This window comes from Helianthus annuus, chromosome 5 (assembly GCF_002127325.2).
Source record: "Helianthus annuus cultivar XRQ/B chromosome 5, HanXRQr2.0-SUNRISE, whole genome shotgun sequence".
Lineage (NCBI taxonomy): Eukaryota > Viridiplantae > Streptophyta > Magnoliopsida > Asterales > Asteraceae > Helianthus > Helianthus annuus.
The window spans coordinates 140,229,991-140,302,079 of NC_035437.2; the positions used below are offsets into that span (position 1 = coordinate 140,229,991).

The window sequence follows — 72,089 nt, forward strand, 5'->3', positions numbered from 1 at the left end:
ATCCATGGCAATGCTCTCCCACTTCCAAACGGGAATTATTGGTTGTTCGAGCAAGCCAGAGGGACGTTGATGTTCGGCTTTTACTTTGGAACACGTAAGACATTTAGAAACGAAGGTGGCTATATCCTTCTTCATTCCAGGCCACCAATAGGAAGTACGCATATCATGGTACATCTTATCGGCACCAGGGTGAATAGAATATTTCGTGTTATGGGCCTCCTTCATCAGGAAATTGCGAAGATCGTCACGATTGGGAATCCAGATGCGATTGAGATAGTATAGAATACCATCGGGTTTGGACACAAGACTATTCTCAGCACCACATTGCATTTCGTTGTAGAGGTTACCCTCATTAACGGATGTATACTGGGCGTTACGTATGCGATTTTGAAGATCGTGGACGAGTTGGAAACAACGGATACTTTGGACGTGAGTTTTACGACTCAGGGCGTCGGCTACTACATTCGCCTTACCCGGGTGGTATTTGATTTCGCAGTCATAGTCGTTTAACAATTCCACCCAACGACGTTGACGCATGTTTAGTTCTTTTTGATTGAAGATGTGTTGAAGGCTCTTATGGTCGGTGAAGACTACACATTTAGTACCATAAAGGTAGTGTCGCCAAATCTTCAATGCAAAAACGACCGCACCAAGTTCAAGGTCGTGAGTAGTATAGTTTTTCTCATGAATTTTGAGTTGCCTCGATGCGTAAGCGATAACTTTGTCACGTTGCATAAGGACACAACCAAGACCAAGGTTTGAAGCGTCGCAATACACGACAAAATCATCGTTACCATCAGGAAGCGTTAGGATAGGAGCATTGCAAAGCATGTCCTTGAGCGTTTGAAAAGACTCTTCTTGTTCGGGACCCCAAACAAAAGGTCTCTCTTTTTGAGTCAAGGAGGTCAAAGGAACAGCGATTTTCGAAAAGTTGGAGATAAAACGACGGTAGTAACCAGCAAGACCAAGAAACGAACGGATTTCGGACGGAGATTTAGGTGCGACCCAATTTTTCACAGCTTCGATTTTTGCGGGATCAACGTGAATACCAAGTTTGTTGACAGTGTGACCAAGGAATTGAACTTCTTGTAACCAAAATTCACACTTGGAGAATTTGGCATATAGGTGTTCAGTACGAAGGAGTTCAAGAATAAGGCGCAAGTGTTGCTCATGCTCTGCTTGCGTCTTGGAATAGATGAGGATATCGTCGATGAAGACGATCACAAAACGGTCCAAGTATGCTTTGCACACGCGGTTCATTAAGTCCATAAAGACAGCAGGTGCGTTGGTCAAACCAAAGGGCATGACCACGAACTCATAATGACCATAACGCGTACGAAAGGCGGTTTTAGGCACATCTTCTTCGAGTACTCGAAGTTGATGATACCCAGAACGAAGATCGATCTTTGAAAAGCAGGTTGCGCCTTGCAATTGATCGAAGAGGTCATCAATGCGAGGAAGAGGGTATCGATTCTTGATAGTAAGCTTGTTGAGCTCACGATAGTCAATACACATACGAAAGGACCCATCTTTCTTCTTGACGAATAAAACGGGAGCGCCCCAAGGAGAAGTACTAGGGCGTATGAAGCCTTTGTTAAGAAGCTCTTGAAGTTGACTCGAGAGCTCTTGCATCTCAGAGGGTGCTAAACGATAGGGGGACTTAGCGACAGGCGTAGCGCCAGGCACTAAATCGATGCGAAAATCGACAGAACGAGCAGGAGGAGGACCAGGAAGGTCTTCGGGAAATACATCCGGAAAGTCACGTACAACAGGAACGTCACTTATGCTTGGGCCTTTATCCTTCTTTTCCACGATGTGGGCGAGAAAGGCGAAGGTACCCTTGCGTAAGCACTTGTTTGCCTTGATGCATGACATAAGCTTAAGGCCTTGAGAAGGCTTTTCACCATAGACGTGTAAAGAATCACCATTTGGAAGAGGCAAGCGAATAAACTTCTCAGAACAGACAACTTCAGCACGAACTCGCCTAAGCCAGTCCATACCTACTATGACGTCGAAACTACCCATTTGCATAGGTATGAGATCGATTGAGAACGTATGATCGTTAAGGATTAGTGAACAATTGGAGAGAACAGAATTGACTTTGACGGTTTTACCATTAGCAACTTCGACAGCGAAAGATTTTGGCAACTTAGAGCGTTTACACTTGAGCAAAGACTCGAATTCTAACGACACAAAACTTTTATCGGCACCAGTATCAAATAGGCATGAAGCATAGACATGGTTAATGAGAAACGTACCAGTGATGACGTCGTTTGCATTTTGAGCCTGAGCTGTGGTGAGAAGGAAAGCTCGACCCCTAGCGGGTTCTTGAACCTGTTGTTGTTGTTGGGGTTGTGGCTGTGGTTGTTGCTGTCGAGGTTGTTGTGGTTGATATCGTTGAGGACACACATTGGCCATGTGGTTGGTATCACCACACAGCATGCTCGCACAGGGGCGACTTGATTTGGAGCCAAAAGAGCTTGGTTTTGGTAGGCCTGTGGGGGGATACGACAGTATGGCGAGAGATGCCCATACCGGCCACGTTTGTCACACTTTCGACAATGAGCGTTTGGGGGGTGATGATATCGGCATTTGTCGCACTTTGGGTGCGTTCCAGTATAAACCTTGCGTTCACCATCGAAAGCAGGCACAGTTTGAAGGGGTTGTGGGTTTGGCGGAGTGACGACCGCGCAGTTTTGGCTTGAAGCCTTCCGCTTCTTGCCTTGGTTTCTCTTAGATTGCTGGGAGGGTTTAGACTCATTAGGGGAGTCAATGGTGGCTTGGTGCGCATTCTTTGTTGAAACCTTGTCAAAGGTTCCATGAAGAACACAATTGTTGTTAAGTTCGGTAGCTATGCGGTACGCGTCTTCAATGGTTTGAGGGTTGGCAGATGCAAGATGGTTTGTTAAAGAAGGTGCAACACAACGAATGAATTTGGCCACGGTTTTGGGGGCGGTTTCTACTTGACCAGGGCATAGAACACTAAGCTGTTTGAAGCGTGTAATCAAACCATCCATGTCACTCCCTTTTTGCGTGAGGTTCCAGAATTCATTTTCCAACTTTTGGAGTTCGTGAGGGGGACAAAAGTGATCCTTCATAAGTTGTTTGAGATCGTCCCACGGCATAGCGTGTGCGACCTCGTTTCCTCTCTTGTTACGCTCAGTTGTCCACCACTCAAGTGCCTTTTCACGAAACACACCGGTTGCATTCAATGTTCTCAACTCGTCAGGGCAACCACTTTGTAAGAAGGTAAGCTCGATGGAGTCAAACCAATTCATCATGGCGGTAGCGCCATTCTTGCCGGTAAATTCTAAGGGTTTGCAAGCCATGAATTGCTTGAATTGGAAGGTGGCTTTGGGTTTGTCGGCCTTTGAGTCGACCGAACCATGTGGTGAATCGGTTTGGATCTTGCTAACAATGTCGGGTAGGACCTTTGCAAATTGTTTAGCCATAAACTTCATACAATCCTTTTGGGACATGGCGGAGGAGGTCGAACCCTTCTTTGACTTGAGTTTCTTGGATGAACTAGAAGACATCTAAAAGATTTGAAAGAGAAGGGAAAGGATGAGACTTTGATCATTAATTGAAAACAAGGTTTGTGTATGCAAAGCAAGTAGATGTTCAAGTACCAAGTAAAGTTCACATAAAGCATAAGTTTCCAACACACATTCAACATGTATAGCACATAAGTTGCGAATAGGAAAATATAAATTTAGTTGGTTCATGAGAATTATTATTGTTTGTGATTGCGATAATGTGCGACATGATTAAAACGACATTTCGAAATGAATGAACGTTCAAGTATAAAATCACATATAAATTGAGATACATAAAAGAGAGGCTCAATAAAACATAGGAATGTTTCGGGTAGAGAAACGTCGACAATTCCAAAGTGGGTCGAAAGTCCTTTCGATTTAGAGATATTGTGCTTTGGCCTATAAGTAAGATACTCTCGTCGAGAAGCGATTAACGGTATCTTACCCTTCCGGTTACTACACATCTCTAAATGATTGGAACATTCGGGACTTTGGCGAGAATAAAAAAAAATCAAGGAATGGGACTTAATCGACAAGATGCGGGTTTCACCCCTAACTTGACGATTTCGTACCCTAAATGTGGTTGGTACTTGTCGGCCAAAATAAAATTTTGACACTTTGACAAGGGTCCACTAGAGTTGAAATGGAAATTACCATTAAGTTGTGGATGTCACTCCTAGCTTAATGGTGAAATTTCGTGCAAAAATAGATTAAAGGTAGAGTGAGAGTCGTTTACCAAATTGTGGGTTTCACGCCTATTTTGGTAAAGTTGTCTCGTTGATGTTACAAGAGTATAAAATAGCAAAAGTGTATTCGTGTTAGCCTTAGGAAAGGCACATAAATTTATTAACAAGAAGTGTAGCTAGGAAGCATGTAAGATAGAGCACAAATGTTTTAAACAACAAATAAGAGACAAAGTTCCTAAAACTATAGACTAGGGCAAAAGTTTCCTAATTCCCTATAGTTATGGCTCTGATACCAATCTGTCACACCCCAACCAATGGCGGAAACATCGGGATGAGACGAAGTGTGAAGATTGCTCGAGACATCATAACACTATTTGTGACAATAATTTAATAATCCAAGTTTCATTTCATAACTACAACTAGTCAACATTACAAGAAATTCCAAATACAACAAGTTTAACCAATACAACATGATAACATAACAAAATTTGATACAACATATTCAACCCTAACGTCTACATGTGTATCTAGGCATCAACGCTACTTCTTTTATAGCATCATCATCAACCTGTAACATGTTTAAAATACAATTCAATGCAAAAGCAAAGGCGAGTATACAAGTTTGGTACGTACATAGCATAAGATAAAAAGTGTGAACAATTCCTCATGGCAAGCATATGATTCAAGATAAACATTAAATATGGCATGTGTCTAACATATCAAACCAAGAAAACGCAATATGCTCAAGACATAACCTCAAGTTTACGGGCGGGTCGTTAATCCTATAGCGCTACATATGTCAAGGTTTGGCTCGTACGAAGTTAATGATAAGTTCAACACATAAGAATAACCCAAGTTTAAAGTATCAAGTCATCACGTATACAAGCATGTTATAGGAACGTTCATGTGTTTAACAAAGTGTTCATGTGTAAGTTTTTCAATAGTAAACATGTTACACCCCAAAAGTGGTAAAAGTAAAAAAAAAGGGGGAAGTACGAGTATACTCACGGTTTACAAGTGGTGACTTGAAGTTCCGAGAGCAAGTTTGTGGATGAATTAGTTCGGAGCACCTTGTCCTTCTACACAAGGAAACGTAGGTGTGTGAGTTTGGCGTATAACGGAAGATTATAGATTCGGGGTTTTTAAAATATAGAAAGTAACATAGGTGAAAATAATCATCTTGTACACATAACTCTTGTTCTTGACACTATTGAAACTCAAAAGAGTTGGTATGATTTCATGGATTCTAAGATCCATTAGAGTCGTAACAAGGGCATGGTCATAGATGATGTAACGTCCACTTAACAAATAACTATTAAGTCATCATCAAGTCTTAGTTACTTAGATGTATACATATAGAATAACTTAGATATTATATAGTTTACAAGTCTTAAGATTCAAGCATGAGGTAGGAGATTAATGTCTCCATTTAGGTACCTCTTTGTGTCATAGAATACATACATGAGGTAGGAAGAACAAGCTTCCATTTAGGCACCTCTATTGTTCACCACTACACTTGTTGTTATAAACAACAAGGAGGGTCATGAACATACAAGTATCAAGGTATTAACAACAACTAATCTATAGCAAAACATCAAGTAATGAGTGGATTCTTATGAAGGATAGCCCAAGCTAATCCAACCATCACACATTCAACAAGTTTCACACTTGAACATTACTTGTGGGTAAAACCCTAATTAAAAACAGAAAGTTTATGAGGTTTTAACCTCTGATTTAGATGTCTCAACCATGTTTTTAAGCTTAACCAACCATAAGAGGGGTTGTAAGCATTAGGACATTGGTTTGAGATGTGTTTCACACAAGTTAGATGAAGTTTGCATAAGTTTGAAACAAAACAGAAAGTTTTTGGTCAATTTCGGAGCAATTCCAGGTCTGATTTCTCCAAGGAGAAGTCTAGGAATCGAACCCCATGATTATACAAGCAAGTAGGAAAAAGAATCGAGTGAATCGGATAAGAATTGAGTGAGTTATGCTCATTTTCGTGAAGGGGTGTCAATCTACTCGAACCTTTGCTTTCAGCTACGGTTTGGAGGATGTTTTGAGAGTTTTTAGTGTTGCAAAAGTGGTAGGGAGGCTGGTTATAAGTGGTATTTATAGGGGGAAGGATTAGGGTTTCAATGGGTTGGGCTTTGGAAGTGTTTAGAAGGGGTTACACCTTGAAACTAGCCCACAAAACCCAACTATATGGGGCTGAATTTTGCTGAATTTGGGCTGCCATGTTTCTTTATTTTTTTATTTTTTTAAAACATTATAATGAGTAATTTTGTTAGTTAAGTTGTGTAATAATATGCAACAATGTTTCCCCTAACTTGTAATAAGGTGAAATATGAAATAAAACATGATTTAACTAGGCAAAAAGTGTAATGTACAAGTATGTAACATGTTTGTAAGTAACAAGTATATGTCACATATTTACAAGTTCAACATATGTTTGTAAGTATCACAAAGAAGTATCAAATGATCTCATGATTAATCGTATTATGGTGTATGTATAGTATGTAACAAGGAAATGCAAGTTTTCATTCATGATCAAAATCTCGAGTTTACAACGAGTACTAGAAGGAACGAGTACAATGATACAAAGCTTCCAAAATTAGCAACACGAGTAAGACAAGCTATAAATAGAAAGTACAAAACACAGGGCGTTACACCGACGTCCTGGGGTTGGTAGACGCCTTACAGGGTTGTCTACGCCCCATTCGACGTCGGCATTCCCCGTTTCTACGTTTTCTTTGATCCAAGACCCCGTAGACCCATTCCCAATACCTATTAAACTTCCATAATGTATCCAAACCTTACCAAATTGTTGTGTGAGGTATGGGTGAGTATGGGACTCGTTTTTAAGCTCCCGAAATGTATCCCAAACTTACCAAAGAGTGTTTATGAGGTGCGGGTGAGAGTGGAACATGTATGCACGTATGTGTGGGAATGAAATAAGTATGTTTGCATGTATGTATGGATTTACTTGTATGTTAGTAGATGGAACGCTTAGGTAAACATGAATAGTAATGAGCATGTACATAGGCTTGTATGTACGGATTTTGTATGAATGAATGTTTGTGGCTAGGATTTCTATCTATGAATATGTAGAATGAAGATGTATGTAAGAGTTAGGATATAATGATATGTATGCACGTATTGGAAACTATATATACACGAATGAATGGGACTTGTATGCATTTATACGTGGTTTTTAATACATACGAGTATTAACGATAGATGTTGACCGGGTTGTTTTTGAGAATAGAATGAAGTTTAGGTACATTATTGTTGGCCCTTTGAAGATTAGACACTAGGATGCAATGATTGAATTCTGAAAGATAGCCGAATGGATTGTATAAGTAGATAGAACGCGACGTGGTCGTTTAATTATGTATATTTAATTTATGATGTCACTAAATACTAATGACATTGATGTGTATGGTGATTGCAGTACACGGGTCATCCTCATGGAATGCCAACTGGTGAAGATCGAGTCAGAACATGGATTGTACGGGGGGCGAAGTCTTGTAGATTTGTAAAAGTGGGTTATATTTTATCTATTAAATGAGAATGAAGGATGTAGTCCTTTCTAAAGAATCATTATAAATGTTTTCTAAGTATGCTAGAACGATTATAAAGAAAGAAATTTTATGGTTCACATTTTCCGTTGCGTGTCTTCACTTCAAATAATTTAGGGTCTTACAATTGTTGTATTTAAATTGTTAGGGGGGTAGAGGTGGTCATCACTTGTACAAATTCCATCACTTACAACATCCAATCAAGTTCCGCCATTTCATCAACCATTATTCCATCACTCACAACTTTTTTTAGTGGAAATGGTCATTACTTGATGGAATTCCATCACTCACAATTTTTTTTTTATTTTTTTTAAATTAAATTAACAATAAAACACTAAAATTATAAATTATAAAATTCATTTAAATAAAACCTAAATTACATACTAAAATTACAAAAAAATACTAATAAACATCGGTGGGATTGGGGTTGAAATCGTCATCAAGACTTTGTTGTGTTTCGCGGTACGCACGTGCAAAACGATGGATGAGCGTGTCATCTTCTAGCGGGTCGACTTGGTGGGATTGGGGTTGAAATTGTGGACCGGTTGGGAATGAAATTGTTGAGGTTGAAATGGTGGAACGAACGGTGGGTTTTGATACGGTTGTGATTGAAAGTGTGGAAATTGTTGGGTTTGAAAGGTCGAAAATTGTTGGGTTTGAAAATGTGGGTTTGGTCGGGTTATTCTTGCAACCTAAAGCGCGTCGGCTCGCCAAGATTCGCTCGAACCTTGGGTCGTATGAGATTTTTCTTCGAACCTAAACCTCTTTTGCTAGAACCTGAACCTCTCTTGCTTGAACCATCCATCTTTGTTTGAAAATTTTTTGGATTGAGTTGGAGAATTTTTTGATTTTTTGGATTGAGTTGGAATAATATTTTGTGGATTTATATAAAAACCTTTCAAATATTCAACCCCCAACCGTCATAAACGGTAACTTTTGGGTTTTTTCAAAGCGTCATAAACTCAACGCGTTACAAACACTACAAGAAAAGACCACTATTAGCGACGACACCATTTGCGGCGACAGGCCAGCTGTCGCCGCTATTGGTCGATCCGCGTCAAACCCAAACCCCAGCCGTTGATCATTATTCTGATCTAACGGTTGGGGATTAAAAAGGCAATACCAGTGACAGTATAGGATCAATAGCAGCGACATTCTTTCTCCGCTAAAGGTAGGTGTCCCACTTTAATCCCCAGCCACACATATCTTATCCTGGTTAACCCTGGTTAACCTAATAGCGGCGACAATCGATCAGTAGCGGCGACAGCCCATCGCCGGTAAAACTCTTTCCGTAAAAAGCCTATACAGCGTGATTTCTTCCCTCCTCCTTCACTTTTCCCCCCAAATCTCTTCATCTTATCGCCGGAGAACCGCATTTTTCACCAAATCGGTTAGTTTAACTTATTTTTTGTTAAATCTCTTCTCTATTTTGTTATTTACATGTTATAGACTTTAATTTTTGCTCGTTTTTGTGTATATTTATGTTTATGGAAGAAAATTCGGATCACCACCATCACCTCTCTGGTCACCACCATCACTTCTCCGGTCACCACCTCGTCTCCGCGGTCTACATCTACTTGAAAGCTTGAAATTACGGTTAGTTTTATATGAATTTTTTCAAAGTTTAGAAGTTGTATAATTTTTTGTTTAGTTATGTAAATGTATATGTAAGAATGTATGTTTGTATGTAAATGTTTGTGAAAATGTATAATGTAGGTGTTTTTGGTGAAAATGAGTATATGTAGGTGTATGTATTTGTGTATGTATTTGTGTATGTATGTGTATGTAGGTGTATGTAAGGATGTATATTTGTATGTAAATGTTTGTGAAAATGTATAATGTAGGTGTATTTGGTGAAAATGAGTATATGTAGGTGTATGTATTTGTGTATGTAGGTGTATGTATGTGTATGTAAGGATGTATATTTGTATGTAAATGTTTATGAAAATGTATAATGTAGGTGTAATTGGTGAAAATGAGTGTATGTAGGTGTAGGTGTATGTAGGTGTATGTAAGCATGTATGTGGGTATGTAAGTCTATGATTGAATGCATGTATGTAGGTGTATGTAAATGATGAATAATTGTGCATGTAATTGTTTGCAATTGGTGAAAAATGTGTATGTTAGTATGTATGTTTGTATAAAATATGCAAATGTGTATGTATAAATTTTGTGTTTTTGATCAAAATATGTGTTTGTAAGTATGTATGTGTATGTGTAAATATTGACATGTGTTTTTAAGTATGTATGTGTGTTAGTAGTATGTTAATATGTGTGTATAAAGTATGTAACTTTGTGTATGTAAGTATGTGTTAATGTGCATAAATTATGTTTAAGGGATTATGTTTTTGGTATTGCTTATATTCGCTTACCTGATGGCGGATGTGGCCCCATGGGGACATGGGGGTGACGGCGCTGGTGATCCACCGCCTCCTGGTGGATTTCGTGGCACGCACGAGACTGACGATATGTTTTTTTACTAAATTATTTTGTAGTCCTTATATTTTATATATTATAAATGTTGTTACTAATTATTTTTGTTTTAATTGCAGCGGTTCCCCCGAAGAGGGTTAGGGGGAAAGCCAAAAACGAGAAACTATGGCGTCTGGTAAAAGCGGGGGGGGGGGGGGGGCTGTATCGCTTACGTTTAACAGACAGGTCACGTATACCCCTGTTGGTAAATCAAGAGATCTGTTTTCAAGGGAGGCCGGCCTGTATTTGTGGCGGACCATCCCGTTCGATAAAATTGGAGGGGATAACGTTTCACAATCGCACAAGGATGCCCTCATGAACCACTTACGGGTAAATAAGTTATATGCATAAAATTTTATCAAATATTTAAGCACATGCAAATCTAATTTATATATGATATTTTAACTTTTTTATTAAATTTGTAGGAAAATTTCAATTTTGATGAAGTGGAACGTGATTTAGAGGCGAGAAACTTGACGGGTGGTATTAGGACTATGCTTATGAAGTGGCACTCTGACCGCAAGTACAAAGCTAAAAAATCATTTAAGAGCCAGGGAGGTTACAATGATATTGAGAGGGCAAGGACATACCATCCCGCGGATATGCCCTATGATAACTGGTTGAGAACCATCGAAGGTTTCTGATGCGTGTCAGTGTGTATATGTTTTAGGTATATATTTTAAGTCCTTTTTACACTTTTTAGCCAAGTTTTAAATTAATAAAACACGATATTTACTAACACTAAACACACATATGGGCAAGTGCACCCATCGTGGACGTAGTATAGTGTTGGTAAGATACCGAGGTCGTCCAAGGACACAAGAGCTTTTAGTACTGGTTTATCCTCAACGTCTAATCAATCACAATGTTAGAAAAAGGTTTTTAAACTAAGAAAATAAAACTAACTAAAATGCTGAAAAATAAAATAAAAATAAAAATAAAACAGATAGACAAGATGAATCACTTGGATCCGACTCGTGTATAGTGTAACATTTGATTATTTTTGCACTTTTGCACTTGTTTAAGAGATTATCTTAGTTATTGTAGTAGGCCTCTCTTTTGAAGGCGACGTTACCCTCAACCCAGTAGTTTGAGTCAGCAAGGATACAATCCTAAAGGGTCGGATTATTGAAAGATAATTAATTAAGTTATTAATGCATAATGTGGTAGGCCCCTCTTTTGAAGGCGACGTTACCCTCGGCTAAGTAGTCTGAGTCAGCAGGGATACAGTCCTAAGTAGCCGGGTTAAAGTTTTAATAGTAGTTTAACTTATGAGGGGATCAAAGAGTTTGGACCCCCGCCATCCAATACCTTTGGGTATTGAAGGAGGTCCTACTAAATTTGACCCAGGTCCTTTGCCGGATCTATACACTGAACAATGGCAAGACTCTTACCAAACCGTTCCCTTAACCCCCGACCAGGTAGCCAACATACCTCCATATAGACCGTGGAGATATTAATGGTGAAAATCTTTTATTTTATATAGACAGTAAAATAATGCCAAAACACCACGGACAAACGATAAGGAAGAATCACCTTCAAGATAAGAAACTAGTAATTAAAGTCATTAATACAAAACCAATTAAAAAGTGCAAAAAATTAAAAATAAAAAGTATTACACTAAACACTTGTATTCACCAAGTGATGTAAGAGACTTAGGCAAACATGGCCTTTGATTGTCAAGAACTCTTACGATCAATCTTGGATCCCGAGACGACTCACACACTCTATGATGGACAATGGATGATGGTGGTGGATGATGGTGTTGTGATGGTGGTGGGTGGTGGGTGGTGGGTGAAGTGTGAGAGAGGTGGTGTGCCAAGGGATGAGTTGCAAGAGCTCCAAACACTCCTATTTATAGGCTGAACAGAAGCTCGGGCACGGCCCCATGTCCGCTGGGCACGGCCCCGTGTCCATCCGCGTCTCTCTCTTCATTAATTGTAATTCGCAATTTCATTAAATGCGTCTGCAGGAAGTTGACCACGCCCCCGTGTCCGCTGGGCACGGCCTCGTGGTGGGCAACATAAGCTTCTATGACTTTGTCTTTTCTGCTGACACTTGGGCACGGCCCCGTGCTCACTGAGCACGGGGCGTGTTCAGTCTTCTGTCTTCTTTGTTTTGCTTGGGAAGATGCTGTCGGGAGGTCAGGCTTGCCACTTTTGTTCCGTTTCTTGTATTTATGTTAGATTTAGCTGTCTTTTTGCTTCTTTTGTTCATTTGAGCTCATTTAATCCTGAGAATACAAAAAGGAAGACAAAAGCACACTTTTTCCAACATTAGTACTAAAAAAGGGTTAGTTTTATGCCACAATTGATGTAATTTATATGTTGCATTTTACACACATCAGTTTCCGGGACGCAAAATATATTAAAAGAAGCAAGGCCAACACCCTAGTACGTGAGAAACAACAATTCCCATACCGTGAGGGGACATCGTCGTACGGTAGTACCGCCTATAAAAATGTAATGTTTTATGTATGTGTGCATGTGTGTAAGCTTTTGTTTATTTAATGTCTAATCTAAGTTTAATGTTAAACAGGATATGGATTGGGTACCTACGTATGCTAAAACCCACACGGACAATCAAGGGAATTTGGTTGATCCGGTTGTTGAACAAAATTACGTAAGTATTTCTTTTAAGTATTATTTTCTATTACAAATATATATATATATATATATACACACACACACATATATTTAATCATCTTTGTAAAATACAGCGGAACATACAACAGGCCACAAATGAATGGAGCGGTGATGGTCCTCCAATTGCCCCGTAACAGGAAGCGTTAGGAGAGCGGCGAGGATGGTACCGCGTGATGGGGCCTAAACCTTCTTCCAACACGTCCTCGAACATGTTGTCTTTGCAAGCTCGGACGCAAGAACCCTTTTTCGAGGTAAACTACGCAATTTATAAAATGACAAACGAACGCATGTTTTCTTGTTAAATATATGTTGGTAGCGTTAATTAATATGCTAATATACGTTTTGATATCTATTATTGTAGGATTTTGTTAACAGCTTGTTCCAAACCCCGTCCTTTTTTAACCAACTTAACAACTATCTTGCTTCACAAGGACAAGGAAAAGGAAAAGGAAAGTCAAACGACTACGATTCTGATGACTTATTCGATAATGATTCCGACAACGAGTGACTTGTTGTTTTTAATGTATGATTTAATCAGGGCCGTCCCCGAGAATGATAAAATACTTTTGGGCCCTGTGCGAAACAAAAAAAAATATTGGGCCCCTCCATATATTATAAACTCACCAATCATATATCAAAAAACCACAATACGACTATATTTGTTATAAAATAAACAAAACAAAAATAGCGTAGCAAAAAAAAGCTGAATATATCTAAACATACCCAAATTAGTTTGATAACACGAACCTTTTCATATAAAAAAATAGAACTAGATACTGAGTTCTTTTAAGTTTATATTGTCAATGGCTAAATGAGAAATAAAAAACGTACAAGAAAACATGTAAAGTTTGTTACGTAAATGATTCAGTGAGAAGAAAAAATGAATGAACTTGCAAATTTGTGGAGGCCTAAATTTAGATGTGAAAAATCAAAATTAAAACTAAAAAATAAACTTGGAAAGTTGCAATTGGTGTGAGCATATATCAAAATTAAAAACTAAAAAATAAACTTGCAAAGTTGCAATTGGTGTGAGCACATAGGATTTTTTCCCCTATTGATAAAACAAGCTAAATCAGCCCCTTGAGGCTCAAACAAAAACAAAATATCAATTAGAAATGAAAAATAAAAAAGGAAAAATAAATCATCAATTAAAACTGAGAAACAAAATATGAAAGAACCGACGGGGGGAATCGAACCTGGAACGTGCAACTTTAAAATTAATTGCTGCATCCATTGAGACAAAGGAGTAACATGTATAATTTTTCCTACAACAAATTTATATATAAAATATATATTAACTTTTAAAAGATTTTGGGCCCCTAAATGCTTTGGGCCCTGTGCGATGGCACCTCTTGCACAGGCCCAAAGCCATTTAATTAAACGTTGTAGGATTATAATGTACGACTTAAACGTAGTTTTTAATTATATTACCTTTAGTATATGTTCATGGCGTATGTTTGCGTTGTTTGAAATAGGCAGGTTCTGTTTTTTCGGCCGTAAAACTGGCTGGTTGCTGTATATACAGCTGCTGTATTAAAAAAAAAAGGCTTTTAGCGGCGACAGGTGTCGCCGCTATTGCCTTTAACCCTTTACCGACCATAACTAATACCGGCGACCATTTAGCGACGACACTTGTCGTCGCTACCTGTCGCCGCTGTTGGCTTTAACCCTTTACCGACCATAACTAATACCGGCGACCTTTTAGCGACGACACTTGTCGTCGCTAAAGGTCTGAGATCAATACCGGCGACGAAGACCTTTAGCGACGACAGCAGGCCAATAGCGGCCGATCAATACCGGCGACCTTTTATCGCCGCTAAAGGTCAATACCGGCGACATTTTCCATCAATACCGGCGACATTTTCCATCAATACCGGCGACAGCTGTCGCCGCTAAAGGTGGTCCATTTGTAGTGAAAGTTAACGCGTGAAAAACACGGGTGGCGGTGGTGTTTGATTATGTTCAACGCGTGGAAAATCCCCAGCACGCGTCCACCCCGGGTCCCCTTATGGTTACTTCTAGGGTTTTGAGTCTTGTACATTATAAATAGTGAGGAGTCTTCACGATGTAGTTTGTGTGAGTATGTTAGGTCTTCCATGGATTCTTGAGATGATGTAGTTCCCCCATGAATTGTTCATATCCATGGGCTGATCTGATTGTTTACATCCAAGATGTTGATGAAATATATGACATAAGATAATTTTCCCTTCTACATTTTTCGTTATTTCCTTTCTATATCATTGAATCTACGATTGTTCTAGCTTGTTGTTCATCATCATACACACCCATCTCCTACACTTTAATGTTCTTATCAAACTGATTTCACAAAATACGTTGATCATCTCAGATCCTACAAAATTATGTATATTATGCCCAAATGCGTGTAAAGAAAATGGTTGCCAAAAGTGACCCGTGTATCTGTGTTGTTGATGGATCTACAAAAGCAATTTGAAGTTACAAGTAAACATGACAAAATTATTATTATTATTACTATATATTACTATTAGAGCATTCACATCCAAGGAATTAAATTATGTGTGTGTTGTTTTTAGAATGTAAAAAATATAAAAAGTGGTTATGAGTGGAGGAGAAAGAAAATGTTACTGTTCATCTGTATATTTGGGGGGACACTGTTCACCCCCTATAATTTTTTAATATATTTTGAAAGTGGTTGTGAGTGGTACAGAGAGAAAAGGTAATGATAAAGGTATAAAAAAATATTATTTAATTGAAAATGAGAGAGAAAATGTAGTGTTTTTTAGTGTAATTTAGGGTGAAAATATAATGGATTGGATGTGAATGCTCTTACAAATGAAATAAACAGTAATTTTATTATTATTATTATTATTATTATTATTATTATTATTATTATTATTATTATTATTATTATTATTATTATTATCATCTTCTATACTTTCTCAGTTGGATAAGTTTGGTGTCAACCAATACTAGTATCAAAAATACAGGTACGGTCCGGTTCATTATCGGTGCATGAAGGTAAAAATCGGTACCAGCCTGATACAGAAAACGCCAAAAGTCGGTACCGTATTGAGTTTGAAAATCTTTTAGTTCGTGAATTTGGTACGCGCTATACGGTACCATTTCCTTATTCCTGATCACGGGTGCCGTATAAACAACAAAGGTATTGTACAACTTTTTCTTGTTGATTTTCTTCAACTTTTAGTGATTTCTTTTTTTAGTTTCAGGGGTAGGGATGAGCTCGGTGGCAACCGATACCGAAAATACCAGTTACGGTACCGGCATATGAAGATAAAAATCGGTAGCGAACCGGTACTAGGAACGCCAAAAGTCGGTACCGAATTGGTACTTAGGATCCTTCGGTTTGGGAAATTCGGTACCGGTACCCAGTATTATTTACTCATCTCTGACCACGGGTTTCATACGAACAACATCATTAACATACAACTTTTTTGGTTGATTTTCTTTCGATTATTTTTCACTGTTTTTTACATTTTCTTTTTATTCTTGTTAGTGGTTCCGCGTGCAATGCGCTCGTAGTGATTTCAAAACACATGTAAACACAGACTAAATAACAAAATAAGTTCGTCACAACGCGGCTAGGGTGATAAACCTAGCTAAAATCATCGTGAAAGTTATTAGCTCGGGTAAGAAGTGTTATCATAAGATATAAAACTTTGATTCATAAACTTCTTCTCAGTTTTTTATTTATAATATTTATTCATATGAGACGAGGCATGTTAGTTAGTAGCATGTCATCAGGTCCCAACACTACACAGAGAGAAGAAGCTCCATATACCATATGTAAACTAAAACCTTTTACCAAGCCAAACTAAGTTGTTGAATGTTAAGTTTACGTTTGAGAGCAAACTGAACAAGTTTGTACATCTCCCGCTCACTGATGTGCCCGTCTTCATCTTCATCTGCTTTCGCGAATGCACGAGATGTAGCCCACGTCACCCAAGTCACACCAAGCTCACTAAAAGCTCGTTTTAACTCATCCCATGAAAGCTTTCCGTTTTTATTGACTTCATGTTTCTTGAAGAAAGCTAAGATTTCTTGTTCGTTGAGCTTGATGTGAAGTTTCTCAACATTGCGTGTTTTTGTAACTGGTTTATGACAAAAGGACGTAATCCCGTCAAAAGTGGTTGGAGTGTTGCAACCCGGCCTTGGCCGCATGTTTATCTTATTGATTAACTCTTTGTTCTCTTTAGTGTAAAGCTTTTTGATAAATGATATACATATATGTGTTATGCATTATTCTTGTTTGTCTTGTTAAACAGGTATCTTATACTCGATCAGTATAATTAAAGAAAATAATAGGTTACGAATATGTGTAATTACCCCACTGGAATGTGTTGAGAAGGTCAACTACAATAATGACTTTTTTATCATCATATGTGTCGTTTTATTGTATATTAACGCTAAAGCATGATAAATGAGCAATACGAACCTTATTGTCTTTATTTTTTTGGTTGCACGATAACTAATTTACCTGTGTCAGCAATTAAAATGAGAGAAAAACATGAAAAAACTCATATATTATCACATGTTACCTGTATAGTAATAATAAAAACAAATTCTTAATTAGCTACGATCGATACACAACATAGTCATGTATTCGTGTATTAGATTTGTACACGAAGAACTGTCAAAGGATGAAGATGAAAGCACGAGTGCAGACGAAGATTTGTACGCGAAAAGTCACCAAAAGTTGAAGATGCAAACGAATGATTAGTCAAAAGTTCAAGATTTGAATTCATGCATCAGTATATGGAGACATCAAAACTTGCTTTTATTAAAATTATTAATTAATTCCATGTGATCAGGTCTTGTACGATTTAAAATCATTGTTTCACTAAAAAAAGTTATGAGTAAATTATAAAACTCGTCATTTATGTTGACATTGAATTGCCAAGTGTGTCCTTTCGTTCTCTAACTTTTACACTTTCGTTCTCACATAGTCCCCGATGTGGATTAGGGTTAGTTTTTAGTGTTAAATAGGTGTGAAATGACTAAAATACACTTGTTCATACAAAAATATTTATGATTTGAAAAATATCTAATTAAATCATGTTAGTGGGCCCACCATGATTTAATTAGATGTTTTTCAAATTATAAATATTTTTTATGAACAAGAGTATTTTAGTCATTTCACATCTACTTAACACTAAAAACTAACACTCGTCCACGTCAGGAATTATCCGAGAACGCAGTGTATCCGAGAACGAAGCAAACCACATTGATTATCTGGACACTTTTCTCTTCAATAAATCATGAGACTGGCGTTTGCAACATTTTCAACTTATCAAAAAATTAAAGGATAACAATTATTATACTATAGCTACAGTGTTCCTGACACAAAGGACAGAAAAACATAAGGGCGTAAGGAGTGGTTAAACACTTTGGAGTGGTAAACTAAAAAACCGATCAATCAGAGCGCGCCATGTCAATCAGGCAAAAGTGTTTAAACTTTGCTAAAAATTGTTGGCTATGATTTAAACACTTGGTGAAGTGGTAAACTATTTAAAAAAAAGGAAAAAGATGTGATTGGTTGAGATAGCAATGGACCCCACCCACAATACCCTCTCTCTCTCAATCATCTTCTTCCCCGAATCGGTATGCCATCCCCGCCCCTTTAACTTTGCCGATCGGTAAAGGGGTCGGCGGCGGTGTTCCCGCTCGGCAAATCGAGTTTGCCGCCCCCTTTACCGCCCACTCCGGATACCCTAAGTCCTCTTCAAGACCTATGCTTGTTGACAAAAAAGATGGATTTTCTTTCCCTTTGGTAATATAATCATATTTGTTAATGCACTTTTGGGTGATAAGTGCAAGGCTTCCAACATCTAGGGTCTTTATTGAACATTGTCCAAAGTCTAGAAAGAGTTTCTTCTAGAAGGAGTTTATGGAAAGAGTTTATTTGGAAAGAGTTTATTTGGAAAGAGTTTAATTTGGACAGAGTTTATTTTAGAAAGAGTTTGTATAGTCTAGTTTTGTCTGAGTTTTGTAGAAAAACTCTGTGCTTGCTTTGTGCTTTGTCCGAGCTTTCTATTTGGTGTGGAAAGTCCGGGGTTCACCTTGTATATATACTTTAATATGGAATAGACAAGGTAACGATTTCTGTGTGAATTTCTGTGCCCTAATCATTGTGCTTTTTGTCTGGCGGCGCTTTGTGTGAGTGACGTCATTCATCTTCATCAAGAATACTTAGTGTATTCTTGATTTCTCTCTCAAATCCTTGCATTCTTGTGTTCATCTACAGTGGTTGATCATCAGGTGGATTCCGCACACCTGTTGGTTGCTTTTGGTGAGTGAGATCTTGGATTAGGAGGCCTTACAAGTGGTATCAGAGCAGTGTGCTCATACTACTGTAGGTGTTTCTTAGTTTGAAGGTTTTGGTGAGATTAGTTCATACTTTGATTGGGTTTAGTGAGATATTAGTGTGTTTTTGTGTGTTATTCATGATTCTTCATTCATTTCTAGTGTGTGGATGATGGATTTTGAGTAGTTTAGTGAGTTTTTAGTGTTTTCTTCATCTGGGTTTTTACAGGGTTTTTGTTCTTGTTCATACAGAGCTTTGAAGGAGATAAAAATTCCTGAGTTTTGATCTTTGGAAGCTTGGTCTGAGTTTTACACTTTGTGTTTGTGTCTCCGAGGTATTGTTGAACCAGTGTGTAGTCACATTGGGGAGATACTCCGAAGATTGGTTTCTTTCTGAGTTTTGAAACTTGTCTGAGTTTCAAACCAGTCTGAGTTTTTTTCTCTAGTCTGAGTTTTCCATTTAGGGATAGTAGAGTCTGAGTTTGTGTTTTGGTTTGTCCAAATTTTTCTATTTTTAGGAAAATTGTGTCTGAGTTTTACTTTGTCTGAGTTTAATTTGTTTTTGAGTCCGAGTTTATTGTTTATTTAGTTAGTCCCTAGTTTGAAGTCCGAGTTTAATTAGATTCATAGTTAGTCCGAGTTTTTTTTTAAAACATTGTCTAGTCCGAATTTAAATACTAAAATTTAAACCGAGTTTATTATATATATAGTCCGAATTACTTGATATATATTTAGAGTCTGAGTTTATATGAATATTGTGGTCCGAGTTTAATAGATACAACATATAGGTCCGATTTTAATTGTTCCTCTTAGTCCGAATTTAATTTGTTTTATTAAGTGTCGAGTTTAAAGCTTTTTGAATCCGAGTTTTTTTTTTTTTACATGTCCTTGAGTCCGAGTTTATCAACACTCTTTTAAGTCCGAGTTTATTCGATTCTGAGTTTACTTTTATCCTGTGGTTGGAGTCCGAGTTTAATACTCTCACTCTAGTCTGAGGTTCAAGTGCAGTGTGTTCAAATTTTTCAATCAGTAAGGGTGTCTGAGTTTTAAATATTTCTAACAGTGTTGTGTCCGAGCTTTGTTTGTCTGTGTTTAATTTCAGGTTCTGTGATCCGGGATTCACACTCTGATTGAAGCTCACTTCACCACTGTTTTGAAGTTCTCTGTTGTTGTCTACAATGGCAAACAACAATCTCACTACAATGGTGCAAAGCCTCAAGCACAATGCTGAGGTAGGAAGTAACGACAAACCTCCTTTGTTGATCAACGAACTTGATTTTCCTGAGTGGAAGGAGCGTTTCGAAAGATATGTTCGAGCAAAAGACATCAAAATCTGGTTGTGCATCGTTAAAGGATGTGGAGCTACTCCAGTACGTACGTTGACGATTGATACGTACTTGGCGCTTACTGACGATCAGAAAAAGTTTTATGACTGTGAAGAGAAAGCTATGTCAATGATAACGATGGCAATGACACAATCTATACTTCATACGTTCCGTAAGAGAAATAGCTCAAAGGAATTGTGGGATAGTATGATCCAGCGATATGAAGGAAACGAAATGTACAAGAAACGACGTCTCGAACGTTTGAAGACTCAATTCGTTGTGTTCAAGGCTTTGAAGAATGAGTCATTTGATGACACAGTGAATCGATTTTATCATCTGCTGAGCGAACTTGATAGAAGTAAAGAGGGTATCTACACTGAATTCGAGAAGGTTGAGAAGTTTCTGAATTGTCTTTCGAGAGAATGGAATATGTACACCGCTTTGATCAGAGAGGGTGTTCTCTACGAAGAGCTTACATTGGAAGAAGTTGTTCAGAAGCTCAGGGGTTACGCTTGGAATATGGAAGATCAAGCATCTGAATTCGAGAAGATCCAAGATCCTCAGTTGTATAAGGCTTCGAAACCGACGGATAAGGGTAGTAATGGTGGAGTCGGTGTTGCTTTGTATTCGGAAAATGAAGGTCCTGCAAGTGAACACGCCTTCATAAGCACCAATGTCAGTTCAAGTGGAACAACCAATTCAAATCAAGGGATGTACTTGTCACGACCCCCGACCCCATCTAGCCGGAATCGGTGTTGTGAGCAGTCCAGTGGTACCGGTGATTATTTTGAAAAACATTGCAGCGGAAATTTCATCAGGACCGTGAGTTAGGAAAAATATCAGAGTTTAGAAACACCGGATTTTATTTAAATGGATGGAATACATTCCAAGTTTTACAAAGGTAGCTTTTAATGAAAACAATATTTCTTAAGTTGATTTAATTAATAAAATAAGCCACTTCTTGAAGTCTTTTAGTGCCGGATCCAATCCTTACTCCAATCTACTGTAATTACCTGAAACGCGTTTTAAAAAGATTTTGTCAGCGGGAAATACTGAGTGAGTTCATTCATTTTACTGAAAACGACACATTTGTTATAATTTACAGTATTAAGAGTTTTTACATATGTTTATTATCAACCAACATTTCAAGAATAGGTATTTGTCACAGACCAGCTCTGTGACTGTGGTCATATCACCATTGGCTGGCCCAATGAGTGACGTATGTCACAATTAGGCTCGCCCACCTAATGTGAAGGAAACAATAATAACAATACTGTGCACAATACCCCACATACCGGCTGTAATTTGGTGATTACATAAACTTAATCACTGTAATTATAACTTTTGGAAAATGATTTGGAGTATTGTAAAACAGTTGATAAAAGAGAATGACTCACAAATCAGCATGCAGGATTGAGTTAACAAACTTCTTGATTCTATTTCTTCCGATAATTAAGCATGCACTTTATTATTCTAGATCTTCTGATGATTTAATAGTTTGTTTGATTGTAAAGGTGTAGTTGGGAGTATTTTTGGTAGTTTAATAGAATGGAATACGTATTGGTGAAAAACCTAAATCAACGAATTTTACAAGAACCAGGTTAATGATCAATACAGCAGTTACGATAATTCCCCGAGATCAATTTTTTTTACAATGAATGTCCAAGTGCAATACTTCAGCTCATTTATCAAAATGACAAACGACAAAGTATAGTACTTCAACTCGTATATCGAATTATCGACAACGACAAAGTACAATGCTTCGGCTCATTATCGAATTATCGACAACGATAAAGCATAGCCCAATGTGGGCGGCACTTAGACATTCTTTGGGTATATTGATCCCGGAAACTGAATCGTAATAGCAATTGACTAATTACCCTGTTTTGCGGCAGCGATTCGATAATTGTGTGTGTGTGTTGGACTGTTTTGCTTATAACTCGACCTACGTAACTCCGATTTTCGTCGTTCAAGTGCCAAAATTCAAATCCCAACCCCTGCTATTTATACTGAAATTTTGACACCGTCGCGTAGCGCGAGGGGTACCCCCTTAGCCGTCGCGCTACGCGAGTGACCACCCTATTTTCATAGAGTAGCTCTTCGTGCATGTAGGCTTGCTGTGTCGATGGTTTTATAAATTTCGAATTTTATAATGAGTTATGAAGATAATCGTTATTAGGGTTTTGCCCCCCCCTGAGTTTTAGGGCCCCTGATCCTGATTCTGATTGCTCTGGAAATTCTAGGGTTAGTGCAGAATTACTTGGGTGTCTCAACTATGGTTCCCTATTGGGTAAATAAAATAATAGGCATGACTTTTGATGAAAGTTTGTTTATAAAATAGAAATAATAAATAATAAATAATAGTTTTGGGTAACTTACAAAAAGAGAATAAAATAGTGAGAAAAAGGAATGGACTCACTGTGTAATTTTAGGGTTCAACTAGAAGGACTCCTGGTATAAATTTTGGGTATAACTTTTAAGATATAGAAAAATATATAATGCACTCGTGGTAAGTATAGTACCCCTAATTCAACCTTGTCCCGATGTCCCGAGACAGAACCCAAACGAACTTAGTCGGGCAGAGCCTTGACATGCGTTATGGGACTCGGATCAATCGGAAAGGGTAGCGGTGATTGGGAGTTATAATACTTAAAACAAGGCAGAGCCTTATTATTATTATAGATAAAAATAAAAATAAAAATATAGATTTGTAAAGAGGTAAAATTTGGCGAGATGGGTAGTAGAAGGAAAAAGTGTGTGTCAAAACTCAAGCTCCACTATAGCCTATTTATAGTTGAAATTCCTTCAACTTGGAAAGCACGCAACATTTGTCAGGAATAGACACGTAGTAGCATTACATGACCAACAAATTTCAAATATTAAGTTTTATTATTAGTTTATCAAAATAGGACACGTAGCATTTCAACTCATGCATACATATTTTCAAAATGGACAGGTAGGTGTTATGCATACCTTCTAGATTTAAATTTAGGTATTATTAGTTTATTATTTTATTCTTATAATTAATTTACCTGCTTCACTTATTTGGTATGTATAATTTATAAGATATGACGTTTTATAAAATAATGATTATGTCATTAGGATGAGAATATTTGTATCTACATTTGGGTTTAAGTTTTATTAAAAATAGAGTAGGTTCAAAATACAATGTATTTTTATATTTTAATTATTATACGGTTCCTAGGCCCGTCTAAGAATTTCATATTTCTTACTGTCAACCTACCCGTAAGTTACCTGTCTAATAGTATAAATTTTTTATAGACTTTTATTTTATTACAAAGGGCACTCATATGCAAGCCAATAATATTTCAACCAACTATATAAAATAATGTTTAAAACTATTTGGGTTGAATATTTATATTAAAATAACTAGTTACTAGTGGGTAATAATTTAAATAACCTATGATTATTATATGATAAAAATAGGAATGTTACATCCTCCCCACCTTGTTTTAAATCTCGTCCTCGAGATTTGGGTTATGATATTTCTTTTAGAATTATGTTACTTTTTGATAAAAAAAATAATATTAAGGTAAATGATACCAAATCAAAATATCTAATTGTGTGACTATGAGTTGTACTATAGATATGACTCAACGGTTCAACTGAATTAGTGTATGAATTCGATGACAAACGAATGAGATGAAATGGTATAGTTTTCAAAGTGACTAGGTTCAGGCCAAAAGATATATGATAAATAGAGTTTAAAATAAATATGAAAGACTTTTAGAATTAATAAAATTCTTTATTAAAAGAAATCTTACTTGATTGAGATCTGAGGAAGACTTAGAATTGACGGGTTCAAAAAGGAAATAAAAGCATGAAAATGACTTGTCAAATAGTAAATTATGATATAAGAAATTCTATGTGTTGAGATGAGTGAATTTGCAAAGATACCAAAAGACAATAGAGCTAGTGTATTATTATTTAGAGTTTCAAGTTGTTTTAAATTGTGAAATAATGTGATAGTATATTATTAATGATTATATCTTTCATACTATGTCATAGAGATGGAAATATAATAAAATAAGTTGTTTTGGCATGACCAACTATTATATTATATTACTAAAACAAATGTAATATATATTATATGTAAATGGTTACCACTTTAAAATAAATATTATTTTAGTATTGTATTATATTATGTAAAATAGCTTACATTTATTATGTAATATAGATTACAAAATACTATAGTGAAGTTATTACATTTTACAAAATATTTTAGTATTATGATTTTGTAAAAGATTCACTTTTATTTATAACGTTTAAATGAAAGTTGTGAATAAAAGGGGTAAAAGTATTTGTAAAATATTTTATATAACACTGGGTCAATTCTATGTGATTTTTATTTTGAAACCATATAGCATTGTAAAATGTAGTTACAAATGTTGTGGTGACTATTCTTTATGTATTACAATGTTCTTCTAACCCAATGTAGTTGCTGACTACTATATTATTCTTATATGGTTATTTTCTTATTAGAGTGTTATAGTACATAGTTACCACAAAATATGTGATACATTATTATTTATATAATTTTATTCGTCTCTCTAATTCTGGTATTGTTTTATGAAAATATGTTTTCTCTTTACAGTACAAAGTAAAATATATAATTAAGATTTATTAAATAAGTATGATGACTTAATTAACTAGTCATTATCATGGCGGATATTGGTTAGCGCTGCCTTGTTTAAGCATAGGTGGCCAGTCCATGCCTAACTAAGGCTAGGCTATCCAATACATGCCCCTGATAATAACTCTAGTATCTAAAAAAAAATAATAATACTAATAATATTAATAATAATTGCCAAAAATGCATAAACTTAAATGAGAATATACTTTAAACAAAATTTTATACGTAAAAATATAAATTCTTTACCTTAATGGTTTTAATAGAAATGATAATTACAGAAATACTATATTGTAAGTTTCTATATATAATCAATTAAGTTTATACAACGTTTTTCGACTAATGAAAGGTAAGAAATATCATGAAAGGCTCGATTGGTTGTAAGGACTACGGAATTTAGGACATGAAATGGTGGATAATTATTTTAGCATATAATTGTGTTAAGATTGCTTTTATAAAATAAACCAATAAAGCGGATTTAATATAAATGAATAATTAAATCTTAGATTAGCGCAATCTTAAATTTTGTGAAAATGTCATCACAAAGTGATCGTGATCAAAGAGATGATTTGATGAATTCGAAGACTAAACAAGCATATTATGGTTTAAGAGAATTGAAGTGCTTGTTAGGATTATTTTGAATATGATGGCTTCAATCCATCATATGGGATTTTGAATTGAATACGTAATACGAGCAAATTCAAACAATTGAATTTGGTGTAAACAAAACGAGTTCATGTATTAATAAGAATTTTTGGATATGGTTACAACAAAATCCATGTATGTTAAAGGAAATTGAGTTTTTCAAGAAACTTATTGACTCGATATCAAAGAGTCAATGTTTTGCAATAACCATGGTTTATAAATGCAAAGATCAAGTATAGCGAAATGATATTTGAGCTTTTGATAAAACAAATTGAAAGGATGCCTTCCTAGTGTCAAATGAACCACATGCAACAAATAGTGCATGTGTATCGTGTGGATTTACACAAGAAACGAAATGGATCAATATTTGCTATTATGAAAGAATTCTTTATGGTATGATGACCATTAAAAGAACACGAAAGTCAACTTATTATAGGCAGAAGTTAGAATTGCAACGAAAGAAATATAAGAACTTCTTATCTGGAATTTTGTGTGATAACTATTTCAGAGAATGCCGAATGAAGTGAAATGAAATAGAAAATTTGCAAAACTATATGACTTCTTTTGTAGTGCTAATAATTATGACTCAGGTTAAACTATGCACCGATGTTTGTGAAATATTGTTCCAACGTACCTCAGCGACATTTTGATCGTTTGTAAGATCATGTGGCAAAGTGCCGATTTTTTTGATTTAGGAGTTCTTTTACTGATGGAATTAGTGTAGGTATCATCGTGCCTAATTTATATTTTTCAAAGATCTTGCCTTTGGAAGTCGTGTGTGATAAACTTCGACATCTGTGGATGTATAATTTAAGTTTCATGTGTTTTCTTGTGCATTAACTTTACCAGCTTCTTACTGGCGTTAGTAGTTTATGGTAACGTATTGGAAATTCTTATATTTTTGATGGTGTTCCAACTTAATGGGTTTCCAGTAGTATTTTGTTGCACGAGTTATGAAGTAGATGATCAAACGAAAGAATGTTTGATATCAAAATTAAAGATATATGCGAAGGATTTCTGATAAAGAAATCTATATACATATGCTCGTGCTTTATTCTTAATTGAATTTTGGAATTTCTTATAGATATACATATCTATATTATATATTCACATGTTGTAATATACATACCTTTCATAGGGTTAAAGGTATATAATAGATTCATATTTCCAAAAACCAGTCAGATATTTGGTCATGATACTATTTAGGGAAATCTTGTCACTTGTTTGACATTTTATATACCCCATCTTACCCGGTTCGCGCCGGAGAGGTAATCTCAGTATATCCGGACAAGCTGGAGAGTCTGCTACTCTATACCCAGTTTTGCCGGAGAAAATTTCCTATTTCCCATAAATAGTATCTTTTCAAGATTTTTAAAAGTGTCTCTTTTATTAGGATTTTTATCCAGAATCAAGGAAATTTGTATTTCCATAATATATTTTTTTTTTATTCTTGACCCAGTAATACCAATAAACAAGAATAAATAGTAATTAAATGTTATTGCCTGCTAGTCGTTATTCTTATTGAATACCAATTATACTTATTTATACTCATATAAGTAATTTTATCTTGAAGCTTATATTAAGACAAAATTCTTAAGTTCGAGTCTAAATATCATTCAGAGTGCTATCAAATAATATTAAGTTTCTAACTTTCCGTTTAAGCTTAGGTATTATTATAACACCTATTTGCGTAAACAAGTGGCTTAGCTTATACTAAGGCATCTTTTCTTATGTTCAAGTCTAAATTCTATCAGATGTGCTACCAGTTAAGTTAATAACAATTTCCTAACTCTTATATTTAAGCTTAAGTATTGTTATCACAACACTTATAGGCTTAAAGTAGTGGCTTAGCTCTGATACCACCTTTACTGTCACGACCCCCGACCCCATCTAGCCGGAATCGGTGTTGTGAGCAGTCCAGTGGTACCGGTGATTATTTTGAAAAACATTGCAGCGGAAATTTCATCAGGACCGTGAGTTAGGAAAAATATCAGAGTTTAGAAACACCGGATTTTATTTAAATGGATGGAATACATTCCAAGTTTTACAAAGGTAGCTTTTAATGAAAACAATATTTCTTAAGTTGATTTAATTAATAAAATAAGCCACTTCTTGAAGTCTTTTAGTGCCGGATCCAATCCTTACTCCAATCTACTGTAATTACCTGAAACGCGTTTTAAAAAGATTTTGTCAGCGGGAAATACTGAGTGAGTTCATTCATTTTACTGAAAACGACACATTTGTTATAATTTACAGTATTAAGAGTTTTTACATTTGTTTATTATCAACCAACATTTCAAGAATAGGTATTTGTCACAGACCAGCTCTGTGACTGTGGTCATATCACCATTGGCTGGCCCAATGAGTGACGTATGTCACAATTAGGCTCGCCCACCTAATGTGAAGGAAACAATAATAACAATACTGTGCACAATACCCCACATACCGGCTGTAATTTGGTGATTACATAAACTTAATCACTGTAATTATAACTTTTGGAAAATGATTTGGAGTATTGTAAAACAGTTGATAAAAGAGAATGACTCACAAATCAGCATGCAGGATTGAGTTAACAAACTTCTTGATTCTATTTCTTCCGATAATTAAGCATGCACTTTATTATTCTAGATCTTCTGATGATTTAATAGTTTGTTTGATTGTAAAGGTGTAGTTGGGAGTATTTTTGGTAGTTTAATAGAATGGAATACGTATTGGTGAAAAACCTAAATCAACGAATTTTACAAGAACCAGGTTAATGATCAATACAGCAGTTACGATAATTCCCCGAGATCAATTTTTTTTACAATGAATGTCCAAGTGCAATACTTCAACTCATTTATCAAAATGACAAACGACAAAGTATAGTACTTCAACTCGTATATCGAATTATCGACAACGACAAAGTACAATGCTTCGGCTCATTATCGAATTATCGACAACGATAAAGCATAGCCCAATGTGGGCGGCACTTAGACATTCTTTGGGTATATTGATCCCGGAAACTGAATCGTAATAGCAATTGACTAATTACCCTGTTTTGCGGCAGCGATTCGATAATTGTGTGTGTGTGTTGGACTGTTTTGCTTATAACTCGACCTACGTAACTCCGATTTTCGTCGTTCAAGTGCCAAAATTCAAATCCCAACCCCTGCTATTTATACTGAAATTTTGACACCGTCGCGTAGCGCGAGGGGTACCCCCTTAGCCGTCGCGCTACGCGAGTGACCACCCTATTTTCATAGAGTAGCTCTTCGTGCATGTAGGCTTGCTGTGTCGATGGTTTTATAAATTTCGAATTTTATAATGAGTTATGAAGATAATCGTTATTAGGGTTTTGCCCCCCCCCTGAGTTTTAGGGCCCCTGATCCTGATTCTGATTGCTCTGGAAATTCTAGGGTTAGTGCAGAATTACTTGGGTGTCTCAACTATGGTTCCCTATTGGGTAAATAAAATAATAGGCATGACTTTTGATGAAAGTTTGTTTATAAAATAGAAATAATAAATAATAAATAATAGTTTTGGGTAACTTACAAAAAGAGAATAAAATAGTGAGAAAAAGGAATGGACTCACTGTGTAATTTTAGGGTTCAACTAGAAGGACTCCTGGTATAAATTTTGGGTATAACTTTTAAGATATAGAAAAATATATAATGCACTCGTGGTAAGTATAGTACCCCTAATTCAACCTTGTCCCGATGTCCCGAGACAGAACCCAAACGAACTTAGTCGGGCAGAGCCTTGACATGCGTTATGGGACTCGGATCAATCGGAAAGGGTAGCGGTGATTGGGAGTTATAATACTTAAAACAAGGCAGAGCCTTATTATTATTATAGATAAAAATAAAAATAAAAATATAGATTTGTAAAGAGGTAAAATTTGGCGAGATGGGTAGTAGAAGGAAAAAGTGTGTGTCAAAACTCAAGCTCCACTATAGCCTATTTATAGTTGAAATTCCTTCAACTTGGAAAGCACGCAACATTTGTCAGGAATAGACACGTAGTAGCATTACATGACCAACAAATTTCAAATATTAAGTTTTATTATTAGTTTATCAAAATAGGACACGTAGCATTTCAACTCATGCATACATATTTTCAAAATGGACAGGTAGGTGTTATGCATACCTTCTAGATTTAAATTTAGGTATTATTAGTTTATTATTTTATTCTTATAATTAATTTACCTGCTTCACTTATTTGGTATGTATAATTTATAAGATATGACGTTTTATAAAATAATGATTATGTCATTAGGATGAGAATATTTGTATCTACATTTGGGTTTAAGTTTTATTAAAAATAGAGTAGGTTCAAAATACAATGTATTTTTATATTTTAATTATTATACGGTTCCTAGGCCCGTCTAAGAATTTCATATTTCTTACTGTCAACCTACCCGTAAGTTACCTGTCTAATAGTATAAATTTTTTATAGACTTTTATTTTATTACAAAGGGCACTCATATGCAAGCCAATAATATTTCAACCAACTATATAAAATAATGTTTAAAACTATTTGGGTTGAATATTTATATTAAAATAACTAGTTACTAGTGGGTAATAATTTAAATAACCTATGATTATTATATGATAAAAATAGGAATGTTACAGTACTCTTCTAGTGGCGCTCAGAAATCTCAAGGAACAAGTGTGAACATTCCTAAGATTGATGCAAGCTGTTTAAAGATGATTGAAGAAAACATGAGTCTGTTGGCATCCTTCATGACTGCATACGAGAATTTCTGTCTTGGGAAACTCGTTGAACCGTCAAGTCTCGATGAAGACTTCGATCAGATAGATCAAGACAAGATGGAAGAACTTGATCTACAGCTCAATATGGCTCTGTTAGTCCGTAGAGCGAAGAAGTTTCTGCTGAAGACGGGTAAGAAGTTCATAGGAGGTCAGACAAAGACTCGAATGGGGGTCGACATGTCAAAGGTAAAATGTTACAACTGCGGGATCTACGGGCATTTCGCACGTGATTGTCGAAAGCCGAAGATGGAAAGATCTGACAACAACTCCCGAGGAAACAACTCAAGACCTCAAAACAATACATCAAATGCTGCCTCCAACTCAAGTGCTCGTTCAAGTGGGTCTGAAAATACCACATCTTCGACAAACAATGCTATGGTGGCTCAACCTTTACAGAGTGTGACTGAGCCTTATGACTGGGGTTGTGCTTTGGAAGACATTTCAGGAGCTATTGTGTCACAAGCTTTCATAGCTGAAATTGTGAACGAAGAAGTGTTTGAAGAGGTTGTTGAAGAGACAAGCATTGAGGAGCTTGCAGTTGTAGCTGAAGTTCTTGGGGAAGAGTTGGATTCGGGAAATGTTACTGAGAATGAAAGTCCTTCGATCGAAGAGACTGTTGAGAAGCCTAGCAAGACAGAAGATGGAGAAAAAGGAGAACGCTTTGAATTCAACATCTCCACAGCTGAAATGCAGCAATTTGCGGATGCAGAAGCTAAAAGGTTGGAAGAAAATTCCGTAGAAAACGAGGCTTGTGCATTCATGGCTGGCATTGAGGTAAAATCATCTTCTGTAGATAAGCGATGTGCTAGATGTGTTGAGTTTGTGACTAAGATTGATAGATATGCACTTCATAACACAAACTTAATTGCAGATTTAGAAAAATCCAGAGAACTCATTGCGGTTTTGTCTAATTCGGATAAAGAACACCGAATTAAGATAAAAGCGCTGAAAAATGATATCTCTGAATTTGAGAGACTGGTGGCTAAGGGTAATCTTAGAAATCAGGAATTAAAATCTGAACTTGAAACAAGTCAAAATTCTGTTTTGGAAAAGAACAAAATCATTTTGGAAAAAGATAATCAGATTTTGGATTTGCAACGAAAGATTGAAAAGTTCAGGGATTCATCTGAAGTGATGAATTTCTGTATTAATAGCCAACGTCTCAAAGAATCTGAGGAAGAAATGTTCGGTGTTGGTTATAATAAGGTGCCTCCACCGGTAAACCATAATTATACATCAATGCCAAGCATTGACCCTGAATTGGCAAATTTTGTGCCAAAGACTCCTCTGACAGTTGAACCACAAAGTGAGTCAGAATCTGAACCAGATGAAGTTACAGACTCAGATCAGTCGAAGAAGAGTGGCTTGTCTAAGAAAAATGAAGTGAACCTTGAAAACATTGAAAATTTGATAAGCAACAAGATTTTGGAAATTTTCAATCAAGTTCAAAATGAAAAATCAAAACCTAAGTCACGTGGGAAAAACAAAAAGGCTTTGAAAAATGTCCCTAAAACAGAGTTTGTTAAAGGGGAGGATTTTACCAAAGAAGAAGTAAAAATTGAAACAGGTTCCAACTCACAGTTTGTGAACCAAATTTTGAAAAATCCCACCAATGCGTCTTCATCTTCGACCGATCATGAGGAACATCCGAAGAACGCTGCGAAAATTCGCAAATGCTACAAGTGTCGTGGGAAAGGACACTTAGCAGCAGACTGTCCAGATGACAGGGGTAAATTACTTGTTGATCCTGATCAAAAGAAACCTTTTGTTGACAAACCTCAAAATGAATCAGTTAATGTTGAAAAGAAAAATGGTAAAAATCAAAAGGTTGAGAAAACCAAAGTGATTAAACATGAAGTAAAACCAGTTGTTAAACCAAATGTTAAATCACAACAAAATCAGGATCAAGAAGAGAAACCCGCTGTTATTAACCGTGGGGACAGATCAGAAAACGTCCCTCAAAGACATGATACTCGTGAGAAAACCCCTCACAGACGACAAAATCATGTCACTTTTCAAGGAGTTGAGAATGACAAACGTTCTGGAGGTTCGAACAACAACTATGCTAGACCTCATGCACAGAACAGATTCGTGAATGATCGAAATGCGTCACCCCCCCGATTTCCAAATCAAAGACCGCATTCGGATAATCATCCACGATCATTCTCAAGACACGAAGATGCTCCCAGATTTGGTAGGAATTTTGAGCCATCCAGGAATCAAAATTACAATTACCAAAACTATGGAAGCCGAGGGTATGGAAACTCTGGTTATACCAACAGATCGTCAACTCCGTACAATCCACGATTTGCGGGGACTCATTCCAACAATTTCCGAAATGGAAATGGTGGACACAGAGGCGATGATGGTTATTTCAAAGAGTTTTCTTATGTTGACGAATCAGGACGACCCAAGACCATCATGGCTTGGGTCCCACACTCTAACTAAATTTTTGTTGGGGAGTGTAGGAGCAGCTGAAGAGGGCTATCTATATTTGGTATATCGATAGTGGCTGTTCCAGACACATGACAGGAAATAAAGAGTTACTGAACAATTTTAAACAAATTCGTGGTGGTTATGTGAACTTTGCCGGTGAAAAGGGTGGTTACATCACCGGTGAAGGCTCTGTGTCAAATGGAAAAATCACGCTGCATAAAGTGAACTACGTTGAAGAACTGAAGCATAACTTGATGTCGGTTTCTCAAATCTGTGATAACAAGTACATGATGTTGTTCACTGATAAAGCTTGCTTCGTACTGCGTCCGGGATTTGTTGTTCCTGAAGATTGGATCGTTATGAGGGCTCCAAGGGTGAATAACACATATGTCATGGACATGCGCCCGTTGGTTAACTCGTCTGCTCCAGTGACTTGTCTACTTTCAAAGGCGACTGAAGATCAATCGTATCTCTGGCATAGGAGAATGGGCCACGTGCATCTGCGAAAAATGAACCACTTAGTGAAAAACAACTTGGTGTTGGGGGTTCCTTTACGTAGTTTTAATATGCACAACAAATGTGAATCATGTGAAAAAGGAAAAATCAAACGAAAGCCTCACAAACCGAAAACAGTTAACTCAATCCAAAAACCACTTGAGTTGCTTCACATGGATCTTTTCGGCCCGATCCATGTTGCTAGCATTGGTGGTATGTCTTATTGCTTAGTTGTCACTGACGATTTCTCACGTTACTCATGGGTATTTTTCTTAAAAACAAAGGATCAAACCGCTGGTATTTTAAGAGATTTATTCAAACAACTTGAGAAAAATTATTCACTTCCTATTAAGAAAATCCGAAGTGACAACGGCACTGAGTTTAAAAATCAGTATATGGATGAGTTATGTCGGGAAATGGGAATAATTCATCAGTTCAGCGCTCCATATGTTCCTCAACAGAACGGAGTTGCAGAACGGAAGAATCGTACCCTAATTGAGGCGGCCCGCACTATGCTTTCTGAATCAAAATTGCCAATTTTCTTCTGGGCCGAGGCGGTGAACACTGCATGTTATGTGTTAAATCATGTGCTTACTGTCAAAAGAGAAGATAAAACTTGTTATGAATTACTTGAAAACAAGAAACCGAACCTTTCTGGTTTTCAGCCTTTTGGGATTAAGTGTGTTATCAAACGCACCAAAGATACTCCAAAAATGGGGGAAGTTGGTGAAATTGGGTTCTTCTTGGGTTATGCCAATGGAACTCCAAACAAACGCGTTTATAACATCAAGAAACGAACAGTGGAGATCGTGTTTGATATAACTCCTTTGAGTTTTGATCCTCCACCGTCCGAATTCGGTCCCAAAAGCGGTTATGATTATGATAAATTATTTGATTCGTTTGATCTTCCTGATGTTTCAGAAGAAGATTCGGAGGTTGTATACACACATCTTGTGAACCAAGATGAAGTGGATGCGAGCTGGAGAGCAAGTATTCCTACTAATGTGTCTTCGAATGTTCCAGTCGCTGATTCTTCGTCCGTAAGTGATGTTGCTGCTGAGCAGATCCCCAATGCAGCTGCTCAAACTACAAGTGGAGATCTATACGTTGACTTTTCAGCATATCCAAATGTTGTTGCGTCTTCTGGTAATGGTGAAGCTTCTAGTAGTAATGCAAATGTTGAGGGGGAGATTCAATCGAATTTGGGAAACAATCTTCAAGCTCCGGCAATCCCAGTTCTAAGAACAAATATTCATCATCCTGTTGATAATATTATTGGGAATCCAACTGCGGGAGTGCAAACGCGAAGGAGTATTTCAGAGATGCAATGTCTGTTCTCTGCTATCAAGAAAGAGGAAATCTACAATCTTAGCCTACATGAATGTTTTATCTCTCAGATAGAGCCGAAGAACTATCAAATGGCTCTGAAGGATAATTCTTGGTGTGAGGCGATGCAAGAAGAGTTAGCTCAGTTCGACAAGTTAAAAGTGTGGAATTTGGTCGATCTTCCTAAGGGCCAGCATGCAATCAACACGAAATGGGTTTTCAAGTGCAAGAAAGACGATAAGGGTGTCGTCGTCAGAAACAAGGCACGGTTGGTTGTTCAAGGATTCAATCAGGAAGAAGGGATTGACTATACAGAAGTTTATGCACCGGTGGCAAGACTGGAAGCTATTCGTTTGTTTCTAGCCTTTGCTGCACATATGCGCATCAAAGTCTATCAGTTGGATGTGAAAAGCGCCTTCCTTTACGGGAAATTGCATGAAACTGTGTATGTGTCCCAACCGCCGGGTTTCGAAGCTCCAGGGTCAGACAACAAGGTCTATTTGTTGGACAAGGCTCTCTACGGTCTCCATCAGGCCCCTCGAGCTTGGTACGAGACGTTGTCAAAGCATCTTTTGGAGCATGGGTTCTCGCGTGGTGCAATCGACTCCACACTGTTCATTTTGAAGAAAGGGGGAGATTTTCTGATCGTGCAAATTTACGTTGATGACATAATCTTTGGTTCTTCAAATGAAGAGTTGTGTCGCGAGTTTGAGAAGGTGATGAAGTCAAAGTTTGAAATGAGCGCGATGGGCGAGTTATCATTCTTTCTAGGTCTTCAAGTGAGTCAAGAAAAAACCGGGACGTACGTGCACCAGACAAAGTATGTCCACGAGATTCTCAAAAGATTTGGATTGGAAGATAGCTTACCCTATGACACGCCTCTACCGACAAATCTCAAGCTTTCACCCGATGATGAGAAAGATCCTGAAGTGGATCCGACTCTATATCGAGCAATGATAGGTTCATTGATGTATCTTACTGCTTCACGACCAGATATTATGTTCTCTGTTTGTTTGTGTGCTAGGTACCAATCAACTCCGAAGGAATCGCACTTGAAAGCTGTCAAGCGTATTTTCAGATATCTGAAAGGAACGCCTAAGCTTGGATTGTGGTATCCAGCTGAAGGTGGTCTGGATTTGATGGCGTATGCTGACGCAGATTTCGGAGGGTGCCGGATGAACAGAAAGTCAACCTCTGGCGGCGCACAACTTCTTGGAAACCGTCTTGTCTCTTGGCAATGCAAAAAGCAAGTTGCCGTTTCTCTATCCACGTGCGAGGCCGAGTACATTGCTGCTTCAAGCTGTTGTGCTCAGGTTTTGTGGATTCAGCAGCAAATGAGGGACTACGGTTTGAATTTTACTCGAACTCCTATCCTTGTTGATAATAACTCTGCCATTTCCATAACAAACAATCCGGTAAATCACTCACGCACTAAGCACATAGATGTTAGGCATCACTTTATTCGCGACTGTGCTGAGAAGGGTTTAATTGAAGTGGTTAGGGTAGACACCTTGGATAATCTTGCCGACCTGTTTACGAAAACATTCGATCGGGCTAGATTTGAAAATCTGGTCCGAATGATTGGCATGATCAACCCAGAGTAAAATGCTTTCAAAACTCGCATAGAAACTTTATTTTATCTTTTCTGTACAGTTCTTACTGCTTTCGAAAAATTGAAAAACTCCAAAAATATTTTACTTAGTTGTAGGATAAAATTTCAGAAAAATACAAAAACATATGAAAAATCTAAAATGAAGTCGTGTTGAGATATAAGGGAAATGATAGTACATTGGTTAGTCGTATCTGGTGCAGGACTATGGCTATATATATATGAGATTAACTGTTAAATGTGACAGCTTCATTATACGTTGCATCGGTAGGTTTTACGCGTAATTAAGAACCTGTTTTTGGTATATAAACATAATGATCTGCGTAACTCGTGTGGCGCATCTCTCGGATATATGGTCTTGGTACCGTAATTTCGTTTGATAGATTGCCGAGGTTCTGAGATACGTGGTCTTTATGCTGTTTATCATCTGGGTATCATGGTTGCTTCTTTTACCGAAAATAACGGGGACGCAAGTCTAGATCTTCCATGATACCATACATACGTGTAAATATCTTCAAAATATGATGCATCCGACCCGAATAAGTGATAAACAATCACATGTCCCTCAAGATCTTGTGGGAGTCAAGTCTATCCTCAATAAGTGATTCTATCACAAATGACTTGCTCCTGTGCCCTTTGCATCTGAAAATCCAAATAAGTGAGTATCTCACATTCGCCTATACGTCAAAAACAGATGATAAATGGTATACTCACCAGTAAGATGATCTCTCGCGCATACCTTGATACGGGAGTATATTCTGAGGTGGGTAAACACAGTTAATGTCAGCTTAATACACTTAATTCCATATCTCGAAAACTGTGTTCGAAAGCGTGCTAAAACTTAAGTGGACCACAATACCGTTGAACGTCTTGAACTGTCAACATTAGTCTAAAACATTAAAGCTAAATGCTGTGGTTTCGGTGTTGGATACCGACAGAAAAATCGATATGATTCCTTGCTCCGACTTCACAAAAGGATAATTAGTGTAAATACGTTCTAGGTTAAATTCTTAGTTTAGTTTAAATTGAAAAATCACAAAAAGATTTTGCTTTCTTGTTTCTATGTGCGAGTTATCATTCTGAAAAAATACTCTAGGGTTGTGAAAGTTCGTTTAAATAAGTTATTAAATGTTGGTTGTTTAATATTTCAATTGTTTATTCTGGGGTGTTGGAATTTATTTTTGGGATCCAGGTTTGGGCCGATGTCTTCGGGGTCAAGTTTCTTAATCATGGGTTAAGTGTTTCAGGTCTGGATCGTTCATCTCAAGATGAAAGATTGGAGAAGCTGTGTGCATCTGGATTGTTCATCTCAAGATGGAATATTTGGAGAAGCTGTGTGCATCTGGCTCGTGCATCTCAAGACTGGGGAATCAGTGATTTCTAAAACGAAAGTGACGGAGGAGATTGCTAAGGTGCTGGATCTGATTTGGCTTGCAAACTTAAGGGGAGCACATCTGAAGAAGCTTCGGCGCCTGCCTCTAAAATACAATGAAGAAGATCGTGTTCTAGCTGACCAGTCCATCAAGTTGGTTCAGTTCTGTGTGAAGAACAAGGTCTGGGCAGGAAGCAGCTCTCGAAGAAAGGATGAAGATCTCAAGTCCAATGAAGACCATGCACTGATCAAGGGGGAGTTTGTTAATGCACTTTAGGTGATAAGTGCATGACTCCCATGTTACCAATGGAAGTTTGAAGATCTCAAGTTCAATGAAGACCATGCACTGATCAAGGGGGAGTTTGTTAATGCACTTTTGGGTGATAAGTGCAAGGCTTCCAACATCTAGGGTCTTTATTGAACATTGTCCAAAGTCTAGAAAGAGTTTCTTCTAGAAGGAGTTTATGGAAAGAGTTTATTTGGAAAGAGTTTATTTGGAAAGAGTTTTTTTGGAAAGAGTTTAATTTGGACAGAGTTTATTTTAGAAAGAGTTTGTATAGTCTAGTTTTGTCTGAGTTTTGTAGAAAAACTCTGTGCTTGCTTTGTGCTTTGTCCGAGCTTTCTATTTGGTGTGGAAAGTCCGGGGTTCACCTTGTATATATACTTTAATATGGAATAGACAAGGTAACGATTTCTGTGTGAATTTCTGTGCCCTAATCATTGTGCTTTTTGTCTGGCGGCGCTTTGTGTGAGTGACGTCATTCATCTTCATCAAGAATACTTAGTGTATTCTTGATTTCTCTCTCAAATCCTTGCATTCTTGTGTTCATCTACAGTGGTTGATCATCAGGTGGATTCCGCACACCTGTTGGTTGCTTTTGGTGAGTGAGATCTTGGATTAGGAGGCCTTACAATATTTCTTGATATTGTGTGGGTTTAATATGGTTAACGAGGCCTCTGAACTCATATTGACAACAACATCAACAAATGGAGTAGAGACGCGAGACAATGATAGACAAATATTTGCACTTTGTCACCATGATGACATTTGACACTGCACCAATCTTGTCACACCTCAACCGATGGCGAAAACATTCGAGTGAGACGAAAACGAGATTGCAAGAGACTTCATAACACTAATTGTGACAATATTTAATAAGTCAAAATTTCATTGATACTAGAATGATGATGCATTGTCTTGAAAGGAAAGTACAACAAGTAACAAATAACGAAACAACGAGACACAAAGTACATAAACTTAAATCTAGGTGTGTTTCTAATCCACCCTAAATATATTTCTTCATCGACATCAACTACTTTCCTGCAACATGTATTAAAATAATGATCAACAAAAGTTGGCGAATATACAAGTTTTATTACATAGAATAATATTGAAAAGTTGTCTCATATCCAACATGGTAATTTGCATATATTGTTACTATTATACAAACATGTGTTAACTATATGTCAAACCCAAGTTTAACGCAATCGTGCATACCATTGTCGTCGAAATGGCAAGGTTGTAAAATAGTTTATTTAACAATACCACAAGAATACGGGCGGTGCGTTAATCCTATAGCGCTATAATTGTTAAGGTAGGCTAGCTAAGTTAATGAGCATATAGGCACAAGTATACATAGCATGCGATAACAAGAATAATACAAGTATCATGTTTTAACGGATAGAGTGTGATTATAATAGGTTTAATCATGATTTCGTGATTTGTATAAACTGTACATGTTGCACCCAAAGTGTATAAAACGGAAAATGGGATCGAGTATACTCACGATTTTGCGTATAAATCCCGCGTACGTGAGTGATGCGTTGGAGAGTCGAGAACACCGAAGTTACCCTACATGGGGAAACGAAGGTGTGTGAGTATTCAGCGTTTGCGGAGAGTTCGGATTCGAATTTCTTAGTATATAAAAGTATGTGTACGAAAAATAATTATCTAGTCTTAAACACCCGTTTTTGATACTATTAATTTCATGTGATTTCATGGGTCGAAACTTACCCATAAGAATTGTAACGAGAGGCTTAAAACATAGATAATGTAACCTAGATTTGTGACATGTAACCATAATCTGGTTAACATCAAGAACTCGGTTATGTGTGTGTATATATATATATTATATAGTATATCTTATAATAAGTCCGTCATGTATAATCATATAAGTCATGTAATGTCAAGCATGGAGGTAGGATGATAGTCATCCATTAAAACTCGTTGTATGATTCACCAAAGCACAAAGTTTACCAACTGAGTTGGTAAACCCGGTTGGTCATGAATGAAAGTAAAGTACAACTAATCTATTAACATACTAAGTAGCCAAATAAGAACAACCCGGGCATGTCATACCCAACATGGCAAATGTTGGAGGCGAGGCGGGGTTAACTTATTTTGGGACTAGAAAACTACTAAGTGGATAAAAACATCAAGTGAGTTGGTGGAACAAGTTTAGATTAGCCAAGGCTTCCAAGGTTTACACCTTTACCAAAACATAAGTCTTGCCATATGAACTATGGTAGACTTGTATGGTTTCATCACTTGTAGGTTGTACAAACCTTGTTCAAAACAGAAAGTTTATAGGGTGTTTAGATCTTTAAACTCAAAAGATTCATCCCTAAACCAACTCCATAACTATAGGCTTGGTTAGAAGTAAGGTAGGTGTAAGTTTGAATGAGAAATCATAAGTTTATAAACATAATCATAAAGATTCTTCCAAAACAGAAAGTTTGGACCTTAAAATGGTGATTTTCTGTAACACTCCACTCGTTTTTATAATAATTTAACGTAAACTAAGCATTTGTAAACCAAAACTTTGATTTATATATCGAATATAAAGAAATTTTCATCGAGTTAACATTTTAGATAAGTACTACTAGTTTAACAACCCCAAAACAAGTATTTAAGAGTTAACTACATAGACATTGTTTTAAACATAATTAATTAATAGCGGAAGCTTCAAAAGATCGTGCTCGGTTCTTAGAATTGTGCTTGATCGCCATCCGGATTAAGTCCATCATCACCTATGGTCAAAACCACATAAAAGATTAGTTTTGACACCTTAGAATCAAGTATAAACAAGTTCCATGGTTAAAAATGAGAAACAAACAAAAATTTCAGCAGATTGGGGCGGTTGCGCCCCGCGACCGAGTTGGCACCAGCCATCGCGGCCCGCCACAGCCGTCGCGTTGCGCGACGGTGCTTCGTCGTGGCGTGGCGCGAAGCCACGTTTTGGGCAGAAAGTTCGTTATTTGGTGATGTATATCAGCCCAGCATCACCATTTTCACATCTAAAACTTTAAACTATCATAACTTTTGACTCGAGCGTCCGTTTTAGCTGATTCTTTTTCCTATGCGTCCGTAATAAAATTACCGACGCGTCAATCTTAACCATTGAGTCAAAAATGGAATGTACGGTTGTGAACCAATAAATGCACAATGTATCCATTTGACCCGTATAGTTATTACACTATATTAACTAGTAACATTTTATGACGATAAGGCGTATTTAGCCCAACTTCCGAGGCTTACGACCACTGGCGTTTCATTACCACACTTATGGCTTCACGCTCTTGTGATCCGTCTTCACCAAATGTCAATCTAAACAAAGTTTTATTACTACTAACCAATTATTTGACATGTTTGGCTCATTTACGGAATCCTCCGTTTCTAATGACTACCAAACGCTTCCTAGTCTATTTACGACGCATTCAACTAATAGCGAACAATATCACTTCAACTAATATCAACCTTTATACCAAAGCACGATTATGCACAATTAACATATCTAATTTACATATTGTAACGTAACAAGTTACATACCTTTAAAGCACGCCCTTCAAACGCAAGTCGCCTCCGGCTTGTCCACTTGACGGCCGGTATCTTTTCCTATAGAGTTCAATCACAACTTGTTTAGAACTCTTTCCATAACATGTAACGCATAACTTTCCGAAATTTACAAATACGCGTTTTAACCCAAATTTTTCAGTTTTAAAGCCTTCTTTTAGGCAATTTTACAAATACTTCAAAGGCAGAATTTTATACACTTTATTATCATGTTCATGGCTTGTTATTTAGCCGTTTTTAACATCAATTAGCATATTCATATTGATTTTCACATCTACAACATCAGAATTTACTTATTAAAATTCAAATTACACTAGAACAACTATCAATTTCTAGTGTTTAGCATGCTCATACAAAAACCCACTTATCACCTTCAAAGGTGATTATGAATTCACAAGAATTAGACCTAATTTCATCATATGCTTGTCTAGGTTTTACTCCTAGACACTACAAGGTTCCTATTTCATCATATAACGAACATGAAATCATCTAATTCGAATTCTCTAGGTTCACTCAGAATTTCAACTAGAGATTTCTTACGAAATTTACATGCCTTGTGACTCCTTTTTCAGTGGAGATCACTATTCCGTGCTCAGATTTTGATTTAGAATTGATTTGGACCTTCAATTTGAGAGATCTAGCATGAACTAGGGTTGGGGGTTTTCCTTTGGCCGCCCTCTGCTTCAATCGACCAGACACACACACACTCTTATGTGTGTTTTGTGGGTTTTATTTGTTTTAATTAAATCATGTTTCAAGTTTAAAAAGTTTGGCCCCTCAATTTAAGTGTTTTAACCCACTTGCGAGTCACTACAAGACTTATAATTAACTGGGTTATTAAATCATAATCAGTTTGTTTTCGTTTATATAATACTTTGTAATTCTAATATAAAACTTTATGTTTTCGGGGTGTTACAAGTCCACCCTCCTTAAAAGGGTTTCGTCCCCGAAACCAGAGTACGTACCAAACAGTGTAGGGTAGAGCCGTTGCATCTCTTCTTCGGACTCCCATGTGGTATCCGAGCCCTTTCTGTGTTCCCATTTAACCTTTACTTGATTAATCACCTTGTTTCTCAAGCTTTTTACTTTACGATCTAGAATCGCAATCGGCTTCACTGCGTAATTAAGACTATTATCCACTTCAATGTCGTCATAATGGATATAAGCCGTTTCCTCAGCTAAACATTTATGGAGTTGTGACACGTGAAACGTGCCATGAATTCCGCTCAATTCTTCTGGTAATTTAAGGTGATACGCCACCTTGCCGACCCGTTCAATGATTTTAAATGGCCCGATAAACCACGGGCTTAGTTTCCCTCTCTTTCTGAATCGGATAACGCCCTTCCATGGGGAAACCTTTAACAAAACCATGTCACCAACTTGAAATTCGATTAGTCTCCTTCGTTTATCTGCATACAACTTTTGTCGATCCTGAGCCGCCTTCAAGTGAGCTCGAACTACATCAATTTTCTCGTTAGTGGCTTGGACAACTTCTTTGTGGGCTAGTTCACGTGGACCCACTTCACCCCCAACACACCGGGGTTCTACACTTCCTACCATACAACATCTCATACGGGGCCATGCCGATGCTGGCATGGTAACTGTTGTTATAAGAGAATTCTGCTAATGGTAGATACACATCCCAACTGCCCCCAAAATCGATAATACACGCTCTCAGCATATCCTCCAGGGTTTGTATTGTTCTTTCACTCTGCCCATCCCTCTAAGGATGGTATGCGGTGCTGATAAATAGTTTTGTTCCCATCTGTTCTTGAAAATCTCTCCAGAAATTTGAAGTAAACCGGGTATCTCTGTCCGACACAATGGATACCGGTACTCCGTGACGTGCCACTATCTCGTTCGTGTATACCTCCGACATCTTTTTCGAAGTATATGTCTCACGTATAGGAATAAAGTGTGCACTCTTCGTCAGTCTATCCACGACCACCCATATAGCATCGAATCCCTGGCTCGTTCAAGGCAGTTTGGTCAACAGGTCCATAGTAATATGTTCCCATTTCCAAACCGGGATTTCCAATGGTTGCAGTTTCCCATATAGTTTCTGGTGTTCCGCCTTGACTTGTAAACAAGTCAAGCACTTCTCCACATACTTTACCACATCCCTCTTCATCCCGGGCCACCAATAATTTTGTTTCAGATCGTTATACATCTTGGTTGCATCCGGATGAATAGAATAACGAGATTTATGAGCTTCGTCGAGTAGAAGCGTCTTAACTCCACAGGAATTTGGGACCCATATTCTTCCAGATCGAGTCTTCAACCCGTTGTTACCGTCCGCCTAATCCTTCAACTGACCGATTATCCTTTCCTTTTTCAAGTTTTCCTCCTTTACTGCTTCTACTTGTGCCTCCCGGATACGTTCAAGTATACCCGAGGTTACAACAAGCTGCATCGACCTTACTCGTATCGGGGCATAATCCGATTTTTTGCTCAGAGCATCCGCCACCACATTTGCCCTTCCAGGGTGGTAAAATTTCACAGTCAAAATCATTCACTGTTTCTAACCATCGCCTTTGTCGCATATTTAACTCCTTCTGATCGAAGAAGTATTTTAAGCTCTCGTGATCGGTGAATATGGTGCACTTTATCCCATATAAATAGTACCTCCATATTTTTAACGCAAACACCACCGCTGCCAATTCGAGATCGTGCGTGGGATATTTCTTTTCATGCATTTTTAATTGCCTCGAGGCATAAGATATAACTTTGCCCCGTTACATTAAAACACATCCGAGCCCCGAAAGTGAGGCATCCAAATAAACCACCAAGTCTTCGACACCCCAAATGAATTTCTCCTCTTTCCGGGTTAACTTAGTTAGCGGCATCGCAATCTTGGAGAAATCTTGAATGAATCTCCTATAGTATCCCGCAAGCCCTAAGAAGCTTCTAATTTCCTAAGGATTCTTCGGAGGGCTCCATTTCGACACGGCCTCTATCTTCGACGAATCCACCATTATCCCATCGGCACTTATAATGTGGCCGAGGAATTGCACCTCTCGTAACCAGAAGGCGCATTTTGAGAATTTTGCATATAACTTTTCTCGCCTGAGTGTCTCTAACACCTCTTGTAAATGTCGTGCGTGATCTATTTCACTTTTCGAGTATACCAAAATGTCATCGATAAACACGATTACCGACTTATCTAACATTGGCTTGCAGACCCGGTTCATTAGGTCTATGAAAGCCGCAGGTGCATTCGTTAGCCCGAATGACATCACGAGGAACTCGTGATGTTCGTATCGCGTGCAGAAGGCCGTCTTCAGTACATCCTCTTCCTTGACCTTTAATTGGTGATATCCCGATCTAAGGTCGATTTTCGAAAACCAATTCGCCCCGTGTAATTGGTCAAATAGATCGTCTATTCTCGGAAGTGGGTATCGATTCTTTACCGTGAGTTTGTTTAACTCCCAGTAATCGATACACATGCGCATGCTTCCGTCTTTCTTTTTCACGAATAGCACGAGTGCGCCCCAAGGAGACACACTCGGCCTTATGAATCCTTATCGAGCAAGTCTTGAATCTTCGATATTAATTCTTGTAATTCTAATGGCGCAAGTCGGTATAGCGCTTTTGCTACGGGTTTCGCGCCTGGAACCAATTCGATTCCGAACTCTACCTCCCGCTCGGGCGGCATTCCCACTAAATCTTCCGGAAACACATCTTCAAAGTCACATACCACCGGTACGTCTCCAATCTTCAGTAATTCTTTGTCGGGCTCATTCGCGTATATCATAAATGCTTTACATCCATGCCTCATGAGCTTATAAGCCTTCAACATCGAACTTATCATAGGATTACTCCCCCTCCTTTTCGCCAAAGATAGTGACGTGTTTTCCGCTCGGAGATGTTAGTTTTATTTCTTTACGGGAACACACGACTTTGGCGTGGTGCCGAGATAATCAATCCATCCTGACCACCACTTGAAATTCTCCCATCAACATCGGGATTAAATCTAGTGGGTACTCCTCGTCATCAATTCTCAATTTACAATCTTGACAAACATCACACACTATGAAACTTCTGTTATCTCCTATCTCAACCTCTAAAGGCATAGATAATTTCGTCAATATAAATGAAGGATGTCAAATAAGTCCATATGAAATAAAGGAGTTATTCGCACCCGTATCAAATAATACACGTGCAGGGATCGAGTTTATTGCAAATATACCTGAGACCACAACGGATTCTATTTTCGCTTCAGCCGCTGTTAGTTGGAAGGACCTATCCTTTGCCTTTGGAGCTTTTGTTGGTGATTCTTTAGTATCTTTCTTTCCAACTAAGTCTGGGCATTCAGACTTTTTGTGGCCGGACTGATAGCATTTGTAACAGACTGAGACTTTACCCGGACATAGAGATGCTGTGTGCCCCGTTTTCCCGCATATAGGACACGGTTTGTCCTTGAAGCGGCACTCACCCTAGTGCCCCTTTCAACACACCTTGCAACTCGGCGATCCTCCCTTCGCATCTGTTTTCTTTGCCGACTCTGCCGTTCAAGCCTTCTTTGTAGGGCTTGGATTCACATCCTGTGCCCTTCGCTCGCCCCTCTTAATTTGTTTCTTCAACTCGATTTCCCGCTCCTGGGCGGTCTTAATAATTTCCGTGAGGGTTTCGTACTTTGAGGGAGTCATGAACTCCCGGTATTCAGCGCTCAACATGTTGTAGTAGTAATATATCTTCTACTCTTTAGTGGTGACTAACTCGTCACAGAATCTCAGCTTATCCATAAAGATGCCCATGATTTAATCAATTGTCTCACCCTTCTGTCTTAACTGGATGAACTCTTCCTTAATCCTGTTGATGACTGCCTTGGGACTATGATGTTTGAGGAATGGCACCTTAAACTCATCCCATGTCATGACCCTTGCCTATTCGGCTCCTATCTCCTTCTTTTTGTTATCCCACCAATCCTTGGCTTGACCCCTCAACTGACCTGTTCCGTAAGCAACAAAATCACTCACGTCACAGTGGGTCCTTTCAAATACCCCTTCGACGTCACTTAGCCATCTTTGGCAAATTATATGGTCAACCTCCCCGTTGTAGATTGGCGGTTTACATACCATAAACTCTTTGTACGAACATCCTTTACGTTCTCCCGATTTCTCTTTCATAAGGTTGACACTATCTTCCAACCTTTTAACTTGTTCTTCGACTAATGATAAGACCGTTGATGTGTGTAAAATGCAACATATAAATTACATCAAATAAGGCATAAAACTAACCCTTTTTAAGTACTAATGTTGGAAAAAGAGTGTTTTTGTCTTCCTTTTGTATTTTCAGGATTAAATGAGCTCAAATTAACAAAAGAAGCAAAAAGGCAGCTAAATCTAACATAAATACAAGAAAAGGAACATAAGTGGATTGCCCGACCCCTCGACAGCATCCTCCCAAGCAAAACAGAGAAGGAAGAAGACTGAACACGCCCCGTGCTCAGCCAGCACGGGGCCGTGCCCAAGAAGCAGCAGATAAGACAAACCTATAGAAGCTTCTATTACCCACCATGGGGTCGTGCCCAGTGAACACGGGGGCGTGGCGAAAGTACTACAGGCGCATTAATTGTAATTGCGAATTACAATTAATGAGGAGAGAGATTGTTAGACGGGCACGGGGCCGTGCCCAAGCTTCTGTTCAGCCTATAAATAGGAGTGCTTGGTTTCATTGCAACTCATCCCTTGGCACACCACCTCTCTCACACTTCATCCACCACCCACCACCATCACAACACCATCATCCATTGTCCATCATAGAGTGTATGAGTCGTCTCGGGATCCAAGATTGATCGTAAGAGTTCTTGACAATCAAGGCCATGTTTGCCTAAGTCTCTTACATCACTTGGTGAAGACAAGTGTTTAGTATAATACTTTTTATTTTTAATCTTTTGCACTTTTTATTTGGTTTTGTATTAATGACTTTAATAACTAGTTGCTTATGTTGAAGGTGATTCTTCCTTATTGTTTGTCCGTGGTTTCTTGGCATTATTTTACTGTCTATATAAAATAAAAGATTTTCACCATTCATATCTCCACGGTCTATATGGAGGTATGTTGGCTACCTGGTTGGGGGTTAAGGGAACGGTTTTGTAAGGGTCTTGCCCTTGTTCAGCGTTTAGAGGTCCTGCAAGGGACCTGGGTCAAATTTAGTAGGATCTCCTTCAATACCCAAAGGTATTGGATGGCGGGAATCCAAACTCTTTGACCCCCTCATAAGTTAACTACTATTAATACTATAACCCGGCTATTTAGGACTGTATCCCTGCTGACTCAGACTACTTAGTCGAGGGTAACGTCACCTCCAAAAGAGGGGCCTACCATAATTTGCATTAATAACTTAATTCATTATCTTTCAATAATCCGACCCTTTAGGATTGTATCCTTGCTGACTCAAACTACTGAGTTGAGGGTAACGTCACCTTCAAAAGAGGGGCCTACTACAATAACTAAGATAATCTCTTAAACAAGTGCAAAAGTGCGAAAATAATCAAAGGTTATACTAATACACGAGTCGGATCCAAGTGATTCATCTTGTCTATCTGTTTTTATTTTTATTTTATTTTTCAGCATTTAGTTAGTTTTTATTTTCTTAGTTTAAAAATCTTTTCTAAGATTTTGATTTGGTTAGACGTTGAGGATAAACCGGTACTAAAAGCTCTTGTGTCCTTGGACGACCTCGGTATCTTACCAACACTATACTACGTCCACGATAGGTGCACTTGCCCATATGTGTGTTTAGTGTTAGTAAATATCGTGTTTTATAAATTTAAAACTTGGCTAAAAGTGTAAAAAGGGCTTAAAATATGCATCTAAAACATATACACACCTGCACGCATCAAGTTTTTGGCGCCGTTGCCGGGGACACAAGGATTTTAAGAAAGTTAGGAATCAACGGCCTAATCATTTTTTTTATTTTTTTTAACTTTTAGGATTTTCTTAGTTTTTCAGCTTCTGTAGAGCTCAGCACGGGCCGTGCCTGCTGAACACGCCCCCGTGCTCAATCATTGGAAGTGGCAATCTTGTTTTAAGTCAGACAGTAAGCTGAACACGGGGCCGTGCTCACTCAACACGCCCCCGTGCCCAAGATTCACTTACTGAAAACAGAACCGTTAGATCCCGGTGGTTGGTAATTTCTGACACAAACATGAGTGATGGTAATTCTTTTTACTTTCGGCACTCTTATGGTACGTGATGTCAATTATGTTGAGGCGAACATAAAGAATTAGAATGTTACTTTCTAAATTATAAGCCCCACTACATAGACCCACCGACTCCCTATAACCTTAAGAGGGGCGAAAGTAAAAATAATCACTATCTCTCCCCCGAATGCGCCCAGCCAGATATTCTAGGAGAAATGCTCCTTGACGAGTTATTTCAACTAGAAAATCTAATTTTAAATTGGTTAAAAGAGCTTAGGAAGGATTTCATTAATGCACCCCAAGACGATGACCATGAAGAAATGTTGGGATCGCATTCCAACAACCTCGTTGCTCCCAAAAATACCTTCATACCTAGCGAAGACTTGGACGATAGTCGTCCCTGTGCCGATTGTGTCGTGAAGGACTCTCCATCGACTTCGTTTGGTGCATACATAGACCTAAGCGATTCGGCATATACCTTCTTTAACGAGAGCCCGGGAAAGGGTTGGACTTGTCCACCTAGAATAAAAATAGGAATTACCCTCACCGACAACCTCTTGCGTTCTCGCCTTAGTCTAGGACAATTAATGTATCTTAGGCACTTTGGGGTTGTTCCAACCAGTCAGGAACCACCCGATATGATTAAGTTCCTTAAAAACTAGACAAACTTTATAACCAGCCTCTCGACACGGGGCCGTGTCCAGCCAACACGCCCCCGTGTTCACCAAAAGATTCACTTCTGACCCTTACGTCAGAATACGGACAAACAGTGTCAGAATTCTATCTGCACACGGGGCCGTGCCCACTGAGCACGGGGCCGTGTCCAGGATGCTGTCGTTTTATATAAATGTAGCCAAGAATTCTGCACATTTGGACCAACTTGGGATAGAGATTTGAAGGAATCTTCTCTCAACTATCCTAGGTATGTTCTAAAAGAAGGTTCCAACAACTCATCTTGTCCTTTCCTCTTTTAACCATTTCCTTCTTCTTCATCTTTCTCCAAGAACTTCCATTAAAGTTTGAATTTTCAAGCTTTGTGGTAGGGATTGTTGAGTTTTGTTCAAGGAGTCTTAACAAAAATATGTTGTATAACATTGTTTTAAGTTACTAATGTTTAAAAAGACCCCACAAGTTCAGAAAATAACATAAAACTTCAAGTTTCCTTGCTCCAAAACTCTGCAGACAGATGAACACGGGGCCGTGCTCAATGGGCACGGGGCCGTATCCGGTCTACTGTTTCAGCAAATAAACTATTTTCAGTTTATTTTTCGTAGAATCTCGAGTGAAAACAGCAAAACATCTTCCGTGCATTCATCAAACAGCCGAAGAGGAAGGAGGCCCTCCATTGAAGCTACACTTGTGCACTATGTCATAGTATTAAGGGAGGCTCTCGATGAAATGACGTCAGAAGAGGAGGTCCTAATCGACCGTATTAACGATCTTACGGTGGGACTTGAGAGTAGCTTCCAAGAGATTAACCTCTTGCACCAGGGGTTAAATATTCTTGTAACACCCCCAATGGAACCGGTCCTCCCTCAACAGGATTGGAACCTGGCGCTCGAAGTTAACAACCCTACCGGGTGGGACGACATTCCGGCGGAACCTCCCATGGAGCATCAACAAGAGATCACAGTGGAAATCGCAACTCCTCAAACTAACGCTAATGAGCCCTCTTTTCTCCTTCCAAGGGAGGTGGAGGAGTGGCTCGCCGACATATGAGGAAAGCCACACCCGGAAGAAGGAGTTCTATAAGGCCATATCTAACCAACACTATTAACTTCTTAGAAATTTTGCTAATTAAAATAACGTGTAGGCTAGAACTCCATGGTTTAATGCTTCTTGTGTTTTCTTATCTAGCTTAATATAAATTTAGGAATGTTATGTATCTCTCTATGGTTTTAATGGAATGATGGTTTTAAGGTTTGAATGGGTCATAATAAATAAAACACACTCATGGTGGTAAAGGATGATAAGGGAAATGAGAAACATGGCCCCATGCACAAGAACGAGGCCATCCGACATCAATTTCTCCATTACAGTAGGTTCAGCACGGGCCGTGCCCAGCCAACACGGCCCCGTGCTGAACACCCTGCAGAAAAATGCCCAGTTCAGGTAACTGGACACGGGCCGTGTTCACCGGACACGCCCCCGTGTCCAGGCTTCTGTTTATTTTCTTTAATTATCGTTACTGGCACCTGAACACGGGGCCGTGCCCGGTCCCCACGGGGCCGTGTCCAGACTGCCAGTAACATAAATTTTTGCTTTTAACACCAGGTCACACATTCAATCAACCTAAAAATTTATTTTTGGGACACATTGAGGACAATGTGTAATTTAAGTGTGGGGGGATGCTAAAACCTTGAATTTTGCAAGTCCTAATAACAAGCCTTACACAAAACTCTATTGGAACCGCTAATCACCCCAAATTTTTTCAAAAAAAAATTTCATTTTTTTTACTTGTCTAAAGTTTAAGTTGGGAATTCTAAGACTAATAAGGTTATATTTTTACAAATTTACAACTGATAGCGTCGTGATAAAAAGAACAAACATAAGAAAATTATGAAAACGGCACGACAAGCTTAGTTAAAATTCGATTATATATACCTGATCACATAGAAAAAACCCATTCCCACAAAAGTGAGCTTTGAGCCTTTATTGAGCATACAAATATACATCTTTACGCTAAATGCTCATTTTTCGTTTCTTGTGTGAATATCCGCTTGGTTCTTACGACTCTAGAATTTGCCACGACAATTTATTCCCGGTCTTTACCAACTTAAACCCAAGTAAGTAAATGATGGAGGCATTAGGACTGACCCTTTTTTTTTCAAAACCATTATTTTTATTTTTCTTTTCACCTACCCAAAAACTCCCCCTAGTTAACCCCTTTGAGCCTAAACCTTTTCATTTCTTAACCCAAAACCCTTTTTACCTACAAAAAAAAAAAATCCCTTTTTATTTTTACCCTTTATTTTAGTATCAAGCTCGGTTTTTGTATGACTTAAAAAAAAAATACAATGAAGTTAGAAATAAACAAACAAAGCTCATAAAAAGCTTGTTTGAAGAAATACTTCATTGAGAATAAAAAGTCACTAAAACAAAATGTTTTACGAAAATCGACGCTTTTTACGATTTTCGCCCATTTCTACTAACCACTAACCCAACTACCCACCTTTAGCCCAAGTCTTTACCCAAAAAAGTCCTCTTGATATTTACAAAGGTAAAAAGTTAAAAAGGAGGAGGATTGATTACTTGGCAAGCCTATGGTAGGAATAAGTTCCATGCCGCTCTCGAGTGATTCACTAAAAAAAAGACACCTTCGGCCGAGTGTGAGTGATTTCTCCCGTGAGGTATGTGAACTTGTATATAAATGGAAATTTAAAAAGGCATGTTATGCCCAAATAAGTAATTTCTCTTATGAAACGTTCTAAATAAATCATAACGAATAGGATTGTAAATAAATAAAAATAAAGCCCAATAAAGATCTTGGATTCCCGACACTCTATGACAAGCCAAAACCTTCTCTTCTACCCGTTCCATTTGGGAGTGTAAGCCACATATTAAAGAGTTTTGCTTGAGGACAAGCAAAAATTCAAGTGTGGGGATATTTGATGTGTGTAAAATGCAACATATAAATTACATCAAATAAGGCATAAAACTAACCCTTTTTATGTACTAATGTTGGAAAAAGAGTGTTTTTGTCTTCCTTTTGTATTTTCAGGATTAAATGAGCTAAAATTAACAAAAGAAGCAAAAAGGCAGCTAAATCTAACATAAATACAAGAAAATGAACATAAGTGGATTGCGCGACCCCTCGACAGCATCCTCCCAAGCAAAACAGAGAAGGCAGAAGACTGAACACGCCCCGTGCTCAGCCAGCACGGGGCCGTGCCCAAGAAGCAGCAGATAAGACAAACCTATAGAAGCTTCTATTGCCCACCACAGGGTCGTGCCCAGTGAACACGGGGGCGTGGCGAAAGTACTGCAGGCGCATTAATTGTAATTGCGAATTACAATTAATGAGGAGAGAGATTGTCAGACGGGCACGGGGCCGTGTCCTGCGGACACGGGGCCGTGCCCAGGCTTCTGTTCAGCCTATAAATAGGAGTGCTTGGTTTCATTGCAACTCATCCCTTAGCACACCACCTCTCTCACACTTCATCCACCACCCACCACCATCACAACACCATCATCCACCACCATCATCCATTGTCCATCATAGAGTGTGTGAGTCATCTCGGGATCCAAGATTGATCGTAAGAGTTCTTGACAATCAAGGCCATGTTTGCCTAAGTCTTTTACATCACTTGGTGAAGACAAGTGTTTAGTATAATACTTTTTATTTTTAATCTTTTGCACTTTTTATTTGGTTTTCTATTAATGACTTTAATAACTAGTTGCTTATGTTGAAGGTGATTCTTCCTTATCGTTTGTCCGTGGTATCTTGGCATTATTTTACTGTCTATATAAAATAAAAGATTTTCACCATTCATATCTCCACGGTCTATATGGAGGTATGTTGGCTACCTGGTCGGGGGTTAAGGGAACGGTTTGGTAAGGGTCTTGCCCTTGTTCAGCGTTTAGAGGTCCTGCAAGGGACCTGGGTCAAATTTAGTAGGATCTCCTTCAATACCCAAAGGTATTGGATGGCGGGGATCCAAACTCTTTGACCCCCTCATAAGTTAACTACTATTAATACTATAACCCGGCTATTTAGGACTGTATCCCTGCTGACTCAGACTACTTAGTCGAGGGTAACGTCACCTCCAAAAGAGGGGCCTACCATAATTTGCATTAATAACTTAATTCATTATCTTTCAATAATCCGACCCTTTAGGATTGTATCCTTGCTGACTCAAACTACTGGGTTGAGGGTAACGTCGCCTTCAAAAGAGGGGCCTACTACAATAACTAAGATAATCTCTTAAACAAGTGCAACAGTGCGAAAATAATTAAATGTTATACTAATACACGAGTCGGATCTAAGTGATTCATCTTGTCTATCTGTTTTTATTTTTATTTTATTTTTCAGCATTTAGTTAGTTTTTATTTTCTTAGTTTAAAAATCTTTTCTAACATTTTGATTTGGTTAGACGTTGAGGATAAACCGGTACTAAAAGCTCTTGTGTCCTTGGACGACCTCGGTATCTTACCAACACTATACTACGTCCACGATGGGTGCACTTGCCCATATGTGTGTTTAGTGTTAGTAAATATCGTGTTTTATAAATTTAAAACTTGGCTAAAAGTGTAAAAAGGGCTTAAAATATACATCTAAAACATATACACACTTGCACGCATCAACCGTGTTTTGGATTTTGTCTATGAACCCGGATAGACTACCCTCGATTGCCTTTCCCACTTCTTTGGCAATTATTTCTTTTATTTGTTCGGTGCTTGTCAGCACCGGATCATCGTCATTCCTTTCCGTCATCTCGAAACTAAAACATTTACTTCAATTATTAAACATTTCATTTATAACTTAGCTTTATTTACTTTGGTTTAGCCAAGTGCGTAACTTGCTTTGACCGTTCTTATTTGGTGCACCTTCAGGGTTTGAGTGTGTTAACACACCCTTCCCGTGCACTTAAATTCTGATTTCTTTTACATGCATAAGATAAGATTCTACTAAAATAAATAATTAATCCTTACCGGACGCTCGATCAAGCTTGAACCGAACACTTTGTTGACAACCTTGAGCTCTGATTATCAACTTGTAACACTCCACTCGTTTTTATAATAATTTAACGTAAACTAAGCATTTGTAAACCAAACTTTGATTTACATATCGAACATAAAGAAATTTTCATCGAGTTAACATTTTAGATAAGCACTACTAGTTTGACAACCCCAAAACAAGTATTTAAGAGTTAACTACATAGACATTGTTTTAAACATAATTAAGTAATCGCGGAAGCTTCAAAAGATCATGTTCGGTTCTTGGAATTGTGCTTGATCACCATCCGGATTAAGTCCATCGTCACCTATGGTCAAAACCACATAAAATATTAGTTTTGACACCTTAGAATCAAGTATAAACAAGTTCCATGGTTAAAAATGAAAAACAAACAAAAATTTCAGTGGATTGGGGCGGTCGCGCCCCGTGACCGAGTTGGCATCAGCCGTCGCGGCCCGCCGCGGTCGTCACATCGCACGACGGTGATGGTGCTTCGTCGTGGCATGGCACGAAGACACGTTTTGGGTAGAAGGTTCGTTAGCTGGTGTTGTATATCAGCCCAGCATCACCATTTTCACATCGAAAACTTTAAACTATCATAACTTTTGACTCAAGCGTCCGTTTTAGCCGATTCTTTTTCCTATGCGTCCGTAATAAAATTACTGACACGTCAATCTTAACCATTGAGTCAAAAATGGAATGTACGGTTGTGAACCAATAAATTCACAATGTATCCGTTTGACCCGTATAGTTATTACACTATTTTAACTAGCAACATTTTATAACGACAAGGCGTATTTACCCCAACTTTCGAGGCTTACGACCACTGGCGTTTCATTACCACACTTATGGCTTCACGCTCTTGTGATCCGTCTTCGCCAAGTGTTAATCTAAACAAAGTTTTATTACTACTAACCAATTATTTGACCTGTTTGGCTCATTTACGGAATCCTTCGTTTCTTTATAATGACTACCAAACGCTTCCTAGTCTATTTACGACTCATTCAATTAATAGCGAACAATATCACTTCAACTAATATCAACCTTTATACCAAAGCACGATTATGCATAATTAACATATCTAATTTACATATTGTAACGTAACAAGTTACATACCTTTAAAGCACGCCCTTCAAACGCATGTCGCCTCCGGCTTGTCCACTTGACGCCCCAGTATCTTTTCCTATAGAGTTCAATCACAACTTTTTTAGAACTCTTTCCATAACATGTAATGCATAACTTGCCGAAATTTACAAATACGCGTTTTAACCCAAATTTTTCAGTTTTAACGCCTTCTTTTAGGCATTTTTACAAACACTTCAAAGGCATAATTTTATACACTTTATTATTATGTTCATGGCTTGTTATTTAGCCGTTTAACATCAATTAGCATGTTCATATCGATTTTCGCATCTACAACATCAGAATTTACGTATTAAAATTCAAATTACACTAGAACAACTATCAATTTCTAGTGTTTAGCATGCTCATACAAAAACCCACTTATCACCTTCAAAGGTGATCATGAATTCACAAGAATTAGACTTAATTTCATCATATGCTTGTCTAGGGTTTACTCCTAGACACTACAAGGTTCCTATTTCATCATATAACGAACATGAAATCATCTAATTCGAATTCTCTAGGTTCACTCAGAATTTCAACTAGAGATTTCTTAAGAAATTTACATACCTTGTGACTCCTTTTTCAGTGGAGATCACTATTTCGTGCTCGGATTTTGATTTAGAATTGATTTGGACCTTCAGTTTGAGAGATTTGGCATGAACTAGGGTTGGGGGTTTTCATTTGGTCACCCTCTACTTCAATCGACCGGACACACACACTCTTGTGTGTGTTTGGTGGGTTTTATTTGTTTTAATTAAATCAAGTTTCAAGTTTAACAAGTTTGGCCCCTCCATTTTCCTTAGTTCATAATTTAAGTGTTTTAACCCACTTGCGAGTCACTACAAGACTTATAATTAACTGGGTTATACAATCCTAATCAGTTTGTTTTCGTTTATATAATACTTTGTAATTCTAATATAAAACTATATGTTTTCGGGGTGTTACATTTTCCACCTTAATTTACCATGGTAAACTTGTGGAAACACTCCTAAAGGTGTTCCAAGCTTTCATGTGGAAGAAATGGTGAAGAAAATATAAAGAAAGTGAGGTAGATGTTCACTTTTGATTCTTAGACAAATTTGCTAAGAACTTGATGTTGCAACTAATTGAGAAGGTTTTTGAGAGTGTAAGTGAGTTAGGAAAGTGAAAATGGGAGGATGGATGCTTGTTTATATAGAGAGGAGGTAGGGTTTGTGTTTAATGAAGGTTAAATGGTGATTGGGGAAGAAATGGTAGGAAAAAGGATGGCCAACCAGCTTGAAGGAAACAACTCACTGCGGATTAGCTCCCGTGGCGTCACGCGACGGCAAAGGGGAAGGGGGGTCGCGTGACCGGCGCCTCCTTCGCCAGCAAACTTCATTTTATTCCACTGGCCCCTGAACTTCCAATTGTTTGTTATTTCATCCTGAAAGTTCATATTTTGGCTTCTTTTTAGCATGGAACGTGTTTGTAAGTGTTTTATAAGTATCGTGCCACGTATAAACGTTAAACTTAGCATGTAATAAGTCTTGGTTGTAGGAAAATGTGTATCCAAAGTTTGATTGTGTATAATACAAGTATAGCAAGTATATGAATAAAAATGATTTTTCATTACGATCGAAGTCTCAAAGTACAAGTATAGAAAAGAATTACGAATACAATATGATTACAAGTTTCCAAAAATCGAAATACGAGTTACACTTTCTGAATAAGGAAAGTACAAAAAGTGAAGCGTTACAAATCTAGTCATCATATTTTTTTGTGTTTCGTACCATTTCAACACCTATTATGTTGAGTATGTCATTAGCGTGCGTGCATTCTCCCTAAGTCCCTTCTTGGTAATTTAAAACCGCATTGCATGTTTTTTTTACTTTAGTAATTGTAAACCCTTGTTAACAATATATGTACCATTAATAACCTATCATCCTTGTTTTTAATACATTTTCTCTTAAAGAAAGACATTGGAGAAGATCAGAATTAATCACTTTAGTAAAAGTCTATACCATATCAAATACATATAGAATGTAATTCAATTAAGAAATAAAATGCCCATTAGTGAGATTTAAGGTCTTTTACATCAATATAATAGATAATCGATTTTGATGACGTGTATGCTGATAATTGAGCTATAATATTTTAAATTCCAAAATATTGTGGCCATTAGAACAATAGTTAGTGGGTCATTAAAGCAAGTTTATATCAAAGAAATAAATAACTGGTTGCATCATATATGTGTTACAATTATGTGAGTTCGAAATTCTTTTCTGCTTCTCTTGTTCAATCATTCCACTTCTATTGTTTCAATCATTCGTATTCTAATTTTTGATATAAAAAATATTATTTTATAATTTGTACATCTTTTTATTAAGTATTTAATATACATTTCTTTGATTAACAGATGTATGGTATACAAGAACTATTGGAGGTTTTACCAATGGTAATTATTAACCCATTTAGAAATTTATTAACATTAATCTATTTTTACTAAAATATTATTTAGTTACATCATCAATCTATTTTATATTTTTAACTGTCCAACTCGATCTGTTTGCAACCTATATATATAAATGGTGTTTGGTGTCTTCTATACATTTAAATAAGTAGGTATATTACAACAAAGTCATAAGTTATTCATCATAAATTTAATCTGACACCTTCGCATAACTTTGTATTGAATCTTATTTTAAAAGGAAAGAAGCTTTTTGAAGAATATGTGGAAACCATATACATGGCATATGTTCGGTCTTTGAAGATATAGAATATGTTTACAAAGGATGATTGTTTCATTGAATGAGAAGATAAGAAGGCATCCAACATGTGATAGTCATTATATCAGAATCATTCAAGTGGATGCCCTAAAAAGAAATGAAATTTATACCAAAATCAGGTATCCAGTATCCGGAATTAAATAAGAAGGTGTCGGAGAGAGAGAGAACCGTGAAAGCCAGAAACACGAAATAAACCATTACAAAGACCAAGAAGTCTACTAAGAAAGCATCTACTTTTAGAAATAATAGCATGGCGTCATAAGTAGTAAACTTTTGTGATGTCAGAATATCTATACATACAAAAGTTGTTTAAAAAGATGGGTATATATGTACATGTACATATATCTACAATCATGGTGTTCAACTATAAATAAGTAACAATTGCGCACATTTTGTATGTAATCTTGTTTTTTGTTGGAAGAATGTATAAAAGTATGGAATCTTGATTTGAAATATAACATCTGAATTCTCGAAAGGCAGACCACATTATAGGTATATGTATATCACATAATTTTTAGATACTAAAATAAAATATAACACGTTACTACACTATTTTTGATGCCTTGGTGGTAATTAATTATGTATCACTAGTTAGACGAGATTATTGACAACAGAAATATAAACAATGGTTTCTGGGAGTGACGAATATCGTAACAAAGTTTATTAGTGAAGCATTGCAGCGGATTTCCAACTTTTTTCAAATATTAGCAACTTCAATGGTGTGTTCACTTTCAGGTATCATGCGTTGAGCCACGGTGAGAAATGCTTTCACTTTCCTACCATTACATAAATTTCGAGAGTAAGTTAGAAGATTTATACTAACAATGAGTCACTATAAGCTAAATCCGTATTAAGTATAAGCTAATTCCATATTAAGCATAAGCTAGTTCCATAAATGCCACCAATAAGTCCCACAAATAAAAAAGCCACTACCAAAAACCAAACAAATTATAATTTTGTGGCCTATATTCGTATATATTTCTGTTTGAGTTATCCAGACCTAATTTTGTCGGTGAGGTTCAGTAAGCTCACTTGTCCCACACGTGACATCAATGTAATCTATAACGTATTATAAATAATTATGTTATCGAGTTCGAGTTAGTACCGGGTACTCGAGTTTCAGTCTGACCATGTTGACCAGCTTTAACTGAGTTGACTCGGTTGACCCGAGTTAACTTTTGTTGACCATGTTGAATCCGGCTTTGACCCGATGTTTGACATCTCTAATCACCAAGTAACCACCACTTATTTCAGCAGGTACAATCACAACCAGTCACCAGAACTCCATCATCGTTTCTCCCAATAACGACTGTTATACGGTTGTTATTAACTACGCAGAACACTATCACGATCCGGAATTCACCATCAATAGCCTCTAATATCCTGTAAAGCATCAATGGTCAGATTTCAAACTTATGTTTAGGTTTCTATAATTGGAATATATTTCAAACGTGGGATGGCTCTTACCGATGATAGTCTGAAAACACGTCGGGGTCGATCTAAACCACCGTCGTCAACTAAATCCAACATAACCTTTACCGTCGCCACCATTCGTCTCAAACCTCTTACCATCATAGGTATTACCAGTCATTACCATCGTTGTAACATCCACATTTACATAGGGTCAAAAAGATGACGAAAATTTAAAACTTTCATTCCATTTCATAATGTTTCACCAAAATCCCCATTACGGTTAAATATAACATTTACGACCATCAAAACATTTTAAACTACATTTGTTCAAAACTAACTTACCATAACCATCAACTAATTTACTTACAAAAGACCTTAGACACGAAATAACATTATATATCCCAGAAAGAATTTTGACCCGTTTGACACAAAAACATAAGCGGAAGCGTATTTTGGGCATGATTTGTAGGGTGTTCGATCCTAGCTCGCCGTCATCAAGTATGTGATTTACCTGTCATAAACAATCACCGAAACGTTCATTAGTTAATTATACTAACATAATTCATCACTTTCATATGTTTGTCTTTATTCGACCCATTAACAAAGTTCACATTTTGATAACTTTCTTGTTGAAGTCATACTTTCTATACTAACATCAAACTCCGTTATATACATTGATTCTTATCATTTAGCTAACCTTTAAATATAGTAACCTTTCGACCTATCCGAAGTGACTCAAGATTTCATCAACATCCTAAATCATCATACAAGTCATTATTTGACCCATTCATAATGGCTCAATATGTACCTTACATTATTGTCGCACCTTCATTATTTTGACCTGTTATAACGAGTCTTTACTTAAACCATTCCATCAACGTACTTTCTGATATTTTGACCCATTCATGGCGGGTCATTACACATTCACTTCACTTTCATTTCCTAATCATCATTTAATACTTGACGCATCAAATTTGCCATAATTACAATACAACTTTACACTAGGACTCATATATTAAAATTAACATTTATACACTACATGAAGGATAACAAAGTTCATATGAACTTACCGTGATCTTGCGATGCTTGCGTCTTAGAATGACCTGTGCCTTCTTCTTTCTTCGTGCCTGTATGTTACAACTTCACACGTTTAGCTTTCGCATTATCCATTATATATGTGTTTTTCTTTATTCATCATGGTGTTAAACGACTATACATACATCCATTTTTCATTCTACAACATCAATTAAGGCCTTTCATCGAACACGTTGTGTGCGTACTATCAAATAAGCATAAAGTACAAGTGGTTATAACACATTCTTCCTAATTCATCCATGGATTAATCAAATCTTTCACATTCATTATTATAACCCTTCAACATATGTTTTCCATCAAATTATCCATCTAAACTCTTTCTATGACACTAATTTAACAACAACATTACACAACTCATCCATAGTCTTCTCTCAACTCTATTATCTTACAATTACAAGTGGGTTTTACCCCCAAACTATCAATACAATCAAAATTACACATAATACAACTTCTATACGTTCATATCATCTAGCATTCATGTTAAATCACACACATAATCACGGATTACACACAACCCATTTCATCAAACATTACCAATACATGAAATTAAACTTACTTGATGTCAAGAACACTTAGGTGATCATAGTTCCTAACTCATGCATAGCAATTCAGCCGTAAAGCTTCTTAATTTGATGATTTTCTTGCTAGGTTTTTGAGGAGAAGGGTTCTCCTGGTCTCTCTCTCTCTCTCTCTCTCTCTCTCTCGATCGCACATACCCAACACCAAACACTGACCAATTTTTTTTATCAAAACTTATTCATATTTACACATCCAGCCCCTTATCTTTTAGAGCATGTTCATATTCTTATTTCCCATACTAACTTGGTCATCTTTCTTTCTGTTAACTTTAGTTATATAGATATGTTTTAAACTTAGTATCATTTCTTTAACTTTTCTTATGGTATAAATCTATATTTACCATTTTCTATTATCTAAGCATCACTACATGATATTATATAATAACATACAAAAATTTGGGGTGTTACAATCGCTGCCACTGATACAACCACTATCATCATCGTCGTCAGCATTTATCCAATGAACGTTCAAGTTGTCACACCCCAACCGATGGCGGAAACATCGGAGTGAGACGAAATAGATTGCAAGAGACTACATAACACTAATGGTGACAATATTTAATTCAACGATTTTCATTTCATAGATAAATTGTCAAAGCATTACAACAAATTCAAATAACAACATTGTTCAACATAATGTAACAAAATTTATACAACACTTTAAACCTAAATGTCTAAATGAGTATCTAGGCATCTTTGCTAATCCATTTTCGTAGCATCATCAATCCTCAACCTGTAACATGTTTAAAATACAATTCAATGCAAAAGCAAAGGCGAGTATACAAGTTTAAGCATAAGTATAAGTATAAGTATAAAAGTTTAAAACGAATCCCATGGCAACTTAGTTTATACAAGATCAACCTAACATGGCATGCAATATTTCTAGCCAATCCTCTGTTTACGCAAGAAAGTTTAGTTAATTCGACATGACCACAAGTTTAAGGGGGGTGGTGCATTACTCCTATAGCGCTATACATGACAAATGGAGGCTCGTGAAAGCTAATGACTAAAACATATCACATAAGTATGGTCCACGTAAGCATCAAGTATAACAACATAGTATTCATGTATAAGGATTGTTTTCATGCATTGCATAAAGAATAAGTTTAAGTGTAGTTTAATAGTTAAACATGTTGCACCCCAAAAGTGGTAAACATAAAAAGGGGGTTGCGAGTATACTCACAAATTTGCATATGCTTTCCGATTATCCACTGTGACGAAGTTGATGAGGTTAGAAGGTTGAATGTGTTTGTTTAGGGATTTAGGAAGTTAAAACACAAGAATATAAGTATTCAAAAGTAATCATCTTTTAACACTAAGTACTTGTTCTTGACACTATGAAACCTCAAGGGTTAATGTTTTCATGAGTAATATACTCATTAGAATCGTAACAAGTCTTATGCCTTAGATGATGTTATTCTAATATCTTGACAAATGAACACAAGTCCACCATCAAGAGTTCGAATAGTATGTATAGGTATAAGTATTATAGGTATTATTTAGTCCATTAGTCAAGCATGAGGTAGAAGATAAATCTTCATTGAGGTACCTCTATTGTGTCATAGAATTCATGTAGGAGGTAGGAAGAACAAGCTCCCATTTAGGTACCTCTAAGTGTTCACCACTACACTTGATGTAAGAACATTCAAGGAGGGTCATGAACTATAAATAATACAAGAATATTAAACACTAATCTAAAAGAAATCATCAAGTAATGTGTGGATTTTTAAGTAGGATAACCCAAGTTAATCCTAAATCACACAAACATCAAATTTTGAACTAGAACATCACTTGTGGGTTAAACCCTTGAACAAAACAGAAAGTTTGTGAGGTTTATACATCTGATTTTGATTGTCTCAACCTTGTTTTTAAGCCTAACTAACCATAGATGTGGTGATAAGCATAAGGACATAGGTTTGAGATGAGTTTCCTCAAGTTTAAACAAGTTTATCAAAGATTGAAACATGAACAGAAAAATCAGTCAACTTTGGATCCCTTTTGGCGACGTTCCAGGCTCTGATTTTCTAGGGAAAACCCATGGAAACGTAGCTAAGGTCAATACAAAGAAGTAGCAAAAAGAATCGAGTGAATCGGATAAGAATTGAGTGAGTTATGCTCATTTTCGTGAAGAGGTGTCAATCTGCTCGAACCCTGATTTGCAGCTACGATTTGGGGGGTTTTGAGAGTGTTTTATTGTTGCAAAAGTGGTAGGGAGGCTGGGTATAAGTGGTATTTATAGGGGGAAGGATTAGGGTTAAGTTGGGTTGGCATTTAATACAAGTAGGTGAGAGTTTAAGCAATAAAAAATAGGTAATTTAGCAATATATGGCTGATTTGCAAGGGCTGTTTGGCAGCTTTTATATTTTCTTTTTGTTGTTTAAATGATGTAAAGTGTATAAATAAGATGTATTTTATATATGGTTAACATGTCCTACAATGTCTAGTGTGTATTGGACATGTATCAAGGCCTAAAGGTATATTAAACACGAATTAAAGTAAGAGTAAAAAAAATATGTTATGCATAAGTATGTGTAACAAACCAATATGACAAGTATATACGATATGTGACTTGAGGTGTCAAATAAGCGTAAAGAACATGAATTTGCGTCTTCAAAAATATGACCAAATGTTTGTTTAAGAATCACGAACACATGGTAGTTGTTTGCGAGTTAATCTTCGTAAGTATGCATTAAGGATAAACAATGAATTTCATATAAAAGATCATTTTTTACTACAACCGAAGTCTCGGATTTACAATGACTTAAAATGAATTATGATTACAAAGGAGACGAATTTCCGAAAGTAGAAATATACGACAAGTTTTCTAATTAGGGAAAGTGTGGGAAAGCAGGGCGTTACAGTCTTCCCTCCTTTAGGAAATTTCGTCCCGAAATTTATTCATGAGGAAGACTTTGAAAAAGGCATTTTGGTTAAAAGAATGATTGACTAAAATTGAGATTTTGAAGTTTGAGACGTGTTGGGAAGGATGTATAAAATCGTTGAGGAACGAAGGGATAGGGTCGTGAAAAGAGTTTGTTCAAAATAAGTTTTGAGACATTAATCATAAGCAAAGTGGGCTTAAACAATTTTAAATTATCCAAATGGAGAGGTATTTAAAATATAGTATCTAAGAAAGAAAACTTTCGTATAAAATGGTATGCATTTTGATGAAAAGTGTGGTCGCTTCGTAGGTTGTAAGAAAGCTTTAAAAGCAAAAGTATTTTATGTTTCGAGCGTTTAAACCAATTTCTTGTAAATGAGGTTTGTATAAAAACCAAAGAATAACTGGGAAGAATGGAGGTATGAGAGTGAACGAACGATCTAGTAGGTGAATGCTAGTACAAGAATGGTTTGAAGGTTGGATACAATGGGAATATGAGTGTTGAGAATAAGGTCTCGTCATGGATAATTGGATATAATGCATATGTGAGTTGTCAAAGTTTGTATTAGGTCTAAAAGGTCTGCAAAACACTGAATTTCTCATGGCACGTTTTACAAAAGTTTGGTAACATGGTGAAACACTTATATATAGGAAGTACCAGCGGCGTATCCACCATGTTTTGACCATGTCATGTCTGTCTCGTATCCGGTGTCAGGTTACATTCCGTATCTTACCATACACTGTAGTACACTCTATGGTTCTCATACGCCTATCACTATAATCCCGTGTGCACCCGCGATTATTTTGATCGTCGCATGATCCGCATAGCTTGTACTAGTTGTGTATAAATCAGGGTATACATAAAAAAGAATAAGAATGTGTACGTATAAGAATATAGTATGTAAGCAAGTCCATGCTTAAGTATGCATGGGACCCACGTAAGCGAATCCCTCGGATTCTGCTTGCGTACGGGTACGAATGTATGAATCATGAGTATGTATGAAAGTATGAGCATAAATATAAGTTTAAGTATGAACATTCACATAAGTATGAGTATAGACATAAAACGTACGAGTAGTATGAGTATAAGTATAAACATAAAACGTATGAGTATAAGCGTAGGTACGAATAATAAGAATTACGTATATAGTGTACGTTAGAGCATAACGAATTTGGACATATAAAACGCTTGAGAAATTTGAATATGTAAAACGAATGATATAAGCGATTTCGTCGCGAGGTATCGATTAAAACGTGTATGATGATTTACATGTATAGTTGTTTAAGCGAAAAGTCGAGTTTATTGGATCAAAATAGATCGAGTTTGATTTTGGAATGTAGAATATAGTTTGTAAATGTAGGACAGTATAAAGTATTCATTGGTTATGCGTAACGTGTTTTGTAATGGATGGAAATGCTACTTTTGTTTTAAAAGAGTTTATGTGCGTCGGAGGTTGTCGGTCTCCATGAAGTCTTCTAGCCCACGTGTTTGAAATTTGAATGGCGAATTACGCAGTGTGGAAAAAGGTTTTCGAAAATACGGGTTCGTTTTGATTGCATCCAAACAAGAAATTTTGAATTTTGAAGGTTCTTATGAAAACTTTGATCCTTAGAAAAAAAATTTAGCAAAACGGACTTGGTGATCATTGGAAAGAGTTTTAACAAATGATTTGTTGATGTAAAAAAAATTCTTTGGTAAAACGTTTGTATAATACCTATAGGACCTTATAAGTATATGGGAAAGTTGGTTTGAATTCCGTTTGAGAATGAAAGTCTTTAGTATGGTGATATAACGTGAGTGCGTTTTAGTGATTAAGTCGAATATGAAGTTCATGGGCAAGAGATTCACTGGACCGATTAAATTGATAGGTAGCATTTCGTAAGGTTTGGAAATTCGTGTAGTAAATCATTTAAGACATGATTAAGAATCTCGTGTATATGAGTTAAGTGAAAATAGGTTGTAGGATAAGAAGTACGTTTGATAAAACAATGTATTTTAAATTTAATATAGGTAGGTATTTCGATAAATGATAAATGACTTATGTATTAAACATGATCGGATTTGCATAATAGGACATTTTGAGGTAAAGTTTTGGCAACAATCACCTAGGTAAGGGAATCACCCCTAACTCGTCGGTGAGGTCGTTTTAAGAAAAGAAGGAGTGGAGCTAATCGTCAAAGTAAGGAAATCACTCATATCTCGATGGTATGCCTCCATTTTGGCGTTACAAAGAATGTAAACAAAATTGAGTGACGTTTTGAAATCATGCATATGTATAAATGTATGAAAAAGATTTAATAAGTTGTGTGTGTGAGAAGAAAATATCGAAAGTAAATTTGAATTTGAAAAATTGCATCGTATAAGATAAATAGTAGAACACATGTTTGGTTGAAATTTGGGATGGTTCCAAAACGGAACTTTGACTAACCAAAGTGGTCGAAAAGTATTTCGAGTTTGAGGAGCATGCTTTGGCCTAATAGGTGAAATACTCTCGCCGACAAGTCGGTTAACGGCATTTACCCTTCCGGTTACTACATGTCCCCAAATCAATTGAAATTTCGAGACTTGGCGAGATTAATGAAAATCAAGGAGTGGAACTAGTCGACAAGGTGCGGGTTTCACCCCTAACTTGGCGATTTCGTATCCTAAGTGTGGTTGGTACTCGTCGGGTCAAAATTTAATTTCAACACTTTGACGAGGGTCCACTAGAATTTGAAATTTGAATTTCTCCATCAAGGTGAGGATTTCACTCCTAACTTGATGGTGAATTTCACGTAAAAAGGAAAAGTAGATGGATTGAGAGTTATTCACCAAATTGTGGGTTTCACGCCTAGCTTGGTGAAGTTGTCTCGTTTGTATAATGCGAGTGGTTTTGATATTAGTATAAACGAGTAAAACACGCACGTTCAAAATAATAATAAGTATAAGCATAATAAGTATCTCAAGAAATAATACGTAAAAGACATTTCAAGGGTAGCACATAAAGGATGGAATGATACCACAAGTATTAACAAACAAAGCAAGTATTAACACAAAAGTGACATATATGTTTAAAAGGCCAAAAGCAAATAAATAAGGAGTAAATAATGTACCATGCAACTGGTTCAAGCAAAACATAAGAATAAGACTCTAGAACTATAGACTAGGTAAAAGGCATGGCAATTCTACCTAATTCCCTATAGTTATGGCTCTGATACCAGTCTGTCACACCCCAACCGATGGCGGAAACATCGGAGTGAGACGAAATAGATCGCAAGAGACTTCATAACACTAACTGTGACAATATTTAATTCAACCATTTTCATTTCATAGATAAATTGTCAAAGCATTACAACAAATTCAAATAACAACATTGTTCAACATAACATAACAAAAGTTATACAACACTTTAAACCTAAACGTCTAAATGAGTATCTACGCATCTTTGCTAATCCATTTTCGTAGCATCATCAATCCTCAACCTGTAACATGTTTAAAATACAATTCAATGCAAAAGCAAAGGCTAGTATACAAGTTTTAGCATAAGTATAAGTATAAAAGTTTAAAACGAATCCACATGGCAACTTAGTTTATATAAGATCAACCCAACATGGCATGCAATATTTCTAGCCAATCCTCTGTTTACGCAAGAAAGTTTAGTTAATTCGACATGACCACAAGTTTAAGGGGGGCGGTGCGTTACTCCTATAGCGCTATACATGACAAATGGAGGCTCGTGAAAGCTAATGACTAAAACATATCACATAAGTATGGTCCATGTAAGCATCAAGTATAACAACATAGTATTCATGTATAAGGATTGTTTTCGTGCATTGCATAAAGAATAAGTTTAAGTGTAGTTTAATAGTTAAACATGTTACACCCCAAAAGTGGTAAACATAAAAAGGGGGTTGCGAGTATACTCACAAATTTGCATATGCTTTTCGATTATCCACTGTGACGAAGTTGATGAGGTTAGAAGGTTGAATGTGTTTGTTTAGGGATTTAGGAAGTTAAAACATAAGAATATAAGTATTCAAAAGTAATCATCTTTTAACACTAAGTACTTGTTCTTGACACTATGAAACCTCAAAGGTTAATGTTTTCATGAGTAATATACTCATTAGAATCGTAACAGGTCTTATGCCTTATATGACGTTATTCTAATACCTTGACAAATGAACACAAGTCCACCATCAAGAGTTCGAATAGTATGTATATGTAGAAGTATTATAGGTATTATTTAGTCCATTAGTCAAGCATGAGGTAGAAGATAAATCTTCATTTAGGTACCTCCATTGTGTCATAGAATTCATGTAGGAGGTGTGACACCTGTGTCACCACGAACATCAAACAAATGCCAAACCAATGAAATATTGTGTTTCATACTTGGGATTTGTATAAATATGTGTATCTTTTACACATATCAATTCTTGTTTAATTCCGAGCTTTAAATCGCTTTCTGGAAAGTTATACGCGCACTGGTGCGTAAACGTAATCAGTTTAACGCAACAAACACTCCGGAATAGTGAAATAGGCTTAACATACCTTAAATGACCTTTACATAACTTAGAAATAAGTTTTGGAAGGTTTGGTATGGCAAGAACAATTTATTCGATCGCAGGGACTATTTGCGTCAAACTGCGAAACTATACCGATTTGTATAGTAACGAATAGTCCGGAACTTGATCATAAGCTAAACACACCATAAATAACCTAAACATAGCTTAGAAATAAGCTTTGGGTGGTTCGGTGTGCGAAAATATGCTTATTTGATCTTACAGGGACTAAAAGTGTCAAAATCGGCGTAAGTTTGCATTTTCGCGCATATCTTACGTTCTGACCACATCAGGACATCCAAAATTTTTGTACACACTAAAATATTTTTATTTTAGTGATCCGCATGCAAAAACTTCGTTCGTTTCGCAATTTGGATCGTTTTCGCGTCCGTTACGATTTCCGTCGTGATTAGCCGAACAACGCAACCGTACAGCCAAACGAACCAACATCCCACATATTTTTGAGCATGTTTCATGTTCCCAATACTTTAACTTCATCATGGAGCTTGAAAATGGGTTTGACGGGTGTTAGAAGTGCCGAAACTCGACGAAACAAGGTGCAGGGGCTAAACTGCAAATAAGTGAAAGTTGCTGGTCTGCAGGTCCCTTACGGACCGTATGCATGTCCTTACGGTCCGTAAGGCATGCCCAGCGACCAGAAACTTGAAATTTGCTGCTGTTGTGTAAGATCAGGCCCTTGTATGCAATTTCCATGTTTTGGGGAACAAGTTATCTCTTCTCCAAGGCTTCTAACCTGCTTGCAACACTTGTATGGCCATGATTTTTCCTTGATCAACACACAATCCACATGTCTTGATCTTGTTGATCACCAACAAGTATAAATAGCCAAGCCATCCATTGTTTCATTTGCTCATTCCTCTCATTTCTCTTCTCTACATCTGACTTGGGAGCTCTCTCAAGCATTTGGGACTTTGTCTTCTTTGTAGAAAAGATAGCAAGGACCCTTAGTGAGCATTCTTTCATTCTTTTTATTGCTTACTAATTTAAAAAGTCAAACAGTGTTTGACTTTCAGTTTGACCAGTCTTTGGTCAACGCAAAGTTCGGTTGAACTTTGCAACGTGATTGTAATCACGTTGGTTATAATCCTTAGTGATTATACCCACTGATTACCACGTTAACTAGGTGTAGTGACGAGTCAAAGTTTCGGTCAAAATGCGTTTTAACACGCATTTTGCCTCGGAACTACTTTTAGGTATCAAAACACTTTGTTTTGATACCAAATCAGTAGGTTAAACATGTTTTGACATGTTTAACTCGTCATTATTAGTTAGTGCTTGTTTAGGGTCGTAAGTTAAGCGGTCTAAACAACCGCTTACACTTTCGAACCTGACCCATTCGGTCGATCTTAAGGATCCGACCAAGCTTAGTTAGTGATCATAGTTGCATAGGGAATAACCACTGAGGTTATACCTTATGATCACCTAGGATTGGTTAGTCGTATGCTAGTTAGCTTGTATGCCCATAGGAAATGACCAAAATGCCCTTTTGAAGCATAAATCCGTATTTTGAGTATGTGAACATATTTTTGACATACAAACTGATTTAGTAACATGTTTAGGGATAATTGGGCATGTAAGACTTGACATAGCACATAGTTAACCATCCGAACATAGTTTTACGCAAACGACGCATTATAGTGGCTTACACTACCATAATGGGTCGAAACGGGTCAAAAGCACTTAGGTAGACTTCCAAATCAGAATGTTAGGTCTATTAAATCATGCCATATGAGTTTCAATACTCATTTGATTTATAGAACTTCATTCTATCCTATCTCCCGATTTAGGATCCGATTGTTTGACATAGTGATCCATACTAGGTGCCACTTGATTCCTTGATTTCCCGAGCTTTGTTAGGACACTTAATCAAGGATACTTGCAATCTCAAGTGAGTACATAGTCCCCTCTTTTGCAGTTTTCAATTGTTTTGGGGTGAAACAAATATGCCTATCTGTTATTTTCCTGATTTTAAACTATATGATTACACCTGCTTAATACATATACTTTTGATAAATTAAACGATTACCTATGGTTTAAACACTGATTTTCCAAAACTTATAAAACTAATTGTTGGATTGTACCTATTTTTATACATTCACTCAGCCGATTGGTAGTATGATATAGCGCTATAGGACTAGACACCCCATTCCTGTTGTATGGAATGTCAGAAACCAAATTTTAACCAAATAGAAATTGCCTTTGTGGTATTTCTATAGTCTCTAAAGTGTTGTTTGATACACTAAGGCTTGATTGAATACCAAAATCACACTTTCTTTGTATATGTTGATATACTACAAAAGTACAGTTTGATGTGCTCTCAAATGTGATCTACCAAAGTATATTTTGATATACTAAGTACAAAATCCAACATATGTTTTAACATACTACTTTGTTATTTACCAAAGCATAGTTTGATATGCTACTGTTTTACCAAAGTATAGTTTGATACACTACTAACTTTGTTATTTTAAACTAAAGTATATTTTAATATACAATCCAAAGCATAGTTTGATATGCTACCGTATACCAAAGTATAGTTTGATATACTACCTACCTTGTTATTTCATAAACTAAAGTATAACTTGATATTCTACCAAAGGCATAGTTGATATGCTATATTTAAACCAAAGCATAGTTGATATGCTATTTTCAAACCCTAGTATAATTTGATATACTACCAATACTTTATCCTTAAACCAACGTATATTTGAGATATACTACCAAAACTATTATTTTAATTACTAAAGTATATTTCGATATACTACCCATTTAACTATTTCAAAACTAAAGTATACTTTGTTATACTATTTGTACAAACTTTTTAAAACCAACGTATATTTTTGTCTATACTATAAACCCTTTTTCCCAAAACAACACGTTTTCAGAAACAAAACTTTTACATTGGATTCATGGCTATTTTGAAAACATAAAACCTTTTTCCTCCATTATCCAAAGCCATGAATCTAATACATAAAATCCTATGTTACTCACATGCATTTTTATGCTGACGTACCTATTTTCATATATGTTTCAGGTACTGCTATGTGATGATTGTTGATGCATGCTACACATAGGATGGACTTGTGCCTTAGCGACTTTAAAACTGAGAAACAATTATTTGTATTTATCTGAATTGTACCAAAAAATTGAGTTCAATAATTCAATAAAACAAAACTATTTGAT

At 37.0% G+C, this 72,089-nt stretch overlaps 1 protein-coding gene across 1 annotated transcript; it reads right to left on the reverse strand.

The window, feature by feature from the left end:
• Positions 1 to 18,494: 18,494 nt before the first annotated feature.
• LOC110942885 lies at positions 18,495 to 43,279 on the reverse strand. Its single transcript, XM_022184647.1, has 2 exons — positions 42,649 to 43,279; positions 18,495 to 18,682 (listed from the first exon to the last, which is right to left on the reverse strand). The coding sequence occupies exons 1-2, from the start codon at positions 43,277 to 43,279 to the stop codon at positions 18,495 to 18,497; spliced, it is 819 nt and encodes a 272-aa protein (XP_022040339.1).
• Positions 43,280 to 72,089: the final 28,810 nt, after the last annotated feature.

Excerpts from the sequence above, each read along its gene's own strand:
- LOC110942885 (XM_022184647.1), bottom strand. The coding sequence starts at position 43,279 with ATGCCAGCATCGGCATGGCCCCGTATGAGATGTTGTATGGTAGGAAGT. Across the intron at positions 18,683-42,648 it reads GCTCTACCCTACACTGTTTG|GGAAAGAAAATCCATCTTTT; the intron begins GTACGTACTCTG and ends ATATTACCAAAG.